General features: G+C 34.8%; 14 protein-coding genes and 1 pseudogene across 28 annotated transcripts in view; 9 read left to right on the forward strand and 6 right to left on the reverse strand.

The window, feature by feature from the left end:
• On the forward strand, positions 1219-1638 carry LOC109130601 (defensin-like protein 141). The gene is made up of 2 exons (XM_019240315.1): positions 1219-1306; positions 1433-1638. Exons 1-2 carry the CDS (start codon positions 1261-1263, stop codon positions 1612-1614), a joined length of 228 nt encoding a protein of 75 aa, XP_019095860.1. The 5' UTR covers positions 1219-1260; the 3' UTR covers positions 1615-1638.
• LOC104763021 (YDG domain-containing protein At5g47160-like) lies at positions 4325-5704 on the reverse strand (the record flags this gene model as incomplete). The annotated part of the gene is made up of 2 exons (XM_010486445.1): positions 4325-5273; positions 5340-5704. Coding segments are annotated over 2 exons (1314 nt in total), but the record flags the coding sequence as incomplete, so codon positions are not given.
• LOC109130430 (YDG domain-containing protein At5g47160-like) lies at positions 14870-15349 on the reverse strand. Its single transcript, XM_019239938.1, has one exon. The coding sequence runs from the start codon at positions 15347-15349 to the stop codon at positions 14870-14872; it is 480 nt and encodes a 159-aa protein (XP_019095483.1).
• On the reverse strand, positions 15538-17799 carry LOC104760173 (YDG domain-containing protein At5g47160-like). Its single transcript, XM_010483051.2, has 2 exons — positions 17690-17799; positions 15538-16997 (listed from the first exon to the last, which is right to left on the reverse strand). The coding sequence occupies exon 2, from the start codon at positions 16991-16993 to the stop codon at positions 15539-15541; it is 1455 nt and encodes a 484-aa protein (XP_010481353.1). The 5' UTR covers positions 16994-16997; positions 17690-17799; the 3' UTR covers position 15538.
• Positions 22516-24325, reverse strand: LOC104760174 (YDG domain-containing protein At5g47150-like). Its single transcript, XM_010483055.2, has 3 exons — positions 24194-24325; positions 23872-23971; positions 22516-23509 (listed from the first exon to the last, which is right to left on the reverse strand). The coding sequence occupies exons 2-3, from the start codon at positions 23898-23900 to the stop codon at positions 22618-22620; spliced, it is 921 nt and encodes a 306-aa protein (XP_010481357.1). The 5' UTR covers positions 23901-23971; positions 24194-24325; the 3' UTR covers positions 22516-22617.
• LOC104760175 (EH domain-containing protein 2-like) lies at positions 32278-34422 on the forward strand. Of its 12 annotated transcripts, none has more exons than XR_762863.1 (9): positions 32278-32512; positions 32613-32672; positions 32918-32997; positions 33129-33197; positions 33288-33345; positions 33470-33525; positions 33690-33751; positions 33849-33901; positions 34121-34422. XR_762863.1 is itself a non-coding variant. In XM_010483056.1 (9 exons), exons 3-8 carry the CDS (start codon positions 32905-32907, stop codon positions 33895-33897), a joined length of 384 nt encoding a protein of 127 aa, XP_010481358.1. In that variant the 5' UTR covers positions 32278-32512; positions 32613-32672; positions 32879-32904; the 3' UTR covers positions 33898-33901; positions 34121-34422. The 12 variants fall into 12 exon arrangements, 3 of the variants coding, with proteins under 3 accessions (XP_010481358.1, XP_010481360.1, XP_010481359.1); XR_762860.2 differs by having other exon boundaries at positions 32879-32997; positions 33078-33197; positions 34121-34387; XR_762862.2 differs by having other exon boundaries at positions 32879-32997; positions 33090-33197; positions 34121-34387.
• LOC104760177 (GATA transcription factor 27-like) lies at positions 41226-43947 on the reverse strand. Of its 2 annotated transcripts, none has more exons than XM_010483060.2 (7): positions 43670-43947; positions 42610-43297; positions 42479-42536; positions 42291-42394; positions 42012-42201; positions 41806-41926; positions 41226-41719 (listed from the first exon to the last, which is right to left on the reverse strand). In XM_010483060.2, the coding sequence occupies exons 1-7, from the start codon at positions 43707-43709 to the stop codon at positions 41499-41501; spliced, it is 1422 nt and encodes a 473-aa protein (XP_010481362.1). In that variant the 5' UTR covers positions 43710-43947; the 3' UTR covers positions 41226-41498. The 2 variants fall into 2 exon arrangements, with proteins under 2 accessions (XP_010481362.1, XP_010481361.1); XM_010483059.2 differs by having other exon boundaries at positions 41806-41932.
• Positions 48391-50289, reverse strand: LOC104760178 (bax inhibitor 1-like). Its single transcript, XM_010483061.2, has 6 exons — positions 50116-50289; positions 49507-49650; positions 49327-49418; positions 49034-49220; positions 48773-48928; positions 48391-48683 (listed from the first exon to the last, which is right to left on the reverse strand). The coding sequence occupies exons 1-6, from the start codon at positions 50230-50232 to the stop codon at positions 48633-48635; spliced, it is 747 nt and encodes a 248-aa protein (XP_010481363.1). The 5' UTR covers positions 50233-50289; the 3' UTR covers positions 48391-48632.
• LOC104760179 lies at positions 51338-52755 on the forward strand. Its single transcript, XM_010483063.2, has 3 exons — positions 51338-51833; positions 52026-52163; positions 52255-52755. Exons 1-3 carry the CDS (start codon positions 51434-51436, stop codon positions 52506-52508), a joined length of 792 nt encoding a protein of 263 aa, XP_010481365.1. The 5' UTR covers positions 51338-51433; the 3' UTR covers positions 52509-52755.
• Positions 55372-58127, forward strand: LOC104760180 (calcineurin B-like protein 9). Of its 2 annotated transcripts, none has more exons than XM_010483064.1 (9): positions 55372-55570; positions 55843-56084; positions 56517-56599; positions 56933-56992; positions 57087-57195; positions 57291-57343; positions 57474-57554; positions 57640-57752; positions 57834-58127. In XM_010483064.1, the coding sequence occupies exons 2-9, from the start codon at positions 56006-56008 to the stop codon at positions 57895-57897; spliced, it is 642 nt and encodes a 213-aa protein (XP_010481366.1). In that variant the 5' UTR covers positions 55372-55570; positions 55843-56005; the 3' UTR covers positions 57898-58127. The 2 variants fall into 2 exon arrangements, with proteins under 2 accessions (XP_010481366.1, XP_010481367.1); XM_010483065.1 differs by having other exon boundaries at positions 55850-56084.
• LOC104760181 (coiled-coil domain-containing protein 97-like) lies at positions 58667-60385 on the forward strand. The gene is made up of 4 exons (XM_010483066.2): positions 58667-58896; positions 59239-59762; positions 59894-60173; positions 60294-60385. The coding sequence occupies exons 1-3, from the start codon at positions 58728-58730 to the stop codon at positions 60137-60139; spliced, it is 939 nt and encodes a 312-aa protein (XP_010481368.1). The 5' UTR covers positions 58667-58727; the 3' UTR covers positions 60140-60173; positions 60294-60385.
• On the forward strand, positions 60489-63004 carry LOC104760182 (farnesyl pyrophosphate synthase 1, mitochondrial). Its single transcript, XM_010483068.2, has 12 exons — positions 60489-60829; positions 60915-60939; positions 61036-61151; positions 61267-61353; positions 61450-61566; positions 61656-61744; positions 61847-61898; positions 62025-62120; positions 62202-62246; positions 62341-62430; positions 62513-62584; positions 62668-63004. The coding sequence occupies exons 1-12, from the start codon at positions 60581-60583 to the stop codon at positions 62794-62796; spliced, it is 1167 nt and encodes a 388-aa protein (XP_010481370.1). The 5' UTR covers positions 60489-60580; the 3' UTR covers positions 62797-63004.
• Positions 63063-65284, forward strand: LOC104760183 (nuclear inhibitor of protein phosphatase 1). Its single transcript, XM_010483069.2, has 2 exons — positions 63063-64453; positions 64650-65284. Exon 1 carries the CDS (start codon positions 63277-63279, stop codon positions 64378-64380), a length of 1104 nt encoding a protein of 367 aa, XP_010481371.1. The 5' UTR covers positions 63063-63276; the 3' UTR covers positions 64381-64453; positions 64650-65284.
• On the forward strand, positions 64655-65434 carry LOC104763024 (annotated as a pseudogene).
• The window catches only part of LOC104760186 (BTB/POZ domain-containing protein At5g47800), a 2720-nt gene continuing 2065 nt past the window's right edge, over positions 66528-67182 (forward strand). For both annotated transcript variants that reach the window (XM_010483070.2, XM_010483071.2), the window contains exons 1-3: positions 66528-66767; positions 66982-67051; positions 67123-67182. The exon at positions 67123-67182 is cut by the window's right edge and continues 10 nt beyond it. In XM_010483070.2, coding sequence (XP_010481372.1) covers positions 66993-67051; positions 67123-67182 — 119 coding nt within the window. In that variant the 5' untranslated portion in view covers positions 66528-66767; positions 66982-66992. The remainder of the gene's footprint in view (positions 66768-66981; positions 67052-67122) is intronic.

A 67182-nucleotide genomic window follows, 5' to 3' on the forward strand; every position in this document is an offset into this window, starting at 1 on the left:
GTTCAGCCGAAATCACCACATTTTTGCTGTTTTCAGTTAACATCAACTGTTTCTGTTTTAAAGAAGAAAAATGGTGTTAATAAAATTTGAAAATAAATAAATAAATGATGTATATAGTAACAGAATCATCACATTAGAAAAAGAAAAAAAAAAGTCTCATGCTTCTTTATGTAAACGCAGGCGAAGAAGCCGATGATGTTGAGCTGCTTCCTCCATTTTCAGCTTCAATTTCATATGGAATAAAGCTTCTGCATGACAACAAAACATGTGTTATTTGTAATTTATTAAAAACGATCGATTCAAAGTGGTGGTCGTTAAAAAAAAAAAGCTTTGGTCGACGTACGTACCACGTTTGTTATTGTTCCGGTAATGTTGTTTTGCTGTATCAAAATGCATGGCAGCCTTCTCCCTGTAAACTTTCTCCTCTTGTTCAATGGGCACTAGCCTCTAAACAAGAGCAACAAAAACAAAATGTAAAAGAGTTCATAATTATAAAAAGTAAGATCAATTAGACTTATGCATGGACTCGGATGATAGATACCTTGTTTAGCCGGTCAATCGATTGTTGGAGACCATGTAACGGATTGCTGCTGTGTTTCCCAGCGAGCAAATTCACAACCATCGTAACCGGCGATGGATAAACCCACTCTGATCTCATCTAGCTACCAAAATCCGAAGAAGATTATTATCACGTCGAACAGTTAGGGTAAATTTCTAGCTACGACAATAATCAGCGAGATGACGCACGGCACAAACCAGAAGGAACTAACTAGAGCTAGGGTTTCTAAATCTAGAGTTGTATACCAAAAACGATTGGATTTTTAATAAGTTCAACCGAAGAAAAAAGGAAAAGATTTATAATTTGTTAAAGGAGATCAAGATATGTTAAACCGGAAAAAAAATTTATATATTATTTTGTATCATGGGATTTTAAATGATTTTTTTGTTAGGAAATTCGGATACAGTTTCCTTTTGTCTTGGACAAAGGATACAATTTCTTTAAGTGAGATATAATAGAGATTATATACTCTATGAGCTAATCTATTGTTGTCAAAAAAAAAAAAGAGAGATTATATACTCTAAATGAAAAGATTTTTTAAAATTACTTACCAAAATTCATCAATGAAATCTTCTGAAATCCGTATTCTTTTATTTTCTGATATCATATATATATATATATGTTCCGGTGATATTTATTTGTGCATTACCACCCAGGACACTATATTTGTAATTCAAAAAACTCTAAATTATCAAACAAAAATGACCAAATCCATCGTTTGTGCTTTCTTCATCATTTTTATTCTAGGTTTCCTTTTTAATATATTGTATCATATCATGCTCTAAATCTCATTTAAAAATCATGTGTTTTATATTTTTCGAAAACAAAAAAGAAACTGATAATTTTTATGTTATTATGATTATATTTGTGTAGGGATGATGGTGAATGAGATTGAAGGACAAAAACAAGGATGCAACGAGGTTTTAAAAGAAGTAGATTGTGGTGCTGGTAGCTGTAGCGCTCTGTGCCTACAGAAACGGAAGGGCTTGGGTCGATGCGTCACACCAAAAGGCAATGACACCCTCAAATGCTATTGTTATTATCCTTGCGTTTAAAGTTTTTATTTTATTTTATTTTATATCATCTGATCTATATCTTTCAATTATAATAAATTAAAAACTAATTAATAAATCATGTTTACTTGCTATCCATTTCAGATAGATGAAATATGATCAACTGTTCTCGACTTTCTCAAACTAATCTAGAAACTGAAAATGTGAATCCTAAATCAACTAAAAAAACATTTTACAAGAAGATAAAAATTAACAAAAAAATTTCATCATATAAGAAACTAACAAAACTTTTGGTATCATACATTAAATAATTGAAAATAGTCTAACAATGAATTTATGTGTTGTACATTGGATATATCAAGAATAAACAATTTTGGAGCTCCATCTGATAGATGATAGCTATACGAACAACAACCTCATTAGATTGACAAATATCAACTAAACTAATCCTCGATACAGGAGGTTCTCGTTCCGAAAACATAGTGTAAATCCGTTTTTCATCATTGTTGTATTTGTTTGTGTATGAATGATATTGTAATTAGAGTTTTAAATTTGTAATTTATAAATATCAAGAAAAAATAAATAACTAAATTCAAATTGAGTATAAGTTTTTAAATAAAGTAGATTTCAAATTAGTTAATTGCATTTTATATAAATCATCATATATAAAAAATGCTCAGTTAAGATCATATACTGAGCTTCAAAGAAACATGATTGTAAATCTTGACCATTGGAGAAGAAGGAAATGAAACAGTTGTGATTGGTTGCAAATAACAAAGTAAGGACAGTAAAACCCTCTATAAATTAATAAGGTCGAGACCATAAAGTTTTATTAATTATAGAGGTTTAAATTTATTGATTAATTTTTTAATAATCTATGAAGAATTTTTTTTATTTTCATAGTTTTAAAATTTTTCTATCACAACAAAAGATACTTTTGTCATAATTCATATTTTAATAGAATTTTTTTAATTTATAGTTTTTGCTATCGTGATAGGATTGATAACAATAGTTAACTAAATTATCCATGTGAAAATGATAAATGTTCAGAAATTCAGAGTTCATAAGAAATTGATGCTACTATCTTTGATGGTGATGATGAATTCGAAGAAGATTTTGCGGAAACAATTATCGCGTCTAGGATTCTCCATAATTTTTGGATCCAATTTGAGAAGACAACACTAAAATTTTTTAATGCAATGAGAAAAATTTTAGGGATAGGCAAACAACAATACAGTCGTATTTCACTAAATTTTCTTAGATATATTTATATATATATATATATATATATAATTTTATATCATTATTGATTGATAATATTGGTGAGACCATATTTTAACATAGGATTTCCAAAAAAAAATATTATCTTATTATTTTATCAAATTGTGCCATTTTTTACACTTGTCCAACTCGGGACCATAAAAATTATTAATTTAGTGCGAGTATTAATTTAAAGAGTATTAATTTGTAGAGGTTTTATTGTATAGTTTCCTTTGTGTTTTGTTTGTTTGTTTTATGTATTGTGAAAAACATCAAACAATTTATTTATGTATACAATAGTTATAATCATATTTTTTTATACATTTTAAGATCTGTTTTGATATTTTTAAAGAGTTATATAAGAAAACAATTAAAAAAATTAGAGATACCAATAAATCCTAAAATTAGTTTAATTTGGTAAAGTAAATGAGTTAGTGAACTTTTGTCACAAATATTAATTTTGTAGATAGAGAGAAATGAAAAAAGGTTAAGGTATCATAAAAGAGTTGAATTATGGGTAAACAATTATAGGTTTTTTTTTTTTTGAAGGTAAATAATTAGAAGTATGTAGTTATAAATGGTGGTATAGTAAAAAAAAGTATAACAAAAAACTTGTTTGTAGTAAAAAGTGTCACTACGAACACACTTTTAAAAGGTACTATACCAGACTATAGTTGGTTAGATATAATAAGTCTTCGGACCTAAGAAATGTTGTACCCAGACCCGACTCAAATAATGTGGTATTGTGAAGCTTTTCGAAAGTTGGACCCTCTTCTTACAGTTATCTTAAATTTTAGGACCTTAAATTGCAAAAAAAAAAAATAGTCAAATTAGCGGGATCTGGTGCACTAGCACACCCAACACACCCCTAGAGCCGACACTACTTGTACTAGATCCGAACCGACCTGATTTTTTCCGGTTTCGTTCAAACTGGTTAGGCATTTGGTTCAATTCATAGAGATTGAGATTTATGTACGGTTACCTAAGCTGACCCGACAAACCCAATTAATCGATCGGTTATCCAATTAACTCGATTAAATTATAACGAAAGTATAGAAAAATACCAAAATTATATCAGTTTTAACTGATTTAACCAGTTTTAACCAATTTTAACAGAGAAACCCAACAAAAGTTCAATAACCAAAAAAAACTGAAACACGACCCAACCCAACCAGAAGATCCGAATTCGCAGGTCTGTGATACACAGTGGGAGTCACTCAGTAAATATCTCAACAATATTAACAAAAAAAGGAGATATAAGAAAAGCGGTTCTCATTTATGCCATCAGAACCTCTTTGGAGACTCCTTTCACACATATCATGATCTGATTGTTTTTTTGTTTCTTATAATTTAAATTAAATAATAGTTAAATTATATTAGAAAAAATATCAAAATAATATATTTTAGAGAATCATAGAGTTTCAACCAATGTTGATGTTCTAAAGAAGTACTATCTTATCGAAAACCAAAAGACACAAAGTTTCATATCACACTAACATTTCAAAAGTCTATTGAAGGCTGACCTAACTATTATGCTAAGCTTAAACTTGAAAATAGTGTTACCTTGAGGCCTTTTCTCTTCCCAATACTTGTCAACCATATATAACCCATCATACACATAATCCTTTCCTCTATGATCCAATCTCTTTTTGCCTAGGATCACTCGCACCGGAGTTTTTTCCTTAATGTTATTAACTAAAGCCAAATTTCCTCCAACAAGCTTCTGATCTTTGATTGCTTTCTGATCCCTGTTCTTCACATTACCTCCTTGACCACAATAGATCATCACACCGTTAACGAATCTATCGTCGTAATCATTACCTTCAGATGAAACAATGCAAGTAGCTAGTTCCATGGTTCCTTTCTTCATGTAATCAATCCCACCCATGATGTCGAAGTGAAGACCGATTACACTGAGTTCTGCTTTGAATTGAAATTTGTCTCCAACCTCGACTCCAAGGATTGGTCCAATCATCTTTTGACAGTTCACTTGCATCCCCATTTCAATGAGAATAGTACGAGTTTGGTAATGTATCCTACTTTTGGCAGTCTTGGATTCACCTCTTCGTATTGCATTGTCACAATCGAGCTCATCAAACATAAGTTTGAAATGACGTAACACCTTGTGAACTTTCTCGCGTGGGCTAAGATATTTGAATATCTGGTTTTGTTGTATAGTCGGAATGAGTCTAAGTTGATTCAACTGTCTTTCATCTTTGTGTTGAGTTGGTTTATAAGCATCGACTCTTAGTCTAACCGCAACTGCATTACTCAACTTCTTCTTTGCCGGTGAATATCCATGTTTATGCACATCATTAGCTCTTGGTCTTAATGTAGTTGCATTACACAAATTCTTCTTCGCCGGAGAATATTTATATTTTGGCACAATTCTGGCTACCAAAGGATCCTTGTGAAAGTTACCAAAATGAAGTCTTCTTTTGCTTTGAGAAGCCATTAGGTTAATACTTTCCTCAGCTCTTAGAGGTATATGCAAACCTTTGGACAACTTCTGAAAGTTGACATGGGAAGCCATTAGCCTAATACCTTCCTCTTCGCTTAGTAGTTTCACTTTACTTTCAAAAAGTAAAGGAACATTCCTCTTAGCTGGAGGATTTTTCCCATTGCCTGCTACATTGAAGCCAGCTTTCTTCATAATCAAATCAAACGATTCGGCTTCATTAGGGCCATGGTAATTGTGATGACTAACACCAACACGATTGCTATCTTCATGACCATCTAAATCCTCTTTTGTCTCACTTATAAGAGCAACTCTATCACTACCAATCTTACTTCTCTCATTTTTAACAATAAATTGTGGAAAATCTCTAACCGAAGAAACATTTCGTCTTATAAGAAGAGGAGATACTTTGAATCATCAGCATCCTACAATGTGCATAAAATCAATTGTTTGGTAAAGAAAGATGAAACCCTTATAAATAAACCATAAGAAATCATAAGAAATCAAGAAAATATGAAGTTTTTAACTCATGTTTAAACATATATAATTCCAAGAAAATTACATGGTGTAACAAGAATCATATGAATATTGAAATCTAACAATAATTTCAAGAAAGTTACATGTGTAACAACGCAAACACAATAAATATTGAAATCTTACAATAACACAAGGGAACAACTGTAACACTCTACCCTTCTACTCCAACAGATAAGCATGAATTGTCTCTGATATTTTTAAATGCTTACCACAATGGAAGCTTGTCTAGACTTTTGGGATGCATGAGTAAACATGTTTATTCAGTAAGGATGATCATATCTACTCACATGAACCTAAACATTCGTCTAGTCCCAATGAACATAACTCGCAATGAAATATAGATAAACCACTTACACCACATAATCTAGCAATTTAACAAATCACAAAATCTAGCATGCATAGTTCCTTGCAATCATTGTCAAACATGTATTAAGTAGCATCTGTCAATCTAGCTATCTAACTCGACCTTAGTGTTCCTATAACAGCATAATTAGAAGCATATGCAAGGGTCTACTATCCTACCTCAACATTGGTGTGACAGACATTCTAGGGTTAGCAACAACAAGAGGGGGATCTTTCCTCCTTCCATCACCCGATCCAATATTAACTTCCACACACTCAATCATCCTTTGTAGATCTTAAGTTTTACAGAGAGATTAAGCTAAGATATATGGTTTTAAGGAATTAACGGTTTCAAATAGGCTTACCTTACGATTTAGGGTTAGGATATCCTTTCTCTCTAACTCTGATTGCCTTTTTATCTCCTTATGGCAGAGACAACAGATTGACGGCGGTGGCTAGAGCTCGGGCGTGGGTGGTAGGGTTTTGGATACAGCTCTTTCTTTATAGTTTTTAACTTGTGACTAAAGTTATAAAATTAAGGGGTTATCTATCTATTTATAAGGATACTAATAGATTAGGCTTTTCCTTTTTTAACGGGTTTAAGTTTTTCTTTTAACTAAAGGCTTTGTTAAACAATTATTGATTTTCACTAAGGGGTCTTAAGGGGCTGGCAAAGATTTTTTTAAAAAAACTGAGCCTTTTTTTTTCCTTTAAACAAACTGGGCTTACCTACATATTTGGACCCACAACGTTACAAAGACGAAAATGTTAAATGATGGAGATGGAAATTTGTAACTTTGAACCGTTACTGTGTGTAAAATCATGGAGATTGTGAAAGTACGAACCTAGATTAGAGCAGCTTAACAATGTGAAAGACTAGGTTTTTACAACACCTTATCTCTCTCTCTCTTGATTCGATTGAACGGAACTATGAGAAGCTGTGCGTTTTGTGCGCTCAAAGTAAATTCACTCGTTGAACGGAACTATGAGAAGCTGTGCGTTTTTTTTTTTGATAAAATGTGAATTATATAACTAGATGGAACATTGTTAAGTACAAGACTTTAGGGGTATAAAACGGAGCAGCTATGACCAATAAAAAATTAAAAAGCCATAGGAACTAAAATGTTAACTGATTTAATAACCATTGGCGAACCATTGAGAAAGTAGACGGCCGCATCCTTTCCGATACAGGCGAGCAAAGAGGGTGTCTCTAACACTGTGATCAATTTGGGCGCAAATTGCAGAGGGCGATAGTGATATGCCATCGTGGAGCGTTATGTTCCTTTCCCTCCACAACATATAAATAGTTGCCTGAACTGCTATACCCTTTAGGGAGGACGAGAGATTTGGGGATTTGGACATTAACCACGAGATCAGAGTGGACCAGTTGACAAAGATGCAGGGATGGTGGCTAAGCCGAGACATGATGTTGAGCCAAACTTCTTCAGAGAAAGGACAGTGAAGGAGAAGGTGATCTCGAGTTTCTACCTGAGAGTTGCAGAAGAGGCAATGTGAGGGAATGTTCATTCCCCATGATAACAACCTTGCTCTAACAGGGAGGCGGTGCATGTTAGCAATCCAGAAGTTGAATGCATGCTTGGGCACCGAGTTTTTGAACCAAACAGCTTTGGCCCAATGTTTCTTGTCTTCGGAGGGTCTAAGGTGATTCCAGGTTTTCTTCGTTGAGAAAGCAGGCAGCGATTCATTTCCAACCACCCAATAGTAAGTGTCTTGGCCTCTGGAAATGTTTGGCGTAGTAATGCTGAGTAGCACATTACACAAGGTTGCAACAGAGGGATTCCTGATTTTGCTTGAAGGTAACCTCCAACCTTGGTTTGTGCAAGCGTCTGCTACTACCGCATCAATTGGAACACCTAGCTGGAGAGGGCCCGTGTTGCCCAGATAATCGATGAGAACTCCAACAGGAGACCAGATATCAAACCAGAAGCGGGCTGTAAGGCCATCACCTATCTTGCAGCGGAGTAGAGACTTGACAAGGGGTTTCAATTTAAGTAGAGAGCACCAAATCCAGCTTGAATTGTTATGCTCTGTCATAGACCAATAATTTCCTCTTTTTAGGTGATGTTCCTTCATTCAGGCTACCCACAAAGAACCACTGCTTGTAAAGAGAGACCAGATAAGTTTCAGATTTGGGACCTTATTCCACATAAGCAGGTTCCTTAACCTGAGACCTCCCTCTAATTTCGGTAAGCAGACCATGTCCCAAGAGACTTTGGCGTGAGTACGTTGTGAGATGTCACCTGACCAGAGGAAACCATTACAGAGCTTCTCTATTGCTTTGATACATCCTTTTGGCAGGGAGAATGCCGTAATCCAGAAGTTAACTAACCCATAGATGAAAGAGGAAATCAGCTGTAATCTGCCTGAGAAAGATAGAGTTTTTACAGTCCAACTATTTAACCTTGCTGAGATCTTATCGGTGAGTGGTGAATAATCAGATTTCTTGAGTATCCTGGGGAGAAGAGGAAGACCAAGATATCTAATAGGATACTCGCATGCCTTGAATCCCATTTCCGAAAGGGAGTCCGAGATGTCTTGACAAAGACTTGCATGAAAAAGCTCTGTTTTGTCTTTGTTCATTGCCAAACCAGATAGACGATGAAATGAGTCCAAAGCCTCTGTTATAGCCTGAAGGGAGGAAGGTGTCCCATCAAAGAAGAGCATAATGTCGTCAGCAAAGGCAAGATGGGTAATTAGAGGATTCCTGCCCAAAGGATGATAGCCAATACAGCCTTGTTCGAATTTGGCTTTGATGAGGTTGGAGAAGACCTCCATTGCCATTACAAACAATGGAGGTGAGAGAGGGTCTCCTTGTCTTAGTCCACGTTTGCCTTGGAAGTAGCCACATAGATCACCATTAACCTTTACAGAGAAGGATGTTGTTGTTAAGCAGTTTTTGATCCAGTTGTAGAAGGATGGAGGAAAGTCTGCTGCCTCAAGTAGTATGCGGATGAAATCCCAACTAACAGTATCAAATGCTTTCCTCAGGTCCACCTTAAGCATTCCTCTAGGAGTGACTGATGCGCTATTTGATCCTTGAACTAGCTCCGTTGCTAATAGAACATTCTCTACTAGAAGACGACCTCTGATAAAGGCAGATTGCGAGTTGTTGATCATATCTGGCAGGAGAATCTGTAGCCTACGAGCTAGTATCTTGGATGCGATTTTGTAGACCGCATTACAGCAAGAGATTGGTCTGAACTCGCCTATCTTATCTGCTCCTAGCTTTTTAGGGATGAGAGTGATAGTAGTGGCATTCCATTGTTTCAGAATTTTGCCGGAGGAGAAGAATTCCTTAACTGCCGACGTGAGATCTGCTCCAATTATATCCCAAGTCGCTCGAAAGAACTCACCCGTATATCCGTCGGGCCCTAGTGATTTGTTTCGGGGAAGAGAGAAAGCTTCTCTTTTGATATCAGCATCGGAGATAGTTGCTTGGAGGATTTCTTTTGCTGCTTGGTCGCATTTGTACTTCGCAAAAGAACGGATAAGCTCCTCTTCTTCAGCCGAGATAGAGCTGGAATCCGAACCTAGCATCCCTTTGAAGAAGCTGACACAGTGATTCTGAATCTCTGAACCCTCTTCAATTATCTGGCCTAAGTCAGCTATAATATAGTGAATTTGGTTAATGCCCTTCCTACTGTTTATCATCCTGGGGAAATAGGAGGAGTTACAGTCACCACTTTCCAGCCACTTCACTCGTGATCTTTGTAAGAGGAACTTCTCTTCAGCCAAAGCCAACTCGAACCACTTCTGTTGAGCTTGTTTCTCTAACCTTGCCAGCTGGGGAGAGGGATTTGTGAGAAACCTAGCTTGAGAATAAGCAAAAGCAGCTTCAGCCTCCTTAACCCGGTTCTCAAGATCAGAATAGTGCTTCTTGTTGAGTTCTTTTATGACCCGTTTTAAAAGCTTGAGCTTTTTGGAGAGACAGAACATTGTGGTACCTTCAATTATGGTGCTGTTCCAAAACTCAGAGACCCGAGGAATGAAATCTTTATGCTGGAAGAGAAAGTGAGAAACCATAAAGGGCTTTTTTTATTTGTTAGGGACTCCTAACCTTAGGCAACTTGGGCATTGGTCGGACATCTCAGGATCTCCGAAATAAGCAAATGATAAAGGAAATTCCATCTGCCAAGTAGCGTTAACCAATATACGGTCCAATTTCTTCACTATCGGATTGGTCTCACGTTTATTCCACCATGTTAAAGTGTTTCCTCTAGACATCAGGTCAAACAACCCTGCATTTAGTAAACAACTCCTGAACTCCTGCATTCCTTTAGAAACCCTTGTAATGCCAATAGAACTCTCGTTAGGATTCAGGGTTTGGTTAAAGTCACCCATAGCAACCCAGGGTTTAGAGCTGATGATGGGGTCCTTTGCTAGCTCCTCGATCTCGTCCCACAATTTTTGTCTCCCATACTTGCAATTATCAGCGTAGATATAGGAGAACACCACCTCTTTAGAGGAGTTTGGCATACGCACTATACAAGTAATCATTTGGCCTGATTTAGAATGGATAGACAAATTAACCCTCTGGTCCCAAACAACCCATATCCTTCCCAAACAACCCATATCCTTCCCAATTCCGCAAATTCATAGTTCCCTTCAAAATTCCAGTCTGGAAAAACTGATTGAACATACTTCTGAGACTTTCGAAGCTTAACTCGGGTCTCTATTATACTACCAAAAGCAGGCTTATTATGCCTGAGCCACTTCCTTAGGCTCCTACGCTTTACAGAATTGTTTATACCCCTAACGTTCCAACAAAAGCTGTCTATCATCATTAATGTGATTTAGTTTTGGAACTCCTCCCCGTGGAGTTCCTGAGGTTCCTCCTTTCTTTTTTAGAAAGCACCTTAGTGTAAGGTGTTTCATCTTCTTCACTTCTTTCTGTCTCGCTGTCTGAGCTCGATGGGGGAGATTCGGAGAAAGAGGCCTATGCTGATGAGGATGTGGGACTCTTCTTCTGATGTTTCTTTTGCGGGTTCCTCTTTTTACTGGACGGGCCTGCTGTTTCTGTTCTGGAAGGAGAGCCAATCTCCACCTGAAACAATGGAGAGGAGTGAACCATCTTCTTCTTTATCTTGGCCCTCTTAGTTCGGCTTATGTCTTCTGAGGATTCTGACTCAGGTGAGGATTGCTTCGCCACCCATTTGGTCTTAAGTTTGTCTCTACTGTCTTTCTTAGCATCTGCCTGCTCCTCCACTATAGGGGCAGAGGCTTTGCTCTTCCTCAGCTTTGGACAAGCCTCGAGAGTATGACCAGTTGAGTTACTGGAAGAGCATGTGATGGGGGCAGTTGGGCAGCGTCTTACACTGTGCCCCATTTCGTGACAGTGTTTGCAGATTGGGGGGAGCCAAGGGCAAGAGACTGCGACACGATGGATTTGTCCAGATGAGAATTGGACGTTGACAGCCTCTGGTAGTGGGGATGACGGATTGACTACTGTGAGAACCTTTCCAACCTCGAGGTTTGTCATGTCTATTGTTGATTGATGACATCGGATTGGCTGACCTAGCATTCCAGCGATGTGCTCAAAACCTTCCTCAGAGAAGAAATGTGGCGGGACTCCTTTGAATTCTAGCCATACTGGAAATTCAGTTAGCTCCGGCAGTTCAGGATTCAGACCTGGTTCCCAGGCTGCAACAAACATAGTTTGTCCTTCAATGAGCCACATACCTTGATTTAGTATTCTCTGCCGTGTAGTGGAGTTGGGAACACAAATTAACACTGTACGAGGACCCAATCTTGAGATTGTAATGTCGCGATGACGATTGCTCCAGATGCCATTGAAAATAGCATGGAGCGTACCTCTTGGGGGAAGGTTTCCGTGAAATTGACCAATAATAAATGGCTCCCATCTCTTATTGTTCCTAGTTATTACTTCATTAGGGATTTTGACACATAGTTCGCCTGATTCAAGGGTGAAAGCCTCCCCTTTCCTCGACATAGAGCCAGAAGGGTCCTTGAGAAGGTCAACCCACAAGGTTTAGCTTTTGACTGAACTTGGTCTTCAGGAGAAGGAGAAGCCGAGTTAATGGACTGGGGTTTGGATACAGTGTCTAAGAGGAGCGGATCCGAGTGCGGAGGCAGGAGATCTGGGGTTGTGACTGACGGAGCAGAGGAAATCTTGGATCCAGAGGGAGCCTGAGGAGTTAGAGCAGTGACCGGCGGCTTAGGATTAGGGGGTTCTGATACGCTGACATTTGGGCCGACGGGATGAGGGGTGGTCTCCGCTGTTGAGGGTTTCAAAACCTTTGGGGGTTGAGGCGGAAGTTTGGCCGGGGGTTTAACGGGAGAACGTTTCTTCTTGGGCATTGGAGAGGAGTGCCGCCGCCGAGAACGGCAACGGCAGTCGCGAGGGGATACTGTTCACCTTCTCCGCTGTTGACTATTGTTTCAAACACCAATGAAGCTGTGCGTTTTGTGCGCTCAAAGTAAATTCACTCGTAGCATTGTATCTCAAAGTGTAAGAGTTGGTTTAGATATTAGAGTTTTGGTTTAGTTAAATTAATCGTGTGTGTTTACGGAGTTTCGGTTCAGTTTCGTGTGTTCCGAGATGTATCTCGCTCGTGTTTTGGCGGCTTTATATCAATCATCAGTTAAAGTTTTATTGTAACTTCAAAATAATATATATTGTCTCAAAATCTAATTTAAGAATTAAGAAATCATTCAAGAATTTGTTAAAAACCAAAAGTAACATTTATGAAATTCAGAAACACAAAAGGATACGTAGGCATTAGAAGCACCATATCATATTACAAGTTTCTCACATAAAATTGGTTTAATATTACAAGTAGCTACCTCACCTAAGTTGGTTTGATATTAAAAGTACCTCACGTAAGTTGCAAGTATTATCTTCCCAAAAAAAACAAAGATTCATCTCACACTAAACCCTTTGAAAAGTCAAGAGAATGTTGACCAGCTACTCTACTATATAAGCTTCTATGGTCCGCTCTCTCTTTGCCAAGTCTCACTCGCAATGGTTTATAAGCATTTGCTCCTAGTATCACCGCAGCTGCATTACTCAACTTCTTCTTAGCTAGTGGTGAGTGTCTATGTTTCGCCACAGCTCTGGCTACCAATAGATACCTCTGAAAGTTGCCCAAAGAAGGTCTTCTTTTGCTTTGGGATGCCATCAGCCTAATACCTTCCTCAGAGCTTAGAGGTTTCACTTTACTTTCAGAAAATAAAGGGTTGATGAAATTTCCCATAGCCAATATTACCATTACCTGCTACATTGAAGCCAGCCTTCTTCATAATGGACATCCTTAGGCATATGGTAATCGTACGTGACGAGCAACATCAACACATTCGCTATCTCTATAACCATTCGAATCCTCTTTTGTGTAACTTATGACAGAAGGGGGGGATCGTTTGAATCATCATCCTGCACACAACATATCAACTGTCTAGTAATCGCTAAGTATTTTTTGATTTCCAAACTCAAGAGACACTCATAAAAAAAATAAAAATAAAAAAAGGATATACTTCTTTGTTCCCATGCACACATTAATCAAGAAAGATCCAAAGAACATTGATGAAGTTTTTAGTCAGTTTAATATATTTAAGCTTAGAAATTTCAAGAAAATGACATGAGAATCACAAAAATCAAATCGTATAAAAGTGTATAGATACGGCACAAGTGTGAACGAACTGTAACAATAACACAAGGGGTAAATACGAAAGGTTACGGAGAGTTACAAATTTTGAAATTCGAACCGTTGGTGCGAGTTAAATCATGGGAGATTGTAAAAAAAAAAAAAAAAAAGACAACAACCTAGGTTAGATCTTCAACATACTGCAAAAGTCCATATCAATTCCCTAATTAAGATCCAGGTTTTCGATGAAAAAATTCAACTACAAAACAAGAAATTCCAAGAACAAAGAGTATACTTGAGTTTCAGAAAAATCGAAAACATGCCTAGCTCAGTTTTAGAAACCAAATAAAAAAGTAGCGAAATATTTGTTTTTATGCACAAAAAAACGAACAGAAATGTATGAAAACTAGCAAATACAGTGTATTGAACTTGTTAGATTATATATATTAGAGTAAGAAACCCCACTAATATTGGTTTAAACTTGTTTAAGAAGGCTTGGTAGATACCCTAATTAACAAAATCATTACTTATTAAGTTGCAAATTTTAAAAATTATTTACTAAACGTATTTCTTGGAAATTTAAAGTTTGTTTACTTTAAACGAATTATTAAATCTATTTTATATTTTCACTTGGCCAATTTTCACATATACAGTACATCCTTACTCACTGAAGATAAGTGTTACCTTTCCTCCTTAAATTAATTGTGTGTGTGTGTGTTGGTTTACGGAGCTTCAGTTCAGTTTCGATAATTCTGTGTGGTATTGGTGTGTGTTGGTTTAGGGAGCTTCATTTCAGGTTAATTGTGTGTGGTGTTGGTTTACGGAGCTTCATTTCAGTTTCTTGTGTTTTCGTTTTTTGGCGGCTTTGTTGTATCAGTTAAAGTTCTATGTACCGTCAATATAATTATGAAATTCAGAAACAGAGAACTATCATTCATTATGTAAAACATCAGAAGCATCACTGTATTTGTACAATACAAGATCCTGAACCTACTGCAAAAAGAAAGAAAAGAAAATTCCCAAACCACACTACGGTCTGATATTACAGGTCCCTGACCTCCTACGACATAAGTAATCTTCACACTAATCGTTTGAAAAAGTCACAAGAAGGTTGACCAGCTATTCTACTAAGCTTAAACTTGTACATGATGTTGCCGTGAGGTCCTTTCTCTGTCCAGTACTTGTCAACCATGTATAGACCATCATACACAAAATCCTTTCCTCTATGGTCCGATCTCTCTTTGCCACGTATCACTCGCACTTGAGTCTTTCTCTCCATGCTATTAGCTAAAGCCAAGTTTCCCGCAACAAGCTTCTGATCTTTGATTACTTTAACACCCTTGTGACCTCCTTCACCACAGTAAAACATCACATCAGAACCACAACTATCGGTGTAACCACTACCTTCCGATGAGACTATGCTCGTAGCTAGTTTCATGTTCCCTTCCTCCATGTAATCAATCCCACCCCTCATGTTAAAGTGAAGACCTATTATGTTGAGCTCTGCCTTGAATTGATACTCATCTCCAACCTCGATTCCAGGGACTGGTCCAATCATTTTTTTCTCGTTCAGTTGCATCCCCCTTTCCATGAGAACCTTCCGAGTCCTGAGATGTGCCCTACTCGCTGCAGTCTTCGATTCACCTCGTCGTGGTACCTTGTCACGATCAAACTCATCATGCACAAGTTTGAAAATACGCAACACCTTGAGAACTTTCTCGCGTGGGNCCTACGACATAAGTAATCTTCACACTAATCGTTTGAAAAAGTCACAAGAAGGTTGACCAGCTATTCTACTAAGCTTAAACTTGTACATGATGTTGCCGTGAGGTCCTTTCTCTGTCCAGTACTTGTCAACCATGTATAGACCATCATACACAAAATCCTTTCCTCTATGGTCCGATCTCTCTTTGCCACGTATCACTCGCACTTGAGTCTTTCTCTCCATGCTATTAGCTAAAGCCAAGTTTCCCGCAACAAGCTTCTGATCTTTGATTACTTTAACACCCTTGTGACCTCCTTCACCACAGTAAAACATCACATCAGAACCACAACTATCGGTGTAACCACTACCTTCCGATGAGACTATGCTCGTAGCTAGTTTCATGTTCCCTTCCTCCATGTAATCAATCCCACCCCTCATGTTAAAGTGAAGACCTATTATGTTGAGCTCTGCCTTGAATTGATACTCATCTCCAACCTCGATTCCAGGGACTGGTCCAATCATTTTTTTCTCGTTCAGTTGCATCCCCCTTTCCATGAGAACCTTCCGAGTCCTGAGATGTGCCCTACTCGCTGCAGTCTTCGATTCACCTCGTCGTGGTACCTTGTCACGATCAAACTCATCATGCACAAGTTTGAAAATACGCAACACCTTGAGAACTTTCTCGCGTGGGCTAAGATCTTTGGTAATCCGGTTTTGTTGTATAGCCCGGGGGATGAATCCAAGTTTATTTGACCGTCTTTCATCTCTGTGTTGAGTTGGTTTATGAGCATTGGTCATTGGTCTTAACACAGCTGCATTACTCAAATTCTTCTTAGCCAGTGGTGAGTGTCTATGTTTCTGCACAGCATTGGCTCTTAATCTTGAAGCAGTTGCATTACTCAACGTCTTATTCACTGGTGAGTGTCTACCTTTGGATAACTTCTGAAAGTTAACATGGGAAGCCATTAGCCTAATACCTTCCTCTTCGCTTAGAGGTTTCACTTTACTTTGAGAAAGTAAAGGAACCTTCCTCTTAGCTGGAGGAAATTTCCCATTGCCAACATTACCATTGAAGCCAGCCTTCTTCATAATCGAATCAAACGATTCGACTTCCTTAGGCCTATGGTAATCGTGACGAGCAACACCGCCAACACATTTGCTATCTTCATAACCATTCTTCAGATCCTCTTTTGTCTCACTTTCGACAGCAACATCATGACTTGCCATCTCACTCGTCTCATTCTTAACAGTAAAGTGTGGAAAATCTCTAACAGCAGAGACCTTTTGTCGCTTAAAAGAAGGGGAGGTCCTGTGATGAGCAACACATTTGGTATCGTCTCCATATCCATCGAAATCCTCCTCTTTGGTCTCACGTATGAGTGCGACATGAGCACCACCAAACTCATCTTTAGCAGTGAAAGGAGGAAAATCTCTAACAGCAGCGACCTTTTGTCGCTTTAAAGCAGGGGAGGTCCTTTGCATCATCATCATCATCATCGTCCTACAATATGTGCACAAAATCAACTGTTTTTGGTAAACAACTAAAGCACTATGTGATTCCACAAACTCTAAAGACACCTTAAATAGAAACAACCAAAGAAGAACCATCAAAATCTTTCTCCCACACATAAGGATTTCAAGAGAAAGATGAAGTTTTTAACTCGGAATCAAGCATAAAATTCCAAGAAAACGACATGGGTAACAACAAGAATCGTATATTCTAAAGTAGAATATACAAAGAGGCAAGTAGTGTGAACACAATAAGTATTGTGTGATCTCTAACAACAAGACAAAGGGTAAATACGAAGATGACGGAAAGTGAAACTTTTTTGAAATTCGAACCGATATCAAGTGTAAAAATCATCAAAACTGTAAAAAAATTACGAACCTTGATCTTTATAAAACTCGATTTTTTCCAGCCCTAATCACAAACCCTAAGTTCGATTAAATTTACACCTAAGAAAACAAACATTGAAGAAAATGGCAGAACAAGGAACGCCTAAAGGGTTCGAAAACTTGCATCGAATTTTACAGGAAAAAAAAAAAAAAAAAAAAAAAANAATGTGAAATTGAAACCAAAGACCACCATGCGAGTAGAAGAAACAAGGTTTAAGAACAAATAAAGCAAAATTATAGAGCGTCAAACACAATTAGGACAGAAAAAAGCAAGAAAACAAGAAAGATTCACCGAACCAGAGAATCTCGCGATGAAGACGACGAAGACGAGTAACAACAACTGATTCTGGATTCTTCTAGATGATAATCTCTGAGTCTCGGAAAATGAGAGAGACGAAGTGACTAAACAGTAGTACTTAAGAGAGGCGGTTTCAACTAATCATGTGTTTTGGATTTTAAATCTCTTTTTTTTTCTTTTTAACGGAGCCACTAAAGTCACTCACTAACAAGTAACAACGTCATTAGTTTTCAGTTATAAGTTTTAAAGCGAATTATAAGCAACTAATTACTCGTCATGATTAGAAATTTTTTAATGTTTACGTTATATACCAAACTAGATTATCACCCGCAGTACACCACGGGAAAGTTTTTTTTTGTTTTTTGTCAACATATTATTTTAATACTAATTTTGTTAATGTAATATTTTATTAATTTTTGTGATTTAGTATACAATTCGTGGTATTAATATTCATAAGTTTTAAATTTTTTATTAAGTTTAGATTTATCAGTTATAAATTATAAACTTCTTAAAATTCTATAATTTACTATATATGTAGATTGAACACACACTTTTTATATTAATTAAGTAATATATGTTCGTTTAAAAAAATTCAAATCACAATATATGCAGGAAAAATATACATTTTTATTAACTTTATGCGTTATATGACGATTTACTATATTTAAATTTTAAAATAAAAAAAAAGATGATGGGAGAATAATTTTTTAATATAGAATAAATATTCTAAATATCTATATTAATTATAGAATATTATATATATGAATATTTAAAATATTTTAATTTTGTTTGGTTATAAGGATAATAGAGATAATTAATTAACCTTGTTTGGATATGAATATAAGCATTAAATGGTATTAAATGTAAAAATTTTCTAAAAAATATTTTTGAGCAAAAACTGCTGCAAAAATACTAGTATAGATGAGTGGTGGTGTTTTAAGTTCTCTCTACAGCATTTAATTTTTGTTTCTCATCTACTTTATTACTAGTATTGGTTACAAAAACTCATAACTCTATGGAATTTCAAATTTTCTTTTACTATATATTTTTGTTCTACTTAAACTATTAAATGTTTTTGTACTATAATAAAATAGAATAATGGAGACCAGAAAATGGAATATTGGAATAAAGAAAAGAGACATTTACAAAAATAACATTTTTAAATATATATTTTTGCAAAAATACTCTTTCTTATTGCTTGTTTTATATACAAAATGACTAAATTATATATCCTAAACTCGTTCTTAATTTATTCATTAACCTAAGGTGCTCATTTATACATGATGAGATTTCTTTATGTGATAGAACCATATCACATGTCAATATTCTAAGAATATTCTAATATATCCTAATACCCTCACGCAAGTTGGTGATCTAGAATTCTGAATACCAACTTTGACAATAAATTTTCAAACATAAAAAAAAAATAAGTTTATTATGTGTAGAAGATAAAAAAGCGGCAGCTTGTTAAGCAGCCGCAAAGTAGAAGATGTATAGTGGCGGCTTGTGGCTTTAATGGAAAACAACGACAACAACGGCTTGTAGAAATGGTGGTAGATAGATGTGTGGCGGCTTGTGAAGCGGCAGCAAAGTAGAAGTAAAGTGGCGGCTAGGTTTAATAAAAAACTAGTAGAATCTTTAGAAAATAGTATAATAAGATAGCGGAAGCGACACCATGCTGCTTAGAAGCCTCAAGCAAAAGAATTAAACATGCAATACTTATCTCCTAAGTTGGGCCGCTAACAAATACATGATCCCCCAAGAGAATGCCCTATACTCCTAGATACAAAGTCTAAAAGAGATCCACATTCCTTGATGTACCGTTCGGTCGAACATGACCCGCTCCAAACCTTCATATGCCATAATGTTACGGAGTTACACGAAACGCATAGCAGACGGGTGGGATCCTCATGATTCGCATAATGCTAGATATCTAAACAATAGTAACTAACATGCAAACAAGCAATAATATAGTAATCAAATAGCATAATGGCAATGCGACTATTGTGATACTATATCAAACAATCACACAAGCAGACCATCATTACGGTTATACTATAGTAATCGTCCAGCATTACGGTTATACTATTGTGATGCTATATCAAACAATCACACAAGCAAACCATAATGCAAGCAATCACACAATGCAAGCAAACAACCCAAGGATAATACCCTCTATTATTCTAAGTCTAAAATCCTAACCTCACTCTAACCTAATTAATAAATAATTAACTAACTAATTACATAAATAAAAACATATCGCGTGCTACCCCATGCACCTCGCAAACTTACCTTAGCCTTGCGACTAAGACTCCTAGACTCTCGCTCACGTACCTTCGGACACTTACCTACTCGGAACGGTTTTGGTTTGCTTTTGGTGTGAAGAGAAACAAATGAAGCTAGGGGTTATATAGGGGTGGTAGGTCGGTGGTGGAAGCATGAGGTGGCAGATAGGCATCACCGAAGCGCGAAATATGAGCGGACACTAATCTCCCTCTGAGAGGCGACAGATGGTGGATGGGCTTGGCCGAGCTTATCCACAATCATATTCCAATGCTTTTGAGTTTATCCATTTGTTCTCCATTATCCTTATCCATTCGGTGATGCAGCTGCTTTCCTAGCAGCTAACGTACGCGGACGGTATGGTATGCTGGCTATCGCGTCCGGCCATCGGCCAGAAACTTCACCACCGTACCAAAATCCGATCTCTCTATTCGTCTTTAATTTTTCTTCGACCAAAACCTTTATATTCGTCAAAGAATACTCTTGATCAGCCCCAAAAAGTAATTCCCCTTTGTGTTGATCGAATTTCCTTTGATAGACAGTCTTTTGGCCATCTCGCGAAAAGTTTAAGCCCCGGGAAGGGGTATTACACGGTTAACTAGAGTAGAACTATGCCTGGGCAAAAAAACCGGATCCAAAAACCTGAACCACAACCGACTCGAAAATATAGACCCGATCCAAACCCGGAACCGGTAGAATATTCTATTAGGTCCTAATCTCCTAGCCCGAAGAACCAAAACTGAGAACCGAATGTGTACCCTACATACCGGCATAAAATATATAGAAAATACTAGTTATAATTTTTTTTATATAAAATAGTTATTCAAAGTTACAACTTAAAATTCAAAAATATTAGTTTTTCCTAGATCAAAATAATCAAAATACTCAAAATAACCAAAATTATATTGAAATGTTTAGCTATATTTTAAAAAAAATAACCAATTTTTTTTAAAAAAATATTTTAATATTTAACATTAAAATTTTTGGGTAAAAAAGTAAAAGTCAGGTAATTGGATTAAATTTCAAGTAATCTTGTACAAAATACTTGATCCCATGAAAATCAATAACTTCATGGGATCACCCAAACCTAGTAAGACTCAAACCGATCCGAATCCAGTAAGACCGAAACTGATATTTAATTTTCGGTTTACCATATTGGATCCTAAACTCCTCTATCCATAAAACCCAAACCCCAGAACCCGATTGGTTCCTACCCGAATCTGACCCGAGTACCCGAATGCCCACGGCTAAGTAGAACTGAACTTTTAACTATCATGATCCAAATCCATATCCATTTGGATCCCAAATATAATTATCTGGATCTATGGTCAGATATTTGATCCTTTATAATGTTTTGATCAAAATTTTAATACAAATCTCAATCTAATTTTGTAAAACTATTAACATAATATAGGTTTAATATAACGAAAAGATCTAAATATTTGGTACAAGTCTAAGAGGTTAATGATGCAAAGCCTAGCGAAAGTTCTAGAATATTGCAAACAAAACCGTTTGTCTTGGATCCGAATGTTAAAGGGAGAGCTGCATCGTTGAATTGTTGTTTGCAGGAAGTGTTCACTATAATCGCATATGTTGCATGGAATTGAATATCGTTTAGATCAAATATATGTTATGTTATAAACGTTAAAAAAAAAAAAAAAAAAATCTCTTCGGATCCAAGAATGTCCAAATTTTCAGAACGAATCAAAACATATTCCGAATCGGACCTCCGATCCGGAATAATAACTTTCACCCCTATAGTTTTAACCATTTAAACACACTACCCTATCACAGAGGTCGATAAACCGACTGTGTTTTGGTATTGAGATGAGAATGAAAAAACAAAAGCAACTTACCCGACTCGTTAGAAGAAAATATCTATCAACCTGTTACGATTGATTTAGCTCCAAAGATACAACAACCTCCTGTTAAAAAGAAGCAACTAAGCAACTCTAACCGTACGTATATATCTCAAACCTTTTGAGGATTAAACTCCAGCCAAACTAAATTTGATATCGTAAAGAAGAACACGAGATTTCGAATTCTCTGTGCTCAATTTACTGCTTTCTCAATATTTTGTGAGGTGAATGATTTATAGAGTTCATGCAAAACCTCTTTTTATAGTGGGGAAAACAAATCTCGATATATAACACTAAATATTCGTAGTTATTATCAATTTACCTTTTCCTAGGCTTTTCCCTTTTCTTTTTGTAAAGGATATTGTTTTTCCATTAACTAAAGAAACTATTTTACATATTTAACTCGAATAAAGTATATAATTTATTCTCCAGGCAAATCATGCTTTTGTATTCATATTTGGAAGTTTACTCAATCGATAAGGAAATTATTATATATATATATATATATATTTTTTAGTTCCATTTATTTATATGGTATATATCAGCATATATATATATATATATATATATGGGGAAAGGAATGTATCATGTATGTATGACTTTTTCTTGTAATTAAGTAAAAAACTTCCAAAACGGGTATAAGTTGTCTGTTAAGAAAAGTAAATTTCCATTTTGCCAACTCCTTTTCTTCAATATTATTTCATTTGATCTGACGATACAAATATATCAAGTCAAGTCTAAATCAAGTTGATTATCAAAAAAAAAAAAAAAAAANAAAGTCTAAATCAAGTCAATGGAGGTTGACCAGGAATCCTACAAAGCTTGAACTTATAGACAAGCTTACCTCTAGCCTCTCTCTCTTCGCGATACTGTTCAACCAAATACAAACCATCGTACACGTATCGCTTCCCTTTACGATCCCACCTCTCTTCTCCACGGATCACTCTAACTTCAGTTTGATGCCTCATACTGTTAGCCAACGCCAAGTTCCCTTTGATCAGTTTCTGATCTTCAGTCTTCTTTTCCTTGCTCATTACGTTACCTCCTTCACCTGTGTAAAACATCACACCAGAGTTGAACGTATCCTTGTAGCCGTACCCTTCTGATGCTACGATGCTTGTGGCGAGCCTAAGATCTCCTCTTTTCAAATAGTCGATCCCATGCATGGTCTTGGAGTGAAGCCCGACGACACGGAGTTCGGTTTTGTACTGAAACTCATCCCCCCCGTTGATTCCTGGAACCGATCCGATCCTCTTTTCACTGTTCACTTGCTTCCCCATATTCTCCAAGACATTGAGCGTCTTGATGTCGATCCTGCTTGTTGCATCCAACTGATCACCACCGCTCCTCGCCTTTTTGTGTTGATCCAACTCTTTGAATACTTTTCTGAAGAGGCTCAATACCTCAAGCACTCTCTCACGAGGAGTAGGATCAGAATCATCAGATGATCTTCTAGTCTCCATCTCTCGTCTGTGAGATGAACTAGAAGCTGCAACATGATGACCAGCTTGTTGTTGTTTTGATTTGACACAAGTTGGAGCTGCAACCCTCGGATGATTGTCAAAAACATCATCATCATCATCAATCTTGCAGGGATCAATGTGAGTTCCACAGCCGGATGGGAAATCTCTAATGGCGAAGACAACAGATCGCTTCTGAAAACTACTAGACATATTCCTGTAGAAAACAAAACAATCACAAAGTGCAAATCATCACACAAAAATAAAAAATTTGGAGATTTGGAGTAATCAAATCATCATACAGATCTACGATCTCCTAAGAAGTCTAAAACTATATATCAAGCACACAACCATAAAACGAAATGCGTAAACTTTTCCTAGATTTCAAGTTTTTCATACAAAAGTTAAAAACTTTATAACACAGAGATTGAATCCAAGACTCGATTTTGACGGATCTATCAAACAGAGATGGTATCATACAGAGAAGTGTAGTCACTGAGTTAGATATTACCAAACGATCTTCATGTGTGGTCAAGAGATCAGTATTGAGAGTGTTGAAGAAAAGAAAAAAACACTAACCTCGCTGGTGATGATCTCTCTCTCTCCATGAGCTTCAAGATGCGATTTTCAGAAACCCCCAAAGACGAAACCCAAAAACCCAAAAGATGAGATTTTTCACCTGAAATCAAAATTACCATAAGATTGTTCTCAGAAACCCAAAAGATGAGATTTTTCACCTAAAATCAAAGCAAAATCAGAGCATGGAGTTTCCAAAAGCGCATAAAGATTTCATTTTTTCTCAGGGAACAAACAAAAACGTTTGGTTGAAATCGAGAGCGACGAACTCAGACCGAAACAACAACCCACCAGAGAGAGATAGAGAGAGAAGGAAATGTTGTACCTCGTCTCAGGTTTCCGACGAATCGAGCAGTGTAGTTAGTTACTACACCTCATCATCTCATCTCTTCTCTCCGGCTCCGGCGAAACGAAGATTTTAGAGAAAGACTTCTTTTTTTCTTTGTGTTGAGTTTTATTTGACTAAGAGAGTTTTCAGTTTTTATATAGAAATGGAAATGTTTGAATACAGAGTTTATCTCTTATTATGGTTATAGATGGGCCAATGCCATTAATTTCATGGGATCATTTTTAGACAATAATCCAAAACTTATTAATGTGAGTTTTTTTTTTCTCTAAAGTTATGAAAACTTTTTAATTAGTAAAATATATATATATAATGCATGCCAATAGTAATACACTGCTGCTGCTTTTTTTTCGAGCAAAAATGAATTATATTAAATGAATGATAATAATCGTTATACAACTGATCTGAAAGCCAAGTGGCGAGAAACATGCTGAATAGAAAACACTTAAATTACAACCATATTTTGCTAAACAGTGAGCAGAGTTGTTGCAATCCCTAGGAGCAAAAACAAATTTTATATTCCTGAATTTGGATGACCAAATTTTTATGTCTTGAATTATATTGTCTATCGATATATCAACAATTTGATCATTTAGAGCTTTGGTTAGTATCTCATTATCGCCTTCAAACATAACATTAGTTAATCCCCTGATCCAGCTTTGTTGTATTGCTGCTAGTAGACCCTTTGCTTCTGCTTGTAAAGGTGACGTTGCATAGCCTAGGACTGAAGCCCCCCATCCTTGAGAGACGCAATTATGATCGCGTATGATCCATCCACATTTTGTTTGATTTGTGTTATGGTCAAAAGTTGCGTCGTAATTGCATTTTATGAAAGGCTCTGCAGGCTTAGACCATGTTGTTCTTCTCTGCATATGTTCGTGAATAGGTCTGTGATGATTGTTGTTGTGAACATAATTCCATTCTCGTAGGTTTGACTGAGCACGGAGGAGAATATTATTTGGGTTATCCTCTTTTCCTTCAAATATAAATGAATTTCGGCTTTTCCAAATGTGCCATAATAACCAAAAAGGAAGCAGAGGCATATTAATTGAACTTCTGTTAGCATAATAGTGATTGAAAATAGCTTCAATGAATCCTTCCGCATTCGAATAAGTATTGTATAGCAGAGAAAGTGGAACGTCTGAAATTTGCCAAATTGATTCAGCATATGGACAAAGGAATAGGATATGTTCTATGGTTTCATCTTCTTGAAAACAACGGGGGCAGATTGGATCAAGGTTCATTCCTCGGGATCCTAGTAGTGTAAGTGTAGGTAAAGACTTTGATAGTACACGCCAGAGGAAGTGTTTTAATTTTGGCAGAATATTCAGCTTCCATATCTTTCTCTTTAAGTCAGGTGATCCATGGGGGTTAGGTGGAAGATTGTTTGGTTGATCAGGATTGTGCATTGTTAGCCAGTATCCTGAACGGACTGTGTATTCACCATTTTTGTTATAATGCCAAATGATTCTGTCTTGGAGGTTTGATTGCGGGAGGTATGTCTTGTATAAGTGATCTTGGTCGATCTGTGCTATGTGCTCTGTAATCTTGTCAGTATCCCATTGTCGAAGTTCGCCATGAGTAGAGATAAGGTCGGAGATATGTAGAATGGTATTTGAATTGGAACAGAAAATTGGTTTTGGTGGATGTGAATCTGTAAAGTTATCTTTGTTCACACGGATATTTTTACCATTGCCCACAATATACCTATGTCCTAGTTTTATCAACTTTAGCCCTTCGAGTATCGATGCCCATCCATACGATTGGTTAGCTCTCTGTTTTGCATCCAGAATACAATCGTATTTATAGTATCTGCTTTTGAAAATTCGCGCAAACAGAGAGTTTGGATGTTGGATGAGACGCCAAGCTTGTTTTGCAAGCAAAGCGTCATTGAAGTTGGCTAAGTCTTTAAATCCCAAACCACCTTCTGATTTTGGATGTTTTAGACGTTTCCAAGCTATCCATGGAATTCCTCGTTCGTGGTTACTCTTTTCCCACCAGAATTTTTGAAGTATGGTTTCAATTTCTGTTAGTACCCCTACTGGTAGTTTAAAACATGACATTGAGTATACATGTATTGCTAAAGCCACAGATTTGACAAGTATCTCTTTACCAGCCGGTGATAAATGTCTTCCTCTCCAAGATGATGTTCTGTTTTTAACTCGTTCGATGAGATATTGGAACATCTCGCTCTTCTTGTTGTCAAATTGTTCTGGTAATCTGAGGTATTTACCTCCTCCCCCATGGTTTGGTATTTCCAAGATGTTCCTTAACCGGTTTTGTAGCTGTCCAGGAACTCTTGAGCCGAAAGTTATCAAGGATTTAGATGTGTTAATCTTTTGGCCAGAGTAATACTCATAGACTTGGAAAGCTTCTTTGATTGCTTTGCAGTTTCGGGAGTTTGCTTAGCAAAAGTATAAGGAATCATCAGCAAACTGTAAATGTGTAATGGGGGGTACACCATTTCCTATCCTTACGCCTCTAATATCACCATCCGCTACCCTTGTTTTGACTAAATGGCTCATTATATCCGCACAAAGAATGAAAAGGTATGGTGATAAAGGATCGCCTTGTCTTATACCACGCTCAGGGACAACCACACCATGCGGAGCTCCATTGATTAAAATAGAGTAGCTTACAGAGCGGACAGATGCCATAATCCACTGAATCCATTTTGCTGAGAAACCAAATAGTTTCATTGTTGTCTCCAAGAATTACCATTCAACTCTGTCATAAGCTTTTGTGACATCTGTTTTGATGGCCATGTAATATTTAGACACTCTCTTTCGTGATTTCAGAGAGTGCATGACCTCATGAGCTATCATGACATTGTCTGTTACTAATTGACCTGATATGAAAGCAGCTTGAGTATCAGAAACAATGTTGTCAAGGTGTTTTTTCAGTCTATTTACTAGACATTTAGAGATTATCTTGTATAATACATTACACAATGCAATAGGCCTATATTCTGCAAAAGTTTCTGCTTGTGTTGTTTTTGGTATTAGACAGATATTGGTGTGATTGATGCCCGACTTCATGTATGATGTGTCGAAAAAATCATGAACCTCTTTGATCACATCACGTCCTATAATGTCCCAATATTGTTTGTAAAATCTTGCAGTGAGACCGTCTGGTCCAGGGGCTCTATCATCGCCAATGTGTGATACTGCATCATAGATTTCTGTGTCAGTGAACTCTCTTATTAAGTCCTCATTAATGGTTGTAGTGACTGTTGCAGGGAAGTCTCCAAAGTTTATTGGGGATACAAGGATTCGACTGGAGGTATAGGTTTTTGTAAAATATTTTTGTGCTTGGTCTCCAATACTTTTTACATCCGTGTATACTCTTTGGTCTTCATCTTTGATAGAAGATATGTAGTTCCTTGCATATCTATTTTTTGTGGAGGCGTGGAAAAAGCCTGTGTTCTGATCCCCATAGTGCATCCATTTGTTAATACTCCTCATCTTTGTAAGCTTTGCTCAATTCGTCATGTAATCTCGGTATATGTCTCCTCATAAATCTATTTGTGCTTTCCATCGCTCTGTTTAGCTCTTTCTCGTAATAAACAATCCTTTTTGCCGAGTTGAGATTTGCAGCATGTTTTTGTTTTGCCATCATGCGTCGACACATAGTAATTTGATCACAAATAGAGTAAAAAGAATTTTGTTTGCACCAATTCCATCCTCGATCAACCGTTTGAGAGAAATTTTCAATCTCTATAAGCCTTTTGTCGAAACGAAAAGGTTTTGCTATGGTTTGTTGTTGTGTTTGAATTGTTGTAAGAATTGGTTTGTGATCAGAACCACCAAACTCCATGAATTCAGACTCTGCATTTGGAAACATTGATGTCCATTCTGAGTTGACCATAACTCTGTCCAGGCAGCACTTGATAGTGTAGTTGCGACGTTCTCCAACCCAAGAGAATCTATCTCCAGTTGATTGTAAGTCAGACAGATCACAAGTTTCAATCATATGGTTAAATCTTTGAAATGTCCATGGTTCTCTCGGAGGTCCTCCAACTTTCTCAAGGTTACTAGTGATTTCATTGAAATCCCCTGCAATCATCCATGGACCAGAACGAGTAGATCCTATTTGTTCTAAGTAATCCCAAAATAGATAACGTTTATTTTGAATAGGATTACCGTAAACACCAGAAAAATAGAAGTCTTTATTATTATAGTGGATGGATACATCAATGATGCGTTCATCATGATACAGGGGAGATAGTATTACATCATTGGACCATAGCATTGCTAAACCTCCACTCCTACCTTGAGGGGGTTCAGTGATAGAGTTATAATATCCTAATTCAGAAGCAAACTTACATACTTTATCACAAGAGTTTAGAGTTTCACACAAGAAAATTACATTAGGTTTTAAAATATGACATAAACGTTTTAATCTGTTTTGAGTCAGCGGTGAACAGACACCCTGACAGTTCCAGGAGACGACTCTCATGGAGGCATTGGGGAACCCCCCCGCGGCTCCGTAGAGATTGTTACTACTGCATGAGGCCTCAGACTCAGCCGTGATCCGTTTCTTGATCTGACTCAGGACCATCAGATCATTATTCTCCTCACAGTGTCGACAGTAGGATTCCAGTTCAGTCTTCTTCCGCTTGTTACCAATGGGAGACATGGAAACCTGTTGAGGCATAAGATGTGGACTTACCATAGCCTGTTGTTGTTTGCCTTTCTTGACTTTTTCCAGTAGATAGCGGAGTCGTTCTGCAGTGAGTTCAGAGTCTTCAAACACACTTGGAGAGGAGGAATCATCAGATTCAGTGATGATGAATTCCTTGTCGTGTTGGACCATCTGTAGACCAGGAATATATCCTTCAGTGACATTGGTGTTGATAGGATTTGATGCAGCGTCAAAACTCTCAGGGAACTGGTCCGGGTGTGTTAGATACTCATCATCATCATTTCCATCCCCATCATCATTGTCATTTGGTGGTTCATCATTGGGAGGGTTATCATTTGGTGGGTCATCAAATGATAGTGGGCATTCCTTTGCATCATGTGTAATCGAGCCACACTTATGGCAGAAGTTTTTGAGTCGTTCATAGTGGAACTTTAGGATTGTGTTTTCTCCCCCAGCAAATTGAAAATTTCTCTGGAAACGAAGCGGAAGATCGCTATTCCAATTGATACAAATCCTCACAAATTCCACCATGTTAGCATTCTCATTGAAGTCGACATTCTCAATCGGACCTAACTTTGTTCCGATGTAGTTAACCATGGCAGAAGTCAGATATTGGACCGGAATTCCACGCACCTGGATCCAAAAAGAGATGAACTTCATTGCCTCATCAGTAATATTAGGATACCACCGATGAACCGTCACCATCCATTCATTGAAAGCCCACGGTCCGCGTCGTAGTACAAGATTGAGACTTTCCTCTGTTTTGAAGAAAAACAGAACTTTCCCATTATCAAGAACCCGACCACGGCATGAATCAGCAAAGCCCCAAATCTTTGGCATTTGATTCACAATCGCCCTCAGATTTTGCTTCTTTGGATTCAGAACGGTGACAATCAGGGAAAAGCGGTTAATGTTTGCTGCATGACCACATAATTCCGGTGGAAGCGGAATAGGGGCATCGTTGATTCCCAAGTCAAGATTTTGGAGATTTTTACGAATGTTATCACTCATCTTTCGATTGTCAAAGACAAAGCAAGGCTGTGTAAGAATCCGAACGAGTGAAGTCGGATTTATATAGATTGTTCGCCATGGCGGTTTTTCCCAGCGGTTATCAAACGATAAAACCGAAAGAGAGTAATTGTTAACAGAAAAATTGTAACAGAGAAAAACCGTCAGAGCAACAACAGAAACTGTAATTGACTGTCGGAAAGAGACTCCAAATCGGAGAAAGAGGGGTGCGATGAAGAAATCGTAGATCGCCCCAAAAATCGCCATCAGAGCGAGAAACCGTCATTCTCTCTCAAAACGCTTCCTCATACAACCAATTTTTACACTGCTGCTGCTTTTAATTTATTTGAAGATTAAAAAAAAAAAGGAGTAGTGTATTATCACAAAAGGTATACGTATAGAAAAGAGTGTTCTACTAATATTAGAAGTTGTAAACATCTTACAATTTTTTATTAATAGAATAAAAATTTAAAAAATGCAATAGTATAAATGATGCTTTTACACTTACATTCACAATAAAAGGAAAGGAAAAAAAAAAAAACACAAGCAAATCCTCTTATGTAGTATTATTATGATTTTTTCTATAAAACAAGTCTCCATATAATTTTGAAACCGTAATTAGCCTATCTAAAGATAAATTCTGAACACTTAAGAATGTTTTGATAAGAAAATAAAGTTTAGACTCATAGACGTTTTAGTCATCAACGCAACGCAAGTCTAAAGTTTGTCTTCTCCTTAAGGTTTATTCAACCATTAGTACCGGCGCTACGCCGCGAGTTGTTTTAATATATATATTTTTGTATTTTTTGAACTAATATTTATTTTTATGTTGTTTGGAATCAAATATTATAATGAAAATTTTTTCAAAATACCACATTTTAAGATTTTTTCTCCAAAAAATACAAAATTGTAAGTTTTTCTTTCAAAAATACCACAACGTCTTTTTCCATAAATGCCACAAACACAAAAAAAATGAAATTTTACTATGTAAAATTTATTTTTCTAGGTTTGGTTGACTAATTTAGATTTATGGTATAGTGTTTAGAGTGTAGGATTTAGTGGTTACGATTTAGGGTTTAGTTTTGAATATAAAAGTTTAGTTTAATTTTGTGGTATTTTTGAAAAAAAAACTCATTTTAGTGGTTTTTTGGGAAAATAAAACTAAAAGTGGTAATTTTGGAAAAATCATATTTTAGTTGTATTTATGAGAATTTCCCTATTATAATTAATAAAAAAAATTATCATGGTCAATGGTAATTTTTTGTTTTTGTATTTTAATTATTATTTGTTGCATCATTTTATTTTTTTTGTTATTTTAATCAAACAATTTTTCTTTTCATCTAACTAACTTGGGACTTAAGTACCCAATTTCTTTTTTACAAAATTTAAAGAACAAACAAAAAAAAGATTAGGAAATACCAGAAAAAAAAAAACAATGAAGTGAGCCTGTAGATAACTTTATTATAAAATCGAATTGTTTTGTTAAACTGAGAAGCTTCTTTCTCTTAACTCTCTCTTTCTTTCGGAGTGAGAAAAAGCTCTGTTTCTTTTCTTTTGTTTTTCCAATTAACATCAGGGATCTTCTGACAGTACGGTCTGTTTAAATATTTTTCATAATTTTTGTCAAAAAAATAAAGATGGAACAAATTATATATAAAAAAAGAGAATATGGATAAAAAATCTTGACAATACAAATCAATCTATTATAGTAGTATGGAATTTAATAACCTATGCTATATTAACAGTCAAACAGTTATCATATTACCAATAGCCAATAGCCAATAAAGGATGTGTAAGTTGGATAGTTTTTTTTTTCTTTTTGTGTTTGATTGTTAGTGTGATAAACATTCAGTAGAACTGTAAAAGTAACTACATATTCCTTTTATTAACAGTATGAGTTTACACTTTGAGCGCAGAACTACTTCAGGTGTTCCTTCTCCTTGCACAAGTCAAGAAGACAATAGTGTGTTAAGAACCTTCTTCTTTCATATTAATATAATTTCAAGTCTTTGTGGTGTTTGTTTGTTTGTCAGTTTGCTATTATCATACTCTTGTTCATATCATCACGTCCAGTCAAGCATTAATTAACTTACTTTGTAAGTCTTAAATTTACCCTTACTCGTTGTGGGGAGGTCGTTCCTCTCTATCTTCCAAAGTTTCACTACAAAAAAACTGTGTATTAATAGCATAATATAATAGCACTAATTTTACAACTGCTATTAAAGATGCTATCCGGATTTTCATAACTATATTATAGCATTTTAGAAATGCTAAGCCCTATAATAGCATAAGGAAAAGCTAAAATCACTTTAGTACCGCCAATATTTAGCGAAATTTTTTTTCAACCGGCCAATACTTAAGACAAAACTTTTTTGTTTTCGACATAATTATTATAAAATAAAAAAAAATAACATAAAAACAAAAACTTCAATTCGCTTGCCATCCTTTCTCTTAACTCTTTCTCTTCTCTTTCCCAAAAACCGTAGCTGCGTTTTTGCCTTGCTTCATCGCCATATCAATGGCGACATCATCAGCTTTCTCTTCACTCTCTTCTCTATTGGATCTGGCTTTGCCAAGAAGGTGAAATCGAAAAGCAGTAAAGTCGAACGTGTTGCGGCCTGATCTCCGGTTTACTTAGCCGCCGAAGTAATAATCCCTTAGCTCTTAGTTCTTTCAATCTTTAGTTTCGTAAACCCCTAATTTTTAACCGGTTTGTTTTTTTGGAAATTGGATCTATCACTTTCAGCTTGTAGTGAGAAACGACGAGGAGCCGAGCAAGTTGTTTGGTGATGTGATGATTGCAAAGGTCTGATTTTAGCATAATTTTGTTCATAGGAAGTTCAAAGTTCACAGACATGTGTACATTCGATCTTATGGAGAAAGTATTGTAAACAAATATTAGGGGTTCTGTTTTTAGAGTTCTCTGTGCACACAAGCTGTTCGACGAATTGACTGACACAGAAACCAAGAGAATTAAATCTTATTAATTTTTGTTTTGTTTGGTTTTTGTAGGGAGGTTCTGATTTCGTTTTGCTTCTATGAAAATTTCAGACAGAGACGGTCGTGTTTCCGGTAACGATGCTACAAAGTTCTTCGCCGTGTCAAAGCTTTCTCGCCAGGAACTCAAACAGGTCTATTATAACTCATACGATTAGTTTTTAAGATTTCATGAATCGATGAGACTAGTGAGAATACGAATTGGATTTTGAAGTGTGTAATCCAGGGTTGATTGAGAGAATTGGTTGCGATTTTGTATTTGAAGGTTTGGGCTGTTGCGGAATCAAAGCGACATGGATTTCTCGGTTTGGCGGAGTTCATCATTGCGATGAAGGTATGATGATTGTGTAAGATTCATTTTATCTTACGGAGTCAATTTTGAAGTCTAAAGTTCTTACCTATTTGACTGTTCTGTTGGTCTCAGCTCATCTCATTGGCACAAGAGGGACATGAAATTACTTCAGATCTTCTAAAAGGTTTTGGTAAGTGGCCAGTTACATCTTGAAATTTTATGAATATAGAGGTTCTGATGGTCTGAAGACAGTGTAGTGTTATTAGATATAGCAATTAGGTTGGATTTTTAATCAGAAATTTTTTTGGTTCTAGTTGACATGAAGACTGTGGAACTTCCATTGTTGGAAGGACTGGAAAACGTGGTATCTGTAATACTCTTTCTTACCTGATTTTGTTTCTAAGATCTTTACAAGATTTGCTTTTCTTTATCTAAGAATTTTTCTTAGTTGTTTTCCATTCTATGTTTTGTTTTATATACATTATGATATTTTTTCATTTTGTAAAAATGTTGATTTGCTGGCTAAACTTGCAGTAGTTACTCAGCCACAAGTCACGGCAAAAGCTCCCTAGTACAAATCAAAATCTATTATTAAGGTGGGATAATACTTGCTTTGTCGCCACAAATTTTCATCTTCTTGATTTTTGTTGTGTAATCTGATCTAACAAGTAATTTGCCAATTTATATGACCAGCCAGCCACAAGTAACTTCCATCTCAGATTCTTTCACAATTCTAAGTTGATAAGGTACTCTTCACTTCTAGCTCATCTTATACAATCAGCTGGATAACAACTACGTTGATTATGATATTTCAAAGGCTAATATATGGAAAGTTTTCTAGATTAGTACAATTTTAAGACTTCACAGGCATTTTTGCAATAGGTTTCAAATGGGTTTGTTTCTTTTTACTTTTTTCAATAGTGAGCTTAATTTTTCTTTGTACCTTCATCTTTTCAACTTGGCAGACCTTAAGGTATTGTGGATTGCAAGGATCAGTTCCTGATTTGAGAAGGATACAAGCAGAAGAAGCCTCACTTGGGAAACGAATGGAAGAAGCCTTTTTTGCTGGTCCATTACAGCCAAACCCATTTTTTCTTACTTGTGTAAGAGTTACTTCTTGTTGTTTTCTTGATCAGTGTTCTTTCTTTTTGTTATCTTTTGTACTTGGGGTTGTAATGAATATAATGTTTAGTAAGATGTGTTTTGTTAATGTAATACTAATTGTATGTATTTTTATAATTGTTCATATACAAGAATTAGATGTAAATCCAATTAAATAGTTATTATAAAACAAAATTCAAATATAAAAATTTATATAAATCAAACTATGTGTGATAAGAACAGCATTAATCATGTGTTATAAGAACGTCTATGAAAACATTCAATTAATGCTACAATAGAATGACTTACAATAGCACACAAAAAAGTGCTATTGTATGGGGTGATCCTATTATAGTTGGGGCAGAGATAGATAGCGTTTGATAATTCGCTATCAATGACATATAATAACATTTCTTTAGATCTAACAAAACTCATATTTGTTGTAGTGTTTCTAGAAGATTCGGCGAATAACCTCAGACTAAATCACTCTTCTCAAATCCTTGCTCCAGCTTTGCCTCTTCCCTCCACGGAGTCAGCTTGCAACAACTACAAGGTTTATAAACTCTCGTTAACAAACCTCTCTCTCATTAACAAAGACTTAATTATTGCATTAGCAAACAGTTACAACAAATTCAGAAACACTAAAAAGGTATATCACAAGAAAATCTGTAGGTTATTGTAATCTATCAGAAACGGTTATTGTAATGTATATTGTTGAAACTCAAAAGGGTTTTTGAAGGTAAAGTTGTAGATAAAGTAAGCTAAAGTTGCAGACACATTCTAAATGCTTTACAGTTTTTAAAAGTCTTGCATTTGTTCTCATCGATCAACAAAAGCTTCACTTCTTCTTTAGACAATCCATCTTTCAAAATCGCACAAGTCTTCTCCAGCAAAGTTCTAGCTTCTTTCACACCCAAATAAGTAAACAGAGAGATAATATATCGCATTGGTAAAGTCACAACAGAAGTGAAGCCACCAAACTTAAGAAGAAGAAACTAACCACCATGAAAGAGAAAAAACATGAGCAAGCTTCAAAGCAAAGACGCGTGAAGGAGAAGAGCAAACAAAACACGAAGCCGCTTGAAGAGACTTCTTGACTCTTCTCTTCACCAACATTCATAGTAATTTCAAGTTTCAAACACATAGCTTATCTCAAAAATTCATCTCAAATTCTCACATTTACAGCTTTGAAATCTTCCACAATCCCTCAAATTAAGAGACATAAAAAAACAGAATTTTGTTAACTGGAAACAAAAAGTAGAAAAAACAAAAAAAGTAGAAGAATCATAGTTAGATAGACTAAAACAATCACTGAACGCTTATGCGATCGTCGGAATTATCAAGAATAAGAATTTAGTTGAGATGCGCAGAAGATAAACAATTTTGTTAGGTTGAAATTCTGAAATCGATTGATGAAGAGAAGACAATTATGTGTTCATTGTGGCAATTTGTAAGCTGATCTGTATTATTTGTTTTAATTTAATTGGTCAATGATATTAACTGATGTGTCAATAAGAGCTTCAAAGTTGAGGCTGATATGTCATGCTATGGTGAGAAACATTATAGTTTTATTGTATTGATTTTCCATATTCTCCATTTTTTTCTTTTTTGACAGGTTTGTAGTACATTGTGTTCTGCTTTTGCTATCTTGTAGATCATTTACATATATAATTAAACCCAATTAACACCTACAATTCCAACCATGAACTTCAGAGGGCATTGTTAATTTGTTATAACACCTACTTCTTTAAATGTCTTTCGTGTGTTATTAGTTAATATGGTTCACCTATTAACAGTAAACACAATATCAATTGCTTTAGCTAGGTTTTTGTGTCACAATAGCCACAATGTTACATCCCTCTAGGACTTCACCGGTTTCAGTTTTTTAGTTATATATACTGACTATTTCTTCTTCATTGACTTCTCTTGATTCTTTAAAAAAAATATTGATTCTTGCTCAAGAAACGAGAAAGAGAACTGGAAGTTGAAACCATATTTTACTTTGGTTCTGGTTTACTCTGTAATTTATCTATATGTATAAGAAAAAAAAATATTAATTTAATATGAATTATGGTTTTGGGATTGCTGACCAAATTTTTTTTTAACTAAATTAGATTAAAAAAAAGGTAAAATTTGGGGAAAAGTCAAATAAAAGCATGAACTATTTTAAAATGGTGAAAAAACATGAATTTTGTTGGTGATGAAGTAAATTATCTAATTGTTATTGATTTTCCAAATAAATCATGAATTTTTGGTGACTTTACCAAATAATGCACGATGTTAATGGATTTTGTTATTAAGTCGTTAGTCTGATGAGGATCAATGTTTCTATGTGTGAAATTCTTATTATCTGTTGTAAACAAACAAAACATACCAAATATATATATATATATATATATATATATATATATATGTCGTAATAGAACAAAATTGAAGAAATGGTGGTGTTTTAATTTGACAAAATTATTTTGGTTTAATGAGAGAAAATGACACAATTTATTTGTTTTATATCAAGGTGAAGAAATGGTGAATATTTATAATCTTTTTTCTTCTAGGATTAATGATTGTATAATTTCCATAATTTTGGTATTATATTAATTACGTGAGTATGTTTTTTGTAATTATCTTTTAATAATTTTTACTTTAATATTGATTTGAATTATCCTTTCACAGTTTTAAAAATTAACAAAATTACAGAATTTTTGTTCATATACGTAGGTTGTGTTATATTTTTCTTATTATCTTTTACATTTTTAATTGTTTAAAACAAATTTTATGTATATGTACGTATTAGATATATAGAAACTATGTACTTAGATAAAGAATTCATTGCTTTATTTCTGTACTAGATAAGGGCACACACGATGTACAGGTATAAAAATTGTTAAAAAACAAAATCCTAAACCTTAAATAATTTTTTGAAAATATATAAAAAAAAAATATTTCCTAAAGTAAATATATAAATAATTTAAGTTAGAGAATATTTGTATTTACCTTCATACATTTATTTACATTTATAAATTTTTAACTATTATTATTGTCAAATTTCAAAAACGTTTCACAACTTATTTACAAAATATTTTACATTCAACAAATTCATCAAAGCAACATTTAATAAGTAACCACATATAAATTTACTCTATGTTTTACCATTAAAAATATGTTTTTACACCCAAAATTATTTTATTGTTAAAGTATGCTCTTTATCACCACCTATAAAATGTCTTCTAAACAAATTAAACAAATTTTATGTTGTTTTACTTTCAGTTTGGCATAATTATAGTTCTTATAATTACTAAAATTGTTTTGTGACATAATTTCTTTAACCATGAAATTTTTTTTACTCCAAAGATATTTTGGATGAACAATTGGTGAAAATTATCTACTCGATTACAATGATTTTATGACTAACCCAATAAAAGTTGAGAAATTGAGAAAAGTTAATATAATAATAAAAATAAAAATTTGAAAATTATAATCAGGATATATATATATATATAAGTCTTAGATAACTAGATATACAAAATAGAAACTTTATATACAATCCAAAACATGACATATGTCATAATCACGTTAAGGATCAACAACCAATTTACTCTTCAGAATTATCCAATTGTACTTAACTAACTTAAAGCTAAGACCTCGTCTCAAATATTCTCGAATCACAAATTCTCAACTTATTTTTACCTGAATCAAAAATGATCATATATATTTCTATATACCTGGTTTAAACGGTTTTGCGAACCTAATTCGATAGAAAACCACATAAATCCGGTTTGAAACCAATATTATAATGGTATACTGTTCCGAATTCCCAAATTTGAAACCGCTTCTCAATTATTCGATCAAGCAGCTCTTGTTTCAATACCAGAATCATCAACATTATTCAGAAAAGACAACTTTAAATTTTGACCAAAAACATCAACCACCGACTTATCTTCCAAATTTATAATGCTACTAACTATAGAATCATTTTTGTAACCTCCATCAGTGTCTCCATCCTCGATTAAATTAGTGGGTTTATATACTTCAATTTCTTTTTTTGTATCAGATAGCTTCCATTGAAAAACCCGCACGAATCAAAAACCCACACAATAGATCGACAAAATTATATAAGAAAAAAAAATCAAAGATCAAAGCTTTTGATAGAAACATGTAATGTTATGTAGATATAATGTTATTTTCTTCATTAGCTGTCTTATTATGTTTCAAAAATAATAATTATTTTGACATAACTTCTGTTATTCTTTTTAAATTTGTTATTCACTATTTATTTATTAATAAGCTAATAATATACATGATTAGTGAATTACTTGTTTATTTATACATGTCAAAATCTTATCGAGAAAACACGTATTATATAAGTAATGTACAATGGAAAATAGATTAGTTTTGTTAACTTTCTTTTTTGATTTAATTTTTTTTAGATATAAACATGTAAATTTTATTTAGATTTGATGTTTTTTCCTTAATTATCTGTTTTAAAAAATAATTTTTTTGACATGTGTCAACATCTCATCAGTATACTTGACAAGTGTCATGATCATGTTAATGAATAATTTGAAAACCCTATTTTAAATATTTTTAAGATAATAAAAAAAATAGTTCAAACTTCAATTCAAGCTTTTTTTTCCGAAGACTGCCAATCAGTTTTTCATGATTTTCATTTTCTTCGTGTTCTTCGCATGTGCCTTCACAAATCTTGTTGCAGTACTGAGTGTCCGAAATTGGTTAACCATAAAGACATAAAATTTATTTTTTTATTTTTTTGTGCAAACAATAACATAAAATTTTATGTGTTAGGTTATATAGTATAATTATACGACCAAATATGGATGACGCACATAGTATATTTATTTTACCATGTAGTGGTTGAGAATCTTTTGTAACAGTGAAACTTTGATATGGATGATACATAGTATATTTATCTTAGTTGTTTTTTTTAAATATAATAAGATTACAATTATCTTACGCTTTTTTTACAAAGCTTTAAAACTGTGATTTTTTATCGTTAAAATTGACATGTGTTACGATCAGATGAGTTACTAATTTTGATATTTAATCGTTAAAATTGACACGTGTCATGATCAGGTGAATTTTTAACTTTGATCTCTAATCGTTAAAACTAACAAGTGTCACAATCTGGTGACTTACTAACTTTGAGAACCAAGGTTTATATAATAAGATTTGGGTATCAAAATGCTACTAAATATTTTCTCATCCTACACAAAAGAGACATACTTGGGTTCATCCATAGGGGTGAACCTCTTCATTCACCCTCTTATAAAATAAGGAAATAAAATTTGTATACATTATTATAAAATTAAAAACTTAAATCATTTGTTTATAAACCCAAACCGACATATAATTTCATTCTAATTGTAAAATCTAAATCTTAACCATCTCATTTGTAAACCCAAACCGACATATAATTTTGTTCTAATTGTAAAATCTTAACTTTAACCATCTCATTTGTAAACTCAAACCGATATATAATTTTGTTTTAATTGTAAAATCTAAACCCTACCCACCTCATTTGTAAACCCAAACCAACATATAATTTTGTTCTAATTCTAAAATCTAAATTCTAACCACCTCATTTGTAAACCCAAACCAACATATAGTTTTGTTTTAATTGTAAAATTGAAACCATAATTCTCATTTATAAACTCAAACCGATATATAACCTCATTTAATTGTAAAATCTAAAGCAAACCAATATTTAATTTTCCTTAAATAAAAGTATACAGAATTTGTTTCCTTAATTTGTTTTGCTTTTTAATTTAATTATGATTTATTTTTTAAATAAAATATTAGATAAAATATTCGGATTGGTTGAGAGAGGAGGGGGTAAATACAAAGGTTAACCCCTAGCGGTGAACCTAAGTATTTATCTACACAAAATAAAGCACAAATTTAAACTTTAAAGAGAAAAAAGAACAATTCTTAGGTTCACTCCTAAGATGAACACTTTTGTTCACTTCTTCTTATTTTATCCAATGATAATTTGATATGTTACAGTACATTTAATAAACTATTTATTCATTTCCTTATAAAATAAGGAAACAAAATATGTATATATTATTATAAGATTAAAAACTCAAACCGCTCTTTTATAAACCCAAACCGATATATAATTTCATTTTAATTGTAAAATCTAAACCCTAACCATTTCATTTGTAAACCCAAACCGACATATAATTTCATTTTAATTGTAAAATCTAAACCCTAACCATTTCATTTGTAAACCCAAACCGACATATAATTTCATTTTAATTGTAAAATCTAAACCCTAACCATTTCATTTGTAAACCCAAACCGACATATAATTTCATTTTAATTGTAAAATCTAAACCCTAACCATTTCATTTGTAAACCCAAACCGACATATAATTTCATTTTAATTGTAAAATCTAAACCCTAACCATTTCATTTGTAAACCCAAACCGACATATAATTTCATTTTAATTGTAAAATCTAAACCCTAACCATTTCATTTGTAAACCCAAACCGACATATAATTTCATTTTAATTGTAAAATCTAAACCCTAACCATTTCATTTGTAAACCCAAACCGACATATAATTTCATTTTAATTGTAAAATCTAAACCCTAACCATTTCATTTGTAAACCCAAACCGACATATAATTTCATTTTAATTGTAAAATCTAAACCCTAACCATTTCATTTGTAAACCCAAACCGACATATAATTTCATTTTAATTGTAAAATCTAAACCCTAACCATTTCATTTGTAAACCCAAACCGACATATAATTTTGTTCTAATTATAAAATCTAAACCCTAACTATCTCATTTATAAACTCAAACCGACACATAATTTTGTTGTGATTGTAAAATCTAAACCAAACCAAGCCAATACTTAACTTTCCTAAATCTAAACCAAGTCAATACTTAACAAAGGGGTTCACCTTATGAGTGAACTAAGTATTTTTTGAGAAAAAAAGGTAAAAGAAATCGAAAGTTTCTTGTTCTTAGAGTTTAGTAAGAACAATAAGACATATGTATCAACATATACATATAAGACCATTAGACAGAGTCCTTACATAAAAATCCTTCCTTTTCTATCTGCAAATTGCAATTTCTAGTGCAGAAAAATCTCAAATGGCCAAAGAGCTTAAAGAGCAAAAGTGTTTTCCCTTCAAGAGAGAGAGAGATCATGTAAAGTCTTAGTCTTTGTTCTGAGAAACACCAATGAGTTTGAGAAACTTTTATCTTCTTTCATATCATGTGAAGAAGCTCTGCTTGAGGGAATGATCCATTCGACGGCACATCAAGAAGAAGATCTTGATCAGAAATATCATTATCTTCATAGCTAAACACTAGAGATCCACCACAGCTCATAGGGTTAAAGGAAGAGACACTATTCTCTAAAATCTCTTCTGTTTTGATGTGGTTTGATCTAATCTTCATCACTTGGCTTCTCATCACAACCCTTGTCTCTGAAGGATACAAAACCTCAATATAATCAGAAACAGACAGATATTATCGCAGAAACTTATGGATTGACTCAAGAATCTTAATTGACCTGAGAAGTTTTGGTTTAAGCTTTCACAAGGTCTTTCAATGGTTACAAGACTATTATTATTTGATGGACTCAGGTTTGAGACCCTTGATGGTGTAGTGACAGAGTCTTCAATCTCTTTTCTCTGTTCCTGAAGCAAAGAGATTAAGTGAACAAAGTCCAAAAGTATAGAAACTATTTGTTTCAAGAAAAGAGTATATGTTGAAAACCTTGAGCATGTAATAGCTTTCCAACAAATGGGATTTGTTAGGATCGGATAAAGCAAGCTTTGCAAGAGTCTTGATGTCTTCAAGTTTTGATCCAGATGAAGAAGATGTCTCAAAAACACCATCTGCTACAAGTTGTTGAAACAAGGAGAAGTTCTCTTTGAATTGAGAACTCTCAAACATGCTTCTGAGGCTGGTAAAGGAGAAAACAGGGAAGTATAAGAAGAACTCGAATAAGCCACTGAAATTTGTAAATACTGAAGTTTCATTGAGTTAAATTACCTATCAGGACGATCAACAGAGTCAACTTGAGGAAGTAATTTCATTAGTTTTTTCTGTTCTTCCTCAGTGAATTTTTCTATGAACTCATTGAAGTTGAAAACATCCTGCAGGGATATGTTCCCAAGTCAACTTAAGGCAATCAATTGATTTTTGAAGAAACACAGTTGTTGGTATGCAAATGAAGTTACCTTTAAATCTATGCTACAGAGTAGTAAACTATGTCTTCCTAAGACTTGAGACTTGCTCCTGCAACAAAAAAGGGTCATCAGAATCTCCAAAAGCAATCTTCGATCTTTATTGTCTTCCACAAGTTATTTACCTCTTCAGTAACTCCTGCTTTATAGCTTTGCCACCAAACTTAGCAGAATGAACTGATGAGGACTTGCTGCTCTCAACTAAGAATGAGCTAGCTTCAGATTCCTCTTCTCGAGCACCCGAGCTGTGAGGATCTCTCATAAGAACACTCCCATGTCCTAACAACATTGGTGTTTCATTCTCAAAAAGTAAATCACATTCTGAAGAACCAGAGAGACAAGAAGACTGCTGTTCTTGTAGAATGGTATAAAGATCCTTTGTGAGTTTTTCAACAGAAGAAGCAGCCTTTGGACGGCCCACACCTGTCCTCCTCTTACAAGGAAACGTCGTTTCCCACGCATTAGATTGTGCACAGCTCTCAGAGTTTGATACAACCGATCCTGAACTCGATCTATTGCTAGCATCTTCGTCCAGAGCCTTCCTCTTGAAACCGGTACTGAATTCCAAGTTTGCTCTTTTAACTGTGAAATTTTCTTGATATGTCTTTCTCTTGGGAATCTTTTTGTTCAAAGACATTCCTTTAATCATCACCCTTTGATGAGCTCTACGATCCTCAATCTCTATCTCATCACCTTCAGCACGAGAATGAAGAGGTGTGTAGTTCACTAATGTTCCCTTAGTTCTCCACCTAGAACCACACGCATTGCACAACACCGGCTTCTCTGGTGGCCCGTTTCGCCATAGAGGTGTGCCTGTTTACAAATATGTTCCCAATGATCAAACACTCAATAGTAGGAACAACAAGAACAATGAATGATACTTTCAAGACCAAACAATCAATCTTAATACGTGCTTAACATCATAATATATTGAGTCTCAGACACAATCTATGAGTTCACTGTTCATTTGATAAACAATTCAAAGCTCAATAAGAGTGATCAAAAGCAACAAAGGACCCTACATAGAACGTGGTCTTGTGATCATAATAAACACAGACACAAACCAAACCAAATCATTTTAAAATGCTCAATCTTGTTCATGTCTCCAAAGTAACGTTTGCATTATCACACAGTTCTTGAATAGTCAAAGAAATCAAATCGAGAATTGAAGAAACAAGAACTCACTTGTAACTCCACAGTGATAGCAAGGCCCTTGCTTACCCATCCCTTTTTATTTTCACTTTTTTTCAAAAAATTATACAATTTCAGAGAATTTGTGAAATTGAGTTTTAAGGTTGTTTACTAATTTCAGCTATACAAAGACTGGGTTTTGGGAAGCTTATCTACGAAGAAAAAAAAACCCAGAAGAAAAAAAAGAAGAGTTTTATGTTTGCAGAAGAAAGCCAAAATAAAAACCCAGAAAACAAAACACAAAAAGTGTTTTAAAAAAAAAAAAAAAACCTCAACCAAGAAAATGAAAAAACAAGAACAGCCCAGAAAATATTCAAAAAATCCGAAATCAAGAAGAAGGTTTTTTTATTTATGGGTTTTTTTTTTTTTTTGCTTTGAGCCTTTGAGCTTAATCAGTCTAATGCAAAGAAAAAACAGGTTCCAATAGAAAAGAGAAGAGACTTATTGAGAGAGGAATCTAACAAATGGCTGTGAAAAAGGGAAAGAGAGAGAAAGTGTGGTTTATAAGAGAGGGTGTGATTTGTTTTTTGCATTTTTTTGTGTTTAATGTGAAAAAATGGCTTTTTAAATTATTTAATTTGGTCTGTAATTTGTATATAATGAGAAAGGTAATGTTTAAGCTTCTTCTCCTGGCTTAGCTTTTTTTCATCTAATGTTTTACAGATTTTTTTCTAATTACTTGGTTACCTTAAATGATTTTTTCCCCATCTGGTTAATGTAGTAATTAAAAATACTATATATATATATATATATAATAAGTTAACTAATATTAGCTGATTTATATTAATTGTGTTTCTTCCATGTGTCCAAAAACCTCTGTGAAAATGCTATGAAAATAATATATATTTCCATATTGTTATTTTAATTAAATATTAAGTGAGATATAAATCTTTCAATAATTTAAGAGAGAAACATCTCTAATGGTTAGAAAGTGAGGGGCTGGAGGAATATCATTTGCTTGTGCCTTATGGTCCCTTCCTGTTGACTATAGACTTTTTCCCTTCTTGTTTTTTTTTTTTTGTTTTTTTTTTAATTTCTTTATTTCCATATATATTCCAAAAGAAGATTAACTCATTTTTAATTGTGACAATAACAATCATGAGAGAACAACAAATGTAGATTAAAAAGAATAGAAATGTTTACCTTTCTCTAAAAATATTTGTATTGTATTACAGGTGTATGTTTTTGCAACAATATATTAAAAGTAAACTTGGAGTTTTCTGTTAATTTCCAATTACAGGACAATCCCATTTCTTTGTTTTACATTAGGTGTGTATGTTGTTATGTAATGAGTATGACATGGACTTTTTTAGTAAATAAGCCAAGATGGAAAAGAAAGTATCAAAATTAGTTTTTTTCACTTTTTAAAGTTTCAATATTAAATAGTTGATGTAGTGAATAATTGATATTGTCTTTTTAATAAAGATAAGACTAGGTTAATAAGATTAGGTGTAACTTGTTCGAAAGTATGCAATGGCATGACGTTTGGTAAAATTAATAAATTAATAATATCAAAGAAAAGAAAAACAAAATTAAATGGTTTGTGAAGTCACCGGCCGTAATGACGACGACGACGATGATCATGGACACAACTCTTTTTCTCTTCTGCACCGTTTGTTCTGTGTAATGATGGGTCCCACCATTTGTGGTTTTGTGAATGTGATTAGTGAACTAATTTTATTTTTTTGGGGGTACATTTCTCGGTGTCTACGCGTATTTTAATATTCCAAATCTCTCTTTTTTTAACTATATGATTTTTTTTTTCTTATTAAAATATAATGCAATCATCAATGACCAAGATCCACATAATTTTGAGGTTTGGTGAAATTGTAGCATGTTACTCACGATCGATGAGATGTATCTAACCAAAAAAAAATAGGTTTTTTTTTATTATTTCCAGGAAAAAAGCAAATTGTAGGAAACTCTGATTATTGTTACGTAACTCCAAATATAATGTGGAGTCTCAATCAAATAATAGTACTTTTTGGCAAGAGACATATGAAAACAATATGTAATTACAATGTTAAATAGTTTTTAAAATCGTAGTATTTAACGTTAGACGTCAATACATAGGATCATCTTATTAATGATTAAAAAAAAGAAAGTGTTACTAGTTAAAACTTTGTTAGAAAAGTTGTTATCAGCAAATGATAAAAGAAATACCAAATAACCGGGGGAAAATATTAAAATGTAATTTGATTGATTTCACATTTAGATTATTTTTTTATATCAAGGATTTCTTTAGATAGATGTATATACTAATATATAACACATCATTTCATATATATATATATATATAAAAATCTATATTGAAAAAATAAATATATACTAGATAGTGACCCACGCTGTACAGCATGGGGAAATATTTACGTAAATTTAGATTTATTTGTAACAAAATACTAGTAGAAATTTTCTTTATTTTATATATTTTATAGAATTATATATTTAATTACATTATTTCATACTCCGATTTTGACTCCTAGTTGGTGCTACTACTTTAGTTTGGGTGCAGTATCAAATTCGTTAATTATAAATTCGGTAAAGTCTAAAAAACCCTAACAAAACATGTATTGACCCGTGATATGGTATTACAAATTGACGTGATCGTGTTTAGAGTTCTTAATATACCAAATTTACAATAGTGATTGGTGTTAATATTGTTACCATAGCAATTATTGGTATAACATGTTAATATATATTAACTTTATATGTTGAAATTATAATTAGATTATGTATATGTATATTGTCAACATTATACACTTAGTACTGTTTATGTAATGAATATTGTGTATAAAAAAAAAAATTTTAGCCAATTAAATAGTTTGTTATTATTTCCTAAGATTTCTGAAAAAATAAATTGATTCTGTTAAATAATTTCATTAAATAATTTTAAAAATTCGTAGATGTATTTTGTAAACAAATATAGACTTTTTTTTGTTAGTTATTATATTAATTAAAATGTAATAGCATTTTTTGTAATATACCCATCAAAGCTGATTAAAGTTCTAACAACATTGCTTAAATAAATATATAGAGATATTTTTAAAATATAAGCAATGTTGTATCTTAGTTTTAAAATATATCTATCATTATTAAATGATTTATATATGCAAATATTTAATTTTAGTTTTATAAATAAAATTAAGTTTTATAATTGTTTTAAATATTTTTTTATTGTTTCTTAAGATTTCTGAAACAATAAATAAAACCTGTCAAAATAATTTTATCAAATAATTTTGAAAATATCGTTTTATTATTTTATAAACCAATATAAGTTTGTAGTTATTAAATTAAATATAACGTAATGGCATTTTTTTTAATATGCAACATGATAGTAGGGTTAAATTATAATAACATTGCTTAAATAAGTATACAGTGAATTTAAAAACCAAATGCTTACAGAAATAACGTATATATACAAACAAAACAACGTTATACACAATATACAAATCACATGATTAAATTGTCCAAAACGTGTTGTAATTTGCTATGCTCATCTGAAGAAAAAAAATAGTCACACTTCAGCCATACAACTTCTATGCTTACTATATAATGCAATGTTGTAATTACAGGGCAAAAAGGAATATAAAATGGTGTAAACCTCGTGAGAGTAAATTGGACTGCCTGCTAGCTTTTACGAAAATTTTGGTGAAATAATGTGATGATGATAGAATCGGACGGTGGAGATGAGGCGACGTGACTAATGGTAATGGATGGGATAAGGTTAACAATAACAAAAGGTAATGCACGAGTAGTAGTAGTGCTTAAATAAAAACAAAGTACACTATATCATATGATATGAGAGATGATCTGCTTATAATTCGTACAATCATGCTAAATAAAACACACAACCACTACATCACAAAATGACAACTATTAGATAAAATGTTCATCTTAAAATAATAGTTACCAAATTCTTTCTTCTTTCTACTTTCTACGGACAATTGTTTACCAAGAAAAAGAAAACTCTCCAACTAGAGTTTTTGGTATTTCATTTACTTGAAAACTCTCCAACTAGAGTGATTCTGGTGGTATCACTTGTTATCTATCATTGGTGATTAGACTCGTTCCATTCATCTTGTGTAACCCTCTAATTGAAAAAGACAGATTCTCGTTTGAACCATACCATGATACTGGCCACCATAAAACATATGAAGAATCAGGTTCCATAAAATTGTCACTTCTCCTACTTGTGATTCTTAGCTTACTGCGGATTAAGAAGCCAAAATAAAGGTGCAATACGCCTAAATATCTAAAGACTAAGAAAAGCTTGAGAGATGAAAAGAACAAAACCAAGTTTAGGCCATCTACAATGTGAAGGTAGTATTTATGCAAATTCTTTAAGTGGAGAAATATGTGTTGTCACCAAAAGAGATACTGACTAGTGAAAACACCAGAGTGACATAACAACTCAACCATGCAATCAAGTCACCATAATGCTTTCAGCCAGGTATTGAACACTCACTCTAGTTACTTTCATTGCCACCACTTTCAGTTTCACTATGATCTTCATCTGCCAAGTTGTCCAACCACAGACACATGATGCTCGTATCACATTTCTTAACCTATCGTGAAAACACCAAAGTGACATAACTCGACCATAATGCTTTCAGGTACAGTTTTAGATTCTCGTATGAACCGGACTAAACAAATTGAGAATCAGGTTCATGATTTTCCGATTTTCCTAAATAGTTTCATTAAAAGCTTACGATATATGAAAGAGAATAAAACCAAGTTAGAAACCACTTCGGCCATTTACAGTCTTAAGTAAACATTTATAAGGAAGAAAAACAAACAAATCCTTTCAAGTGGAGAAACATGTATTGTCACAAAAAGAGTGTTCTGACAAGTAAAACACCATAACGGCTTAACATGATGACTATGTAAAGCCCCATTACAATGCTTTTCAGGTACTAACCACTCGCTCTATTTACTTTCATTGCTGCCGTTTTCAGTCTTAGTATCTCCTTTTCTTCTTCTTCTCTTCTTTATCCGCTGAGTTCTTCAACTGCATTAAATAAACAAAAAAAACCTATCAATGGACGTTTACTAACAGATAAATGCCATTCTTTTATATCAGACGACATATGAACTTACCATTATGATGAGAATCCGAACAAATACAGCTACAAAGTCGGTGAAGAGGGTCAATGAATGTTTCACGTAGTCCATGTCACCAAGATGTGCCTTCTCTATGATCTCTTGTGTATCCACCACCATGTATCCCACAAAGATCAAGAGCCCAAAGTATAGCTGCGCCAAGAGAAAATCACAACAAGTGTGAGATGTCTGAGAAAGTAAGATACCTCTAAACAAAAAGAACAAATTTTTCTAAAAGGGAGATGATGCTTGGTTTACCTCAAACTTGAAAATAGAAGCAGAGCCACCGAAGATTGAAGAGGCAAACTGAAGCCACATAAGCATGGACAAGCCAGATGAAAGCAGTCCTCCAAGGTAGAGATACTCCCTGCGTCTTGCTAGCATTGCTGCAGCAGAGAAACAGACAAACGCTATCGCAGTTCCAACAAAGGCAGTGATGAGGATGCTGGATAAACCAAAAGAAAGACATAAATGTCAGTGCATAAGCCTCACAGATAATTAACATGAACAGTTAGCATCCAAATACCCAATATCAACAACAATAAAAGTACCTTGGGTCAACATCAATTGCCACTTTGATCAAGGGCCCAACAGAAGCACCTTCAAGAACAGCAGAAACAAAGAGAAGAGATAGCCTCTTTTGCTGCATATTATAAAGAAACAACAATGTCAGGACACTGAAACGTCTTCAACACAATTCGAGACACAACCAACAAATTTAGTCCACTTACTTGTTCATAAGGAGGACATGAAAGCAGCCAAATCATAGTTCCAACACATCCAATAGTAGTAAGAAGACCACCAATATTCAAGAGCACATGGAGGTAAGCTCCAAAGGCAGACGCAACGAGAGCACAGCATAATGTCAAATAAACCTACAAATTCAACCACAAATGTAACACCAGATGAGCAACATTACACACGTAACAAATGTGAGTATACAAAATCAAATCCCCTCTAGGAAATGCGTATGAATCACGAGAATCGAGCAATGAACAAAACGACCTTGGATCAGAGTATAATCACTAGTGAGTATAATAATAAACCTAAACACTCCAGAGAATCATGCACAACAGATTCATGGAAAGACGCAATTAGAAACCCTAGAAATCTATGGAAAGACGGAATTAGAAACCCTAGAAATCTATGGAAAGCACCAACCGCAACGATTCGTTCAAATCCTAGAAATTGGGATGTAATCGCGATAGCCAGACCGATCAATTGAACGAGAACGAAACGAATCTCAAAACTCAATCGTGTAACAAACTAACTAACAATAGTCTCTAATCAAACAAAACCACCGATTGAATCGTATCGGCGCGGCGACGGAGAAAACTTACCCGCTTGAGATGATTCTGAACGGAGGGAGAAATCTGACGGAAGTTTTTAAGTGAATCATAGCTCCAGCTTCTGCTACCTGGTTGAGGAGATTCGAAGAAGGACGAGAACGCATCCATTGGTTTTTTTTCTTTTTCTTTTGACTATAGAGAGAAATCGAAATCGATAATGAAAATTACTACAGAAAACTCGATAATGTGATTTATAGGGCTAATGATTGGGACAGAACTTGACAATAATACCCTTGATATTTTTATGTAAATTACTCCCTCGCAACACGTGTAAGGGAAATAAACATGGGAAAGGGCAGTTCTGGAAAGTTCCTGAAACGTTGAGACCGTCGTCGTCCCATTAAAAAAAGAGTTGAGACTTTGCCGCGAAGCAAATGAAATATCTAAAAATCGTCATCAACCAATGAGAGTCGTCCACATAGGATTATTCTTGGAATTACATATTCTAAAATCTTGTAGCGTTATGATTTAATGTCAGAAAATTTCTAGGCGTTAAACAAATTAGCAAAGAATTTTAGCCGTTAGGTCAAGAGTTTAACAAAAACAAAAAAAATAGTGTTTATGGCTTAGGAATCATTCTATTTCTATTTTTTTTAAATTACTAAAAGATTCCAGATCTAGATACGTATATCTCCTCACGTCAGAAATCATAACATTTTATATGGTTTCTTTTCCAAAAGTTATTCCTCAAATCGACAACCTCTAATTTTTGTCATAGACTTTACCAATTGAGCTATCGACGCTTGTTTTATTTCAATTTTATGATAAAATGTTTTTGGATAATAACTTATAATTTATAGAAATGACAAATTGAAAATCTCCTAATCTATTTACATATCTGTTTACTTACAAAGACTTTTCTTTGTCTTTTGTCTATTATTATTACTTGTATAAAAAAAATATTAAAGACTGACTGTAGAAAATAAAATAAAAACTAGTATTAAAGAAAAAAAGACCAAGGACATTTTTAATTTGTCTAGTCATTTCGTAAACCACGCGTCGATATAGACGGAGAGAGTGTGGTTTTAAGTCGGTTTTGAATTCTAGTTCTATTTGGGCCGAGCGCTAAATGTAAAAGCCCATTCAATAGTCTCGTTTTCGATGATAAAAATAAACATCACGTAGTTTCCTTAACCTGAAAAAAAAAAAACAAAAACAAAAACGACATACATTCCAAGTTTCTAACGATGATCACATCTCTTTCACTTCACTTCAAAGCTTCATTTCAAACCACACATTCAAAAACGAACTCTGAAAACAAAAAAAAAACTTCAGAGCAGAGGAGAGAGAAGAGAAGAGAGAGAGATCTATGTCTATATCCATGGCGTTGTTCTCTCCACCAATCTCATCATCACTTCAAAACCCTAACCTCATCCCCAAGATCCCATCCTCTCTCCTCTTCTCCTCCACCAAACGTTTCTCTCTCGTCTCCGTCGTCCCTCGTGCTTCCTCCGACAATGGTACGACTTCACCTGTTTCCGCCACCGTCGCGGAGATTCCGAAACCTGAGGCTGTGGCTGTAGAGGAAGCTCCCGTGAAACCTCCGGTTGAAAGCTCCTCCGCTTCTGAAAACGACGCCGTCGAGACTGACCCGAGCACAACGACGACTGTGATCAAATTCGAGAATGCGAAGTGGGTTAATGGAACTTGGGATCTGAAACAGTTCGAGAAAGATGGCAAAACAGATTGGGACTCTGTAATCGTTTCTGGTTAGATCCTCCTAACAACTTGAATCTAATGCTTCACCTTTTGTTACGAATTTAGATAGAATTTGGAATGAGCAAAAAAAACATGATCTTTGTTAATGCTCTGTTACTAGGAAAGGCTCTGCTTTGGTTTGTAAGATATAGTGTATGAGAAGATGAGTGATTTATTGTGGTTGATTATGTATTTATTTGTAGAGGCAAAGAGGAGAAAATGGCTTGAAGATAACCCGGAAACAACTAGTAACGACGAGCCTGTACTCTTTGATACTTCGATTATTCCATGGTGGGCATGGATGAAGAGATACCATCTACCTGAAGCTGAGCTACTCAATGGTGATTTCCAAAACACTTAGGAGTTAGACATTTGCAACATCAAGTGGTTTTATTTAATGTTTTTTTTTTTGTTTTCTTGGTGGTGGTGTAGGTCGTGCTGCGATGATAGGGTTCTTTATGGCTTACTTTGTTGATAGCCTTACCGGAGTAGGACTTGTTGATCAAATGGGGAACTTCTTTTGCAAAACACTCTTGTTTGTGTCTGTAGCTGGAGTTCTGTTCATCCGAAAGAACGAAGATTTTGACAAACTCAAGGATCTGTTCGATGAGACAACGTTATATGACAAGCAATGGCAAGCTGCATGGAAAGAGCCTGATTCAACGACAGTGTCTTCAAAGAAGTGAGCAAGCCCCGTTCTTACATCTTTTGTTTTCCGCTTTCGAAAATCTGTGAATCAGTTAAAGTCTCTCTCTACTGAACTACTGATCTTCCTCAGATTTGTAATCTTTCTGCTTTAAAAAATCTCTCTGAAGTAGTCCACAAAGAAAAATGTATCGAAAATTTAGGAAAAGGTCTTTGACTTTGTAAAGCAGACCTATTCCGTTTTAACTATTTGATAAGTTGATCAATGGGAGATTTTTTTTAATGCTTTCTAGTTTCTACTGTTAATAACATCATCAATTCATAGCGTTTTCAGTTGGATGTTTGTGAAGAACTGTCATCAAGCATTAATTGTTGTGAGTTATAGACAAGTCATGCATTATCAAGCTTTAACCTTGGAAAATCAGATTTATCATAGTTATGATCTTCAGCGAAATTATACTTCATTATTTAAAATCAACTACAATTATAGACACGTTCATAGAATTTGGGTTTCATTGTGTGAACGTCCTCTTAAGACATTATTGCTCTGCTCTTATTACCGCAACTACTTTGACTCGGTTTCATGTACATTGTACATAAGGACCATTTAGCTTCAACTGTTGTCACTTGTCACTTGTCAGGACCATCATCGTCCATCGGCCCAACTTATTAGAAACCTTTGGAAAATATATTTTTGGTCCTTCGGTAAAACAGAATTATTTATTTCTTTTTTTTATTAAAAAAAGAAATTGAACAGATTTTTTTCTCTAGAGAAGAAAACAAATATTAATATTCTTTTAGGTATAAATATCAAAAGTTATAGTGTGAAAATTTTGAAATAAAATTAGATATAAACACCATATATAATCTCTATTTTTTTTGGTCCATATTAGTTTTTTTTTCTTCTTTTTTTCACTTTTTAAACAAAATTTTCATATGTCAACTCTTTTGGCATACCCGACTTGACCTATCTCCCTCAACATTATTTGTTTACTGTATTCATAATTAGGAACGTCCTCCTCATAACTCATATATTCATGATATATGTGACTTGCACGTGCAAAAAGGGTTATTGCGTTGTTTAGGGATATCTCATATCGTTCCTATTACAAAACCAGTTGTAAGATTTTTGGGAACTATACAAAATAAACAATATTTTTCAAAATCATAAAATTTATTTCTAAAGCTTAATATTAAAATTTAGGAAATCAAAATTCTTGAAACAAATTAACGATAATGCAACAAAAAATTGAACAATAACTTTATTATGTGTTTATCTCTTATTACTCTAATATTGGTTTCTACTTCTACAAAACTACATATCTTTTTGTATAAACAATAGTATTATATATATATATATATCTACCAATTAGATGTTGCACTGCATCCACGTGTAAAGATTATGTATCGTCGATTCCTTGTTGTTGGAAAATCTAACACAAATTAGCTTGGATTGGAATGAAGAAAAAATACGACCATTCCATTTAGTATTCTAAATCCACAATATATAAAGTACTTATAAATCATGCATGTTTCAAATTTATATAACATGCATGATTTGACTATGTCTTATGGATATATTATATATAACCAGTGCTAATCTATTTTCTTAGTTTGGCCAACATTAACTAAGATTATATTATTAAATTTTTGTATGGCGTACGTACCTTGTTTCAAATTTAAGATAATATGCATGATCTGATCATGTCTTATGGATATATAAAAGTAATTATACTATAGTCCATTTTCTTATTTAGTCCGACATAATACTATTGGAATTTTGTATGGCGTACGTGATTGATTAGACCACTAAAATGAGACCAAAAATATTCTATTTTTTCGTTTATCCCAAAAGGTATATGACCCATATTGAAATGATTATGAAAACACACTCTATGAATCTTGAAATTATAGATAAATACATCTAGTCCCCTAGCTAGTTGGTTTATCATAATAAAATTTACTTTATTAAGAGATCTTGATGATTAAGAGAGCTTGACATCTGTATGGATTATGAAAATGAAAGAACCAAATTGAAAAATATTATAATAAAATAGGGAGATCAAAACACCTAAACTTTTTGCGCTTAGTACCAATTTATTATGTGTTGTAGTTTATATGAGCTCTAACCCTGACATCCTCTCCTCTAACATATGTTTATCTACAATCTTAGAATGTGATAGACAGTTGAATTCTCAATTTCGTTATGCTTTTCCAAAGTTAATAAAACAATTTTTTTTTTTACAAATAGTGATGTTAGATTTTTAGGCTTTCTAATTTAATATAAAAATTAGATTTTAATTTTTAGTATTTTAGATTTAATCTAAGTTACATGTGTAACTTAACAATTTAATATTATAACTGCACATTAAGAATTAGGAGTGTCAAAGAAGATTAACATTATCATCTAACAAATTTGACATCGAACTACTAATGTTAATTTTAACATACCCTACAATATCATATAAGAATTCTTAAAAGATTATTTTTTTTTTTTAACATCTAACAAACTTCGTTAATATGAACCAGAAGTATACAAGAATTCTTAAAGTTTATATTATCAAGATAATTTCTTTTACAAATATTTTTTTATTATAAATAAAAAATTCTACTGTGGAAAATACACATTAAAATATTACATAACTGTAAGAAATGATTAGTTTCTTAACCAATAAAAAAAGGAAACTTAAAAGTTCAAAAGTAAAAATGTCAAACAACAATTATGAATTTTTTTTGTTTTGTTCCCACACTGTAATAAAAAATGGGGTAGGTAGAAAAAAAGAGGTAAACAAAATTACAACAAGGATTGAAAATGATTCACACGCGTACATACATTCACACGTGCGACGCTCATCTTATTTATAAAAGAAATCTCTCTTTCATAATTTTCACAACCGGCCTCTGAAGAACCAAAAAAAAAAAAAAAGCCCAGCAAAGTCTGAAGTTAATCTCAACCGTCCGATCAATTCATCTTACCATCGTCACAGATCCTCTTCTCCTTCGTCTCTCTCTCTCTCTCTGACTCTCTCGTTTCTCAAAAATCAAAATCCCTTCCTTTCTCTCTGTCACCGAGCCGGCAAGCCCGTTCTCTCGGTGATAACTGGTAAGTGCTCTATTCGATTTTTCTCTTCCTCTTTAATTCCGGATTTAATCGTTTAATTTCTGGGTTCGGAGATTCTCGAGCCGCGCCTACATTACCTGTTTAATTTCCGATTACTATTCAAATTTATTTTTGTTAATCTGATTTGAAATATTTGTATCTCATTCGATTCGATTTGCCGCATCGCTGGTACCTTTGTTTTATTATTCTAGGGTTTATACTTCTTCAATGATTAATCGGGTTCTGTTTTTTTTTTTTTTCCTCCCTTGAATAAGTTTGCAGATTCTAAAGATGGTTATGATGATGGCAAATAAAACCAGAGATCAAGCTTTTTTACATTCTCAAAAATTATAGAAGTAGCGATTCTATTCAACAGCCCGCAACATTAAAGCAAGCTTCTTCTTCTTGGTTAGTTTTTACCACTCAAAATTCTGTTAAATGGGTTGTTTCCATTCCACGGCTGCGAGAGAATTCCCAGGACACGAGAACCCTGTGACGCTAGCTTCTGAGACTGCTTGTAAGTTTACTTGCACTATACGTTTCTTTTTTTTTTTCTCTTCCTTTACTTTAAGTCTTTAAGGGCGTGAAGCTTAGAGATTATCATTGTTTGCTGATATGAGAATCTGTTTTTTGCGTTCTTTGAATCCGAAAAAAATCTGAAGGAAGTAGTTTGTTTTTATTCATATAGCCTATATTGTGCAACTTCGTTTAACTCAGAGATTGTTTCTTGTGTCATCACGTAATGATATTTCAATAGTTTCTTGGCTCAACACTCTAGTTTACTTCCACTTTCGAATTGAATCTTGATCTGTGAAAGTTTTTTTTAAGAAGCGTCTCTTTTCTATTGTTTATTGCTGCAATATATATTTTGTTTTACGAATTGACATGATCTTGATATCTTATCTCACAGAGTCGCTTATTATATCTCTCTGTTTTATTTTTTTTCTAGTTAGTGTAAGTGAAGTTGAAGCATTGTATGAATTGTTCAAGAGCATAAGCAGCTCGGTTGTGGATGATGGCTTGATAAACAAGGTATTCATTATCGATAGATATCCTTTGATTATTTCGCACCTCATGGGAGAATCTTGAAATCGTGATGTACTGTACAGTGACATGATATATTCATTGCACTATTGTCCATATGCCATAGTCAACTTTCTTGACTTTCTCCAATTTTTAATTCTGTAATTATTGAATCTCCATGCTGAGCTGTGGGATCCTTATTGCTCATCAACTCTCTGTGTTGATAGTTGACTTGAATTTTAATTCTTTTTAATATCTTTGTTTGGTTTTCAAGATTGAAGTTTCCTTGGCCCACTTTTGGATATTGTTACTTATTCCTCGACCAACTTGTATGTAATGCAGGAAGAGTTTCAACTTGCTTTGTTCAAGAACAGAAAGAAGGAAAATTTGTTTGCCAATAGGGTAACTCTTTAGTTTCTCTGACCTTAATAACTTTGTAGTTAACCTTAAAGTTTGCTTCTATAGATGTACTAAATGGTGATGCCCACGTTTGCAGATATTTGATTTGTTTGATGTTAAACGAAAAGGCGTCATTGATTTTGGAGACTTTGTGAGATCACTCAATGTTTTCCATCCTAATGCTTCTCTAGAGGAGAAAACAGACTGTAAGTTGACCCATAAACGAGTTTACATCTGTCGTCGATTCTCTAAAAGCCTTCTTGTTATTTTTATTCACGTTGGTCTGTATTTATTATCTCAGTTACCTTTAGGCTTTACGACATGGATTGCACAGGCTTCATTGAGCGCCAAGAGGTAAAAAATTGTCCAGTATCTTCACATCTCAATCCAAAACGTCAACATATTGAGTTTCAAAGACTTTTTTTTTAAAGCTTTTTAGTGCATCATTTATAGGAAATCATATTTGTGTATGCCATTTTGGCAGGTGAAGCAAATGCTGATTGCCCTTCTCTGCGAATCTGAAATGAAACTGGCTGATGATACCATAGAGATGATACTTGATCAGGTTTACTTCTTGTCTATAACAACTTTGATTACTTATGAAAAAAGACTCTTTCAGAAAACTTGAGTCTTTTCCTTTTTGTGAACAGACATTTGAGGACGCAGATGTGGATCGGGATGGAAAGATTGATAAGACAGAATGGAGCAATTTCGTTATCAAAAACCCATCTTTGCTTAAAATCATGACTCTTCCGTATCTCAGGTATGTCTCCTTGATATGATGATACTATGATCAATTTTGTTGCCGTTTCCAAAATTTGAGGACTGAAAACTCAATTTTTAGGGATATAACAACGACGTTTCCGAGTTTTGTCTTTCACTCGGAGGTGGACGAGATTGCAACTTGAAGAAACAAGGGAAAGCTGGTTTATAGAGACCAAGTAGCAAGTTGGACCAAGAACAAGATTGATTCCAAAAAAATGTTATGTAGCAGGATCGAGAGCTTTATTTCCTTGGAATTCTAGTCTATAGGTTTCAATTTCATGTAATGCATTGCTTTTGGCTCTCTTTCTTAACAGTTTTGAATATTACGTTGTCTACGAAAGATTAATACAGAATCACAATTTCTGATTAAAGATTTGATTTTGTTCATAATTTTTTTAATGTATTTGTTCATGTAACAAAGAATGAAATTAAAATGCTTAAACAGAAGAAATTTCCTTATAAAACAATTTATTCATTCATTGAAAAGTTAAGAAAATCTTGAAATAGAACTAAAATTGAAATAAAACAATACCTAAATTTAGTGTAGCCGATAAAATTTCTTGATTTTTCAAATTTAAATGTTATAAATATTTAAAATATTATTGATCTCATTCATATTAATAAAATAAAAAAAATTATCAATTTAAGGTGCATTTTTTTAATTTACAAATCAGAACCGAACCTAAACTGATAAACCAACTGAAATTGCATCAAACCGAATCGATAATAAATTTGGATTTTGCAGATCATCGAAAATAAACCGAAAAGAGAGATTAGTAATAAGATTGGGAAGAAAGGCCCAAGAAAGCCCAACAGGCTTAATTTGTTTAGGTGCCAAATGAATACCGCCAAAAGTCTTCTCACGTGCTTGCACGTGAACGAGTCTATTTTACAGCATTCGGGTCGGTCGAGTCTATTTTACAGCATTCGGGTCGGTCCGAGAAAAGCATTGGGAGAGAAGAAGAAGAAGAAGATGGAGGGAATAACAGTGAAAGACACGGCGGCGGAAGAAATCACGGCGAGGCTTTCGTCTCTCGAGAATCTCTACTTCCCACGCGCCGTCCAAACTACCGCCGCGTCGTCCGACCAACGCAAATCCATCCTCCTGGACCTCCTCCGTCGTGATCCCGCCGTTTTTCTCGGTAAGTTCCACAACCGTGTTCAAATTCCCCATCCTATTTCTATTTCTTTTCACGGATGTGTGGAAATTTATGATTATATATGAGTTTTGCCTTCGTAGTCATCTAAGTATCAAACTGTGGTACTGCTGTTTTAGACTTAAACCCTATCGCAAATTTTTTTCTTCCCCGATTAAGAGCGTTTTGGTTATAATAGATGAGTTTCTTGAGTTTGATTCTTATAGGAGGATGAGTTTTAGCTTTATTAATATCTAAGCATTGAGTGTGTATAGTGCGTTTTTGAGATTGAGACCTTATCGAAATTTGATTTTGGGAACTGAAACTAACTTGTTTGTTTTGCTTCAGAACGATATGGATCAGAGCTTAAGGTAGATGAACTGCTTGAGTTTGATGATTTGAAACATGACTACGAGGTTGATTGGCACTTGAAAAACCTACGGAAGAAGATAAGTCCGACCTCAGAAGAGCTTAAATCGAGGTCTGTAGCTGTAAGGAATAGAAGATTGGCTTACTTGAATAAACTTGTATCAGAAGGACAGTATTTCTCTGAGGATGCTATGAGAGACAGGGAGCCGTATCTACACCATGAGTACGTCGGGAAATTTCAGGATGTGATGGGAAGGAACATGGCTAGGCCTGGAGAGCGTTGGTCAGAGACGTTGATGAGACGGGCAGAGGAAGCTACGTTGGTTACTCGGATTAGAGAGGAGCAGCAGAGGTTAGGTGTTGTAGAGAGTGATTGGGTTGGCAATGAGAAGATGGAGGAATCAGAAGAAGGAGAAGAAGAAGAGGAGGAGGAGGAAGAAGAGGAATCAGAAGAAGATGACGAAGTGAAGAATCCTACAGAAGCTAGCTCATGCCTTGAAGAGGTAACCCTTTTTGTTTTGTTTTTGCTATGTGTTGGTTCCAAAATCACAAACATCGCATTTTTTATTTGCTGTTTACTTTGTTGTGGTGCAAAAAACCCTTGTTCACATCTTTGCTTGTCGAATGTTTTCAGGTTACGGATGGCAATGGAGCATTGCATGATAGAGAACATAACGATAACAAGGCAACAGTCTTGCCGCCAGAGGAGATGCAAGATATGATGGATCAGTTTACATCAATCATGCAACAGAAGTTCTTATCGGGAGAAGACCATCAACATTTGGATTACACAAAGATAGACAATGACGAGACTCTTGATGATCATTGGCTTCGTGAGATTGGCCTTGACGCTGAAGAAAAATACTTTGGTGAAGACTAATGGACACAGTGAAATAATAACATACTCAGTCTATGTAAGATATGATCTCTCCTCTCTCTGTCTCTTTTACTTGCAATTACCATGAAAAGCTTATATTTCTTACAAGTCTTGATAAAAGAGAGTGATTTCATTTCTTCTTCTTTCCCTTTCCCAGAATTCTACGATTTGATTGCAAACGACACCGTTCTATCGAGAAAGGCTTATTAAACCCAATCTTTATTAAGGCCCATTACCATAAATAAAATAGATAAAAAAAATAATAGAAAAAGAAAACTACAATATATCTATAACTCTGTTTCTTTGGCTCGACATGACAAATGTGAAACTGGGAGAGCAAGTCAGTCCGATTTGTTGGGGTAGGAAGGAATAGGATGGATGATGGATGGCAAAAGTAGTAAATAAGGAAGAAACAGAAGGGGTGTTTGGTTGGCAAAAGGACGAATGAGTGTGAGTTGGAGTAGTTGTTGTAGGAATCTGGGGAAGACAATAAAGGCTCTTCATTTACATTTGCATCTGAGGCCTCGTGGGAGCAGTCTCTATCGTCGTCATATCCAAAGCTCTTCTCCTTCTTCTTATTCAATGGCCGATCTCAAGTCAACGTTTCTCAACGTTTATTCCGTTCTCAAGTCCGACCTCCTTAATGACCCTGCCTTCGAATTCACCGATGAATCTCGTCTCTGGGTTGAACGGGTATGTACTCTTCCCCTTATCTCATCAGAATCAGATTGATCCTTTTATCCGATCCCCTTATTAGATATTCTCTCTTTCTTTGCAGATGCTGGACTACAATGTACGTGGAGGTGAGAAACTAGCTTACACAGCCTCTCTCTCTCTCTCCCTCGTTTCATCGATTCTTTTTCTCCAGTTCTCACACTTTACTTCTTCCTCTTCTCCAGGGAAACTCAATCGTGGTCTCTCCGTTGTTGACAGCTTCAAACTTCTGAAGGAAGGCAAAGATTTGACTGAGCAAGAGGTTTTCCTCTCGTCTGCTCTCGGTTGGTGCATCGAATGGGTATAAGAAGAAGAAAAAGATTCTATTCCCTTTTTGGTTTGAATATCTCTTCGATGGATAGATTGATAAATACCCTCCTTTATGTCTCTATCACTCATGTTCATCATCTTTGCAGCTTCAAGCTTATTTCCTTGTGCTTGATGACATTATGGATAACTCTGTCACCCGCCGTGGTCAACCTTGCTGGTTCAGAGTCCCACAGGTAATGTTTTCGTATTATTTTCTCACGCTGCAAAGGTTTTAAATCCACCAGAGTACTTGTTAGATGTAGCTTATAGAACTTGACACAATGTTACAGGTTGGTATGGTTGCCATCAACGATGGGATTCTACTTCGCAATCACATCCACAGGATTCTCAAAAAGCACTTCCGGGACAAGCCTTACTATGTTGACCTCGTTGATTTGTTTAATGAGGTAATCTGTTTTGGCAGATCTACTACACTCTTTCCACAATTATGAAGCATTTGAAATATTATCCTCAGTCTATTCCTTTTGTTGTCCAGGTTGAGTTGCAAACAGCTTGTGGCCAGATGATAGATTTGATCACCACCTTTGAAGGCGAAAAGGATTTGTCCAAGTACTCATTGTCAATGTGAGTCAAAGTGTGAGCATTATATATATGGTTTGTTTTGATGGTTGTTGAGATGAAAGTCAGTAAGTGTTCTGACCTGATGAAATGGTTTTCAAAATGTAGCCACCGGCGTATTGTCCAGTACAAAACGGCTTATTACTCATTTTATCTCCCTGTGAGTATGAGTTTTCTCCCTCCCTAGTCATACACTCATACCTGGGCTCAGAGTATAGAGCAATCATGCTATTCCCATAATTGCAATTGTAGATCCCGTGACAAGCTTTGTTTTTTTTCCACTCAGGTTGCTTGTGCACTGCTTATGGCGGGTGAAAATTTGGAAAAGCATGTTGATGTGAAGAATGTTCTTGTTGACATGGGAATCTACTTTCAAGTGCAGGTACTAGTTTGCTGTTAAGTATTCATGAGAGCTATATGATAAGGGTAATGCCGGGACTCTGATATCCGTTCTTTTGTGTAGGATGATTATCTGGATTGTTTCGCTGATCCGGAGACGCTTGGCAAGGTTTTCACTCCTGCTAACACTTGGTTTCTCAGACTGATCTGAATCTATTACTGTGCCTCACTTGATGCAGCGTATTGGTTGTTTTATAATGCAGATAGGAACAGATATAGAAGATTTCAAATGCTCGTGGTTGGTGGTTAAGGCATTGGAACGCTGCAGCGAAGAACAAACCAAGACATTATATGTAAGAACCATATATCTTTTATCAAAAGGTTTGTATCCTGTTTGGAACCTGAAACATGTTTTTTCTTGTTCTGATTTCCTAGGAGAACTATGGTAAACCCGACCCGTCAAACGTTGCTAAAGTGAAGGATCTCTACAAAGAGCTTGATCTTGAGGTTTGAAACTAGTGATAAACATGAGAGATATGCTCTATAAATACACAATCAAACATTTGCTAATTTAGCTGTGGTTTTGACAGGGGGTGTTCATGGAGTATGAGAGCAAAAGCTACGAGAAGCTGACGGGAGTGATTGAGGCTCACGAAAGTAAAGCAATCCAAGCAGTGCTAAAATCATTCCTGGCAAAGATCTACAAGAGACAGAAGTAGTAGTTGTCTCACTCAGCCCTGAATAAATAAAATTTCCTGTTATGTCTTTTGTTGATTCTTCGTTCATTGGTGATTTGTGTAATTTGTCTGTTAAGTGCTCTGATTACAGAGAGGGTGGGGGAATAACTCTGATTCTTGTGTTACAATCGTATTTGTTTCATGACCCTGATCTTCTTTTCATCATTTATATCAACTTGAGATTCTTGTTGATGCTGTCTGTTCCTACTTACATACAAACAGAAATTGTCATCAGTTTTAGCAATCCATGAACTAAAACGAGTCAAAATTATTTACACGGGTATGTTTGGGAGAATACATAAAATACAGCGACTGAGGTTGTAAATATATTTATTTTATCTGAGTAGATCGATCTCTTTGAACGAGGGAAGACAGAACACAGAAGAACGACAAAGTGAGAAACCCTAAGTCTGGTCCTGTGCAAAGCAGTGGTTGCTTGCTGCTTTTGAGAGAGATTCGAGAATGTATGGAAGATCTGGTCTTGACAGGTTTAAAAAGTCCCAAACTTTGCAACCTTTCTCTGTATCGTCATCAAACCCTCCTCCAGTGGTTCATCAACATTTGGCGGAGAAAACTCAGATTGGAGCTGGTCAATCAACGTGGCATCCACCTGACTGGGCGATTGAGCCTCGTCCCGGTGTCTACTCTCTAGAAGTTTTAAAAGACGGCCAGATCCTCGATCGGATTCATCTAGATAGACGAAGACACATCTTCGGGAGACAACATCAGACTTGTGACTTTGTTCTTGATCACCAGTCTGTTTCTCGCCAGCACGCAGCCGTTGTTCATCACAAGAACGGTAGCATCTTTGTGATTGACTTGGGATCAGCTCATGGTACGTTTGTTGCTAACGAGAGGTTGACTAAAAGTAATCCTGTAGAGCTTGAAGTGGGTCAGTCCTTACGGTTTGCTGCTTCTACAAGAATCTACCTTTTGAGAAAGAACAGTGAAGCTCTCTTTACTCGCCCTCCACCTCCTGACCAGATTAAGCTTCCTCCTCCTCCTGATCCTTCTGATGAGGAAGCTGTTGTTGCCTACAATACTTTGTTGAATCGGTACTGTTTAAGCGATGGAGAGTCGGGTTGTATGTTAGGGAAAAGGAAAGAGGAGGCTGCTTCAGAAGAAGCGGGTGTGGCTAAGAGGATGAAGAAGATGAGGGTGAGCTTCAAGGATCAGTTAGGTGGAGAGCTGGCTGAGGTTGTTGGGATGTCAGATGGAGCTGACGTGGAAACAGAGCCTGGTCCTATTAATGTCAAAGAAGGAAGTCTCGTTGGGAAATATGAATCACTTGTGCAAGTGACATTGATACCTAAAGGCCAAGGGAATAAATCTTTTACTACAGGAACCAGAGGTGTAACTGATCGACTTCAGGAAGCTATGACGTTGTTAAAAGGAGGTCCAAAAAGAGGGATTTATGATGATCTTTATGGTGGTGACTCACTTGCCAAGGCTGTTGGCACGCCATGGGCTTCTGTGAGTGATTCAGCAGCTAAAGATAAAGAAGAAACTGAATGCAGAAGAGGGGTTGGTGAAGAAGATGATAACGACGATCTGTTTGGTGACTGACTGATTTTGAAAACGAGAGATTTATGAAGCTTCTTCTTCTTCTCTAATGTCTACATCCCATTCCAGGGCATTGGTATGTTGTTTCCTCTTTGTTTATCTAATGGCTGAAGCAAGCAAATTGAGCTCTAAGCATGGCTATGCAGAATACTATAGTTCGATGAGTTTTTGGTTTCTTTATTCTAAGTATTGAGTGTGGAGTGCGTTTTCTTTTTAATCTGAAACCTTACTTTGGAACTGAAACATTAGTTGTGTTTTTGCTTTGATTTCAGAGTGATATGGATCGGAGCTGAGTGTAGATGAGTTGGTCGAGTTTGATGCTTTGAAACATGACTACAAGGTTGATCGGCACTTGAAAAACCTGCGGAAGAAGATAAGTTCAACCTCGAAAGAGCTGAAATCGAGGTCTGTAGCTGTGAGGAATGGAAGACTTACTTGAATAAGCATCAGAAGGACAGTATATTTCAGAGGTTGCTATGAGAGACTACACCATGAGTATGTCGGGAAATTTCAGGAATTGATGGGAAGGAACATGGTTAGGCCTGGAGAACATTGGTCAGATACGTTGATGAGACGGGCAGAGGAAGCAACGTTGGTGGTTACTCAGAGTAGAGAGGAATAGCAGAGATTAGGTGTTGCAGAGAGCAATTGGATTGGTAAGGAGAAGCTATAAAAGTCAGAAGAAGAGGACGAAGAAGGAGAGGGAGAGGAGGAGTCAGAAGTGAAAAAATCTACAGAAGCTAGCTCAAGCCTTGAAGAGGTAATTTGTTTTGGTTGAAAGATTGTTCTTGAAATCACTATGTAACACTAGTGGAATTGGTTAGTGTAATCAAATGATTTTAGTACTGTAGTGGTTTTTGTTTCTAACTAGTTTAGTGTATTCTTTCAGTCGATGTGAATTTTCATTGATGTAAATCATGGAGCTAACAAATAGTGGAATGGTAGAATGGTTAAGTGGTGCGATGATAAAAATCGAATATTCTTTTTTCTGGCAGATGTGGTTCGTAAAAGTAGTAAATAGTCTGGTGACCCCAGTATAGTATATTCTTTTGGAATTTTTCTTCCTCGCAATCAAAACTCCAATGGTGTATAGTAGATATGGCTTGTCATATACAATTTTAATCGAAATGCATAATTGAGTTTAGGAGTGGGCATTAGGATTTACGATATGTCTCTTTTAAAACAAATTATTTAATAGTTTTACAGTTAAAAAAGAAAAACAAAAGGATGAGAGCTTTGAATGTGTTTGATAATGAAGTTGTGGTATGTTAACTTAAACTTCTCTTTGTTTAACTTTGGAGCATTTTTTACTGTTCATTGTGAATTGGATGTTTCTAAGTAGGGCCAGTGCAAATGGAGTGCATTGGATTTGACTATTACTGACTTACAAATTCTCTCCTCAAGGCAGACCAATTCCATCAGAATAGGACATTTGTACTCAAATACCTCTCCTCTCATTCTATATCACTTTTGCCTTTTTTGCATTATTAAAATAGCACACTAATGATGTGGGTTGACTTGCTCCTCCCCCACATAAACAGAGATTCCATAGGGGAAATGGACAACAAGTAAAACACTTCTAAAAAAATGGTAATCTGGCTCTGATGCTTTAAAGTTGTGGAGGTGAAGTGGGAAGGTATTGTCTGGGGATCCATGCATCTTTGCTTTATGACAAATACTATAAAGAAGAAAGAAGCTATATGTGCTGCTACCAAATTAAAACTCTCTTTTAAGTTAAGCCTATCCCAACGCCTAACTCCTAGTGTGGTCCATTGTAATTTATCATAAGAGTAAACTCGCTTGTAATCAATTCTAGTAGGGAAAAGGTGAATGAATGACCCACTTTTGTTTTCTCACTTTCTTTCTGTTTGGTGAGAAGTTGTTTTCCTTGTGCAAAAGATGGAATGCATGAAGGACACTTGTGTCTGGCTTTTTATTTATTTTGGTTGTGGATACTTTCTTGATATACTTACCCACCTCAACCCTTTTAATACCACACAAACTATCTCTTTTCATCTTCTCTGTTCTCTTAATTTTTCACCTTATCTTCGAAGGAGACCATAGAGTTAGACTCCAACTTATAGCTACTAATACGCTGCGTAACACTAACTTTGCTCCTTCGATGACAGATAGGTTAGTGAGCCAAACAAGTAGGTACGAAGGAAATAAATATCAGACACCATTTGGAGACTGAGTCCATGCGGGGAGCAACAAGTGATGAGGCCGGGCCTTGTTGCCATTCAACTCTCTCTTTCTCTCTCTTGGGATTTTATTTCACTAAACACTTTATGTCATTTTGATCATTACCACTTTCACATCCCTCCGTCTCTCTCTCTCTTCTCCTTCTTCCTCTCTCATATCAACACCTTTGAGCACACCAGTTTTTCATGGTAAATCAATCATCCTCTTTGCTTGATCTTTTTTAGTTTTTTTTTATTTTCACTCTTTTGATTTTCAGTATTGTCTCAGGTGTGATTAGTATCATTTAGCAAAACAGATAACAAAACTTTAGCTTCAAGATTCTAATTCTCTTCCTTTCTTTCCCCTTTTGACCTAAAGTTTTTGATCACTTTCTCATCATATATTCATTCCTCTTGAGCGCAGAGAAGTCTAAGATGAAGTTCATGAAAATAGGGACAAAGCCTGACACTTTCTACACTCAAGATGCTTCAAGGTTGTTCCCTTCATCTCTGTGCCTCTATATTCCCAAATCTCATTTTCTCTAATAAAATATTTACACTGCAGGATTTTGATAACAGACACACCCAACGATCTCGTTGTTAGAATCAACAACACCACTTATCA

The sequence above is a fragment of the Camelina sativa genome, chromosome 18 (assembly GCF_000633955.1).
Source record: "Camelina sativa cultivar DH55 chromosome 18, Cs, whole genome shotgun sequence".
NCBI classification, from domain to species: Eukaryota; Viridiplantae; Streptophyta; class Magnoliopsida; order Brassicales; family Brassicaceae; genus Camelina; species Camelina sativa.

What these genes read in the sequence shown, in the direction of transcription:
- LOC109130601 (XM_019240315.1), top strand. Translation starts at nt 1,261, where the DNA reads ATGACCAAATCCATCGTTTGTGCTTTCTTCATCATTTTTATTCTAG. An exon ending in CTTCATCATTTTTATTCTAG is followed by an intron (nt 1,307 to 1,432) that starts GTTTCCTTTTTA and finishes ATATTTGTGTAG; the next exon opens with GGATGATGGTGAATGAGATT.
- LOC109130430 (XM_019239938.1), bottom strand. Translation starts at nt 15,349, where the DNA reads ATGATTGGACCAGTCCCTGGAATCGAGGTTGGAGATGAGTATCAATTC.
- LOC104760173 (XM_010483051.2), bottom strand. Translation starts at nt 16,993, where the DNA reads ATGATGATGATGATGATGCAAAGGACCTCCCCTGCTTTAAAGCGACAA.
- LOC104760174 (XM_010483055.2), bottom strand. Translation starts at nt 23,900, where the DNA reads ATGGAGAGAGAGAGATCATCACCAGCGAG. An exon ending in GAGAGATCATCACCAGCGAG is followed by an intron (nt 23,510 to 23,871) that starts GTTAGTGTTTTT and finishes TGTTTTCTACAG; the next exon opens with GAATATGTCTAGTAGTTTTC.
- LOC104760175 (XM_010483056.1), top strand. Translation starts at nt 32,905, where the DNA reads ATGAAAATTTCAGACAGAGACGGTCGTGTTTCCGGTAACGATGCTACA. An exon ending in CTCGCCAGGAACTCAAACAG is followed by an intron (nt 32,998 to 33,128) that starts GTCTATTATAAC and finishes TTGTATTTGAAG; the next exon opens with GTTTGGGCTGTTGCGGAATC. An exon ending in GACTGGAAAACGTGGTATCT is followed by an intron (nt 33,526 to 33,692) that starts GTAATACTCTTT and finishes AACTTGCAGTAG; the next exon opens with TTACTCAGCCACAAGTCACG.
- LOC104760177 (XM_010483059.2), bottom strand. Translation starts at nt 43,709, where the DNA reads ATGGGTAAGCAAGGGCCTTGCTATCACTGTGGAGTTACAA. An exon ending in TCTGTAGCATAGATTTAAAG is followed by an intron (nt 42,395 to 42,478) that starts GTAACTTCATTT and finishes ATATCCCTGCAG; the next exon opens with GATGTTTTCAACTTCAATGA. An exon ending in TCTGTTGATCGTCCTGATAG is followed by an intron (nt 42,202 to 42,290) that starts GTAATTTAACTC and finishes CTCCTTTACCAG; the next exon opens with CCTCAGAAGCATGTTTGAGA.
- LOC104760178 (XM_010483061.2), bottom strand. Translation starts at nt 50,232, where the DNA reads ATGGATGCGTTCTCGTCCTTCTTCGAATCTCCTCAACCAGGTAGCAGA. An exon ending in GCAATTGATGTTGACCCAAG is followed by an intron (nt 49,221 to 49,326) that starts GTACTTTTATTG and finishes TGGTTTATCCAG; the next exon opens with CATCCTCATCACTGCCTTTG. An exon ending in TTCGGATTCTCATCATAATG is followed by an intron (nt 48,684 to 48,772) that starts GTAAGTTCATAT and finishes TATTTAATGCAG; the next exon opens with TTGAAGAACTCAGCGGATAA.
- LOC104760179 (XM_010483063.2), top strand. Translation starts at nt 51,434, where the DNA reads ATGTCTATATCCATGGCGTTGTTCTCTCCACCAATCTCATCATCACTT. An exon ending in GGACTCTGTAATCGTTTCTG is followed by an intron (nt 51,834 to 52,025) that starts GTTAGATCCTCC and finishes ATTTATTTGTAG; the next exon opens with AGGCAAAGAGGAGAAAATGG. An exon ending in TGAAGCTGAGCTACTCAATG is followed by an intron (nt 52,164 to 52,254) that starts GTGATTTCCAAA and finishes GTGGTGGTGTAG; the next exon opens with GTCGTGCTGCGATGATAGGG.
- LOC104760180 (XM_010483064.1), top strand. Translation starts at nt 56,006, where the DNA reads ATGGGTTGTTTCCATTCCACGGCTGCGAGAGAATTCCCAGGACACGAG. An exon ending in TAGAGATGATACTTGATCAG is followed by an intron (nt 57,555 to 57,639) that starts GTTTACTTCTTG and finishes TTTTGTGAACAG; the next exon opens with ACATTTGAGGACGCAGATGT. An exon ending in ATGACTCTTCCGTATCTCAG is followed by an intron (nt 57,753 to 57,833) that starts GTATGTCTCCTT and finishes CTCAATTTTTAG; the next exon opens with GGATATAACAACGACGTTTC.
- LOC104760181 (XM_010483066.2), top strand. Translation starts at nt 58,728, where the DNA reads ATGGAGGGAATAACAGTGAAAGACACGGCGGCGGAAGAAATCACGGCG. An exon ending in TGATCCCGCCGTTTTTCTCG is followed by an intron (nt 58,897 to 59,238) that starts GTAAGTTCCACA and finishes GTTTTGCTTCAG; the next exon opens with AACGATATGGATCAGAGCTT. An exon ending in CTAGCTCATGCCTTGAAGAG is followed by an intron (nt 59,763 to 59,893) that starts GTAACCCTTTTT and finishes GAATGTTTTCAG; the next exon opens with GTTACGGATGGCAATGGAGC.
- LOC104760182 (XM_010483068.2), top strand. Translation starts at nt 60,581, where the DNA reads ATGAGTGTGAGTTGGAGTAGTTGTTGTAGGAATCTGGGGAAGACAATA. An exon ending in ATTACTCATTTTATCTCCCT is followed by an intron (nt 61,899 to 62,024) that starts GTGAGTATGAGT and finishes TTTTCCACTCAG; the next exon opens with GTTGCTTGTGCACTGCTTAT. An exon ending in AACAAACCAAGACATTATAT is followed by an intron (nt 62,431 to 62,512) that starts GTAAGAACCATA and finishes CTGATTTCCTAG; the next exon opens with GAGAACTATGGTAAACCCGA.
- LOC104760183 (XM_010483069.2), top strand. Translation starts at nt 63,277, where the DNA reads ATGTATGGAAGATCTGGTCTTGACAGGTTTAAAAAGTCCCAAACTTTG.